This window comes from Scylla paramamosain, chromosome 39 (assembly GCF_035594125.1).
Source record: "Scylla paramamosain isolate STU-SP2022 chromosome 39, ASM3559412v1, whole genome shotgun sequence".
In the NCBI taxonomy this organism is placed as follows: Eukaryota; Metazoa; Arthropoda; class Malacostraca; order Decapoda; family Portunidae; genus Scylla; species Scylla paramamosain.
The window spans coordinates 11,300,043-11,372,131 of record NC_087189.1 but is presented as its reverse complement, the minus strand read 5'-3'; the positions used below and the strand labels follow the sequence as shown (position 1 = coordinate 11,372,131).

The following is a 72,089-nucleotide window of genomic DNA, read 5'->3' as shown; positions in this document are numbered from 1 at the left end:
ATGACAAACACAATATGTTGTTACTTGAACAGTGATTCATTCAGTCGTATGCAATGCACAATGCCTTGTTGAAGTGTTCAAAATTAATTAAAAATGTTTTTAGGTCTGTTGGTTTATCTGCAAAATTTGTGTCAGTGACCAAAGAAGTTTTGAAAAAAAAAGTATATCATAGCTATTGCTGAATTGAAATAAATGATCAAGGGAGAATATTTCTAGGCAAGTTATGTGGCAGTATTAAAAGCTTGCTCCTTATATGTTATTTTATATCAAGGTTAATATTTAATCAACAGGTCACCAGCACACAGCAGACAAGAATGTGGACCCTAGTTTCAGACTCTCATAAGAAATAATAGTATAATAATTAAATATCTATATATAAGCACTGCCTTTGCTCCTTTAAGGAACATTTCAGTCCCTCGTCCCTGAATACTGTTTTGTATATAATTCTTAGTGTAAGCTCTTTTCTTAACGTAATGACCTTCATCCAAGGAATGTCCTTAATTCACTGTGCTTAATCAACAATGCCTTCTCAATCTACTGTCCTTAATTCAGGCTATTTTCTTAATCTGCAGTCCTTAATCTAGTCAATTATTTCATCAGTATCTTTAATCCAGATTATTTATTTAGTCCAGTGTCCTTGATCCAGAATATTTCATAAATCATCCTTAATCAAGACAATTTATTTAATTTATTTAAATGTAGACTTTTCATAATCTACTATCCTTAATCCATACTATTTCCGTAATTTGATATCCCTAATACTGACTATTTCTTTTATCCATCCTTTATTCTTAATCCAGACTACTTTCTTAATCCACTATCTTTAATCCTTAAATTGGGGACAGAAAGAGACATCATAATACAAGGCGAAAATCTAAATACAAAGGCATACAGTGTAATGAATGACAAGACGGTGATGTGAAATGTTACAACACATGAAAGTGGTACATTATGTATTACAGCAAACTTAACAAACTCCAAAAAGCACGCCAAGATTTGACTTGCCGGAGAATGATGGCTCTGGGCAGGAGAAGGCTCTCTCTCTCTCTCTCTCTCTCTCTCTCTCTCTCTCTCTCTCTCTCTCTCTCTCTCTCTCTCTCTCTCTCTCTCTCTCTCTCTCTCTCTCTCTCTCTCTCTCTCTCTCTCTCTCTCTCTCTCTCTCTCTCTCTCTCTCTCTCTCTCTCTCTCTCTCTCTCTCTCTCTCTCTCTCTCTCTCTCTCTCTCTCTCTCTCTCTCTCTCTCTCTCTCTCTCTCTCTCTCTCTCTCTCTCTCTCTCTCTCTCTCTCTCTCTCTCTCTCTCTCTCTCTCTCTCTCTCTCTCTCTCTCTCTCTCTCTCTCTCTCTCTCTCTCTCTCTCTCTCTCTCTCTCTCTCTCTCTCTCTCTCTCTCTCTCTCTCTCTCTCTCTCTCTCTCTCTCTCTCTCTCTCTCTCTCTCTCTCTCTCTCTCTCTCTCTCTCTCACTCGGAATCAAACAGAAAAGAAGACAAGAAAAAGAGAAAGCACTAACTATAGTAGAAGAGAGTAGATGAGAGGAGAGAAGAGAAGAGAACGGGAGAAGAAAGGAGAGGAGAGGAGAGGAGACGAGAGGAGAGGAGAGGATTCTAGAGAAGACAGAGAAAAGAGGAAAAAAAAGAGGAGAGAAGATGAGAGTAAAGGAGAGGAGAGGAGAGAAGAGAAGAGAGGAGAAGAGAAGAGAAGAGAAGAGGAGAGGAGAGGAGAGAAGAGAAGAGAAGAGAAGAGAAAAGGAGAGAGAGAAAAGAAGAGAGGAGATGAGAGATTCGATTAAAGGAGAGGAGAGGAGAGAAGAGAGGAGAAGAGAGGAGAGGAGAGGAGAGAAAACAGTAGAAAAAAGTGGAGAGAGGAGAGGAAAGAGGAGGAGAGAGGAGAGGAGAGGAGAGGAAAGGAGAGGAGAGGTTAGAGGAAAATGGTGAGTCGAAAAGAGGAGAGGGGAGAGGAAAGGAGAGAGGAAGAGAAAAGGAGAGGAGAGAGGAGAGGAGAGGAGAGGAGAGGAGAGGAGAGGAGAAGAGAGGAGAAAGGAGAGGAGAGGGGAGGAGAGGACAGGGGAAGAGAGGAGATGAGAGAAGGGGAGAGAAGAGAAGAGAAGAGAGAGAAAATATCATTTAATATGAAGGCAAGGAAGGGGAAGAGAAGATAAGAGGAGTGAAGAGGAGAAAAGTTAAGAGAGGTTATGAGGAGAGAAGAGAAGAGAAGAGGAAAGAAGAAAAGAGTAGAGGAGAGGAGAGGAGAGGAGAGGAGAGAAGAAAAGAGAAGAGAAGAGAAGAGAAGAGAGAGTAAACAGGAGAGGAAAGAGGATATGAGAGGAGAGGAGAGGAGAGGAGATAAGATAAAAGAAAAGGGAGAAAAGAGGAGAGGAGATAGGAGAGGAGAGAGAAGAGGAAAGGAGAGAGAAGAAGAGAGGAGAAAAGATAAGAGAAGAAATGAGAGAAAAAAGAAGAGGAGAGAAAAGAGGAGAGGAAAGAAAAGAAGAGAGCAGAGGAGAAGAGAAAAAAAGAGAGAGGAGAGGAGAAAAGAGGAAAGAGGAGAGGAGAAAAGAGGAAAGAGGAGAGGAGAAAGGAGAGGAGAGAGGAGAGGAGAGAAGAGGAGAGGAGAAAAGAAGGGAGAGGAGAGGAGAAGAGAGGAGAAAGGAGAGAAGAGGAGAGAGGAGAGGAGAGAAGAGAGGAGAGGAGAGGAGAAAAAAGTGGAGAGGAGAGAAGAGGAGAGAGTAAAGGAGAGGAGAGGAGAGGAGAGGAGAAAGGAGAGGAGAGGAGGGAGGAGAGGAGAGGAGAGGAGAGAGGAGAGGACAGGAGAGGAGAGAAGAGAGGAGTGGAGAGGAGAGATGAGAGAAGAGAAAGGAACGGAAAGGAGAGAGGAGAAGAGAGAGCGACAGCCGGAGCCAGAGCGAGAGTGAGCGAGAGCTTTCTCCTGTCGTCATCATTCTACCTGACAAGTGAAATTTTGGCGCGCTTTTTGAGTTCCTTGTGTTGCCCTAATATTTTCTGTACCACTTCCATGTGCTGTAGTATTTCACATCACAATCTCCTCATTCATTATTTACTTCTGCATTTAGATTTTCGCCGTGCATGATGTTTATTTTTTGTCCGCAGTTTAAGTGTTAATGGAGACTGCTTTATTAATCCATTATCGTTAATCCAGACTGTTTTTAATCCTCTTTCGTTAATCTCGAGTATTTTTAATCCTCTTTTCTTAATCCAGAGTATTTTCTTAATGTACTATCTTTAATTTCGGCTATTTTCTTAATTCAGTATCCTTAATCAATACTATTTTCTTAGTCCACTAGCCTTCATTCCGACTATTTTTCTAATCCAGTATCTTTAATTCAGAGTTTTTTTCTAATCCACTATCCTTAATTTTAACTATTTTCCTAATCCATTATCCTTAATCCAGACTTTTCCGTTAATGTACTATTATTATTGTGAATTTCTTCACAATAATAATGATAATAATGATATTTTCTTAATCCACTATCCTTAATCCAGACTATTTTCTTCATTTAACATCCTTAATCCGGAACACTTTGTCTAATGTCCTTAATCCACATTATTTCTGTACCTAGGTCACTACTCCTATTTTCTTTTTGTGAGCTACATTTGTGCAGGCTTTTTAATATTTTTTTTCCTTCTGCTGATCTCCATGATATATAAAAAAAAAAAATAAAATAAAATAAGTAAAAAAAAAAAAAAAAAGAGGGAGAGGGGACGCGGGAGGGCGGCTCGCTCAGTGAGGGAAGATGTCGAGGCAGAATTGTTTTCTGTTGAGCTTCAACGTCATGGTCGAATCAACATAATCTATTGCTGCTCGTAATTTACAGAGCAGCGGTCGTCCAAACACAAAGTCGAAGTCGCTAACCCCCTGGTTGGTGTTCATCTGCACTGTGAGTGTGCCGCTGCCAAACTGCAGAATGACTCGTGTCGGCAGCGCAGTCTCGCTTCCTGTCCTGCACCGCACGTTGTACCGGCCGATCTTGGTGATAGAGAATGGTATAGTAGAGCATGTGTCCAGCAGCACCATCAGCGGCTCCTCGACGCCTTGTGCTTGTGCGGCAAACGCGAACACTTTCCCTTCGCGCCCTGGCTGAGGTCTCCGCCGCAGACGTTCCGGGTGACGCAGGAACAGGGTGCTGCTACCGTCGTGATGGAAGTCCTGCCGCATCTCAGCCTCCTGCAGGCGGCTCATGGACAGCACTATCACGTCGTTGCGAGAGGTGATCTCCGCCTCCTTTGGAAACACCAACATGGGCGTATTGACCGCAAGGCCGTCCTTCAGCACCAACAGTACCTCGTCGAGCATGATCACGTCCAGCAACAGGATGCCATTCCAGGTAGAGAAGAGTATTTTTTCTGTCTTCTCGCGGCCCGTGAGGAGGCCCGCTCTCTTAGCCAGTGACAGGAACATGATGCTGGCTGAGGCGCCGGTGTCAAAAAAGACAAGACATGGATGGCCGCGCACGGTCGCATCCGTCATGTGTCCTTCCTCAAGATGAACACGGCAGTACTCGCTCACACTCCTCTTCTTTTTGACTCTTTCGGCCTCCACCTTCAGCTTCAGCACGTTGCTGCTGTCCCGCCCTCCCCTCTTCCTGAGGTGATCAAGGATACGCTTATAATTCTCCAGCGGCCTCCTCTTCTTTGGCTCTTTCTCTTCTCCCTTCCCCTTTTTCGCCTGGGTTTCATGTTCCTCCTTGTCCTGCCTCTTCCTTTTCTTGGCCTGTGTGTCATGTTTCTCCTTGTCCTGCCTCTTCACTTTCTTGGCCTGGGTGTCATCTTCCTCCTTGTCCTGCCTCTTTCTTTTCTTGGCCTGACTGTCATGTTCCTCCTTGTCGTGCAACTTCTTCGTGACCTGGGTGTCATGGTCCTCTTTGCCCTGCCCCTTTCTCTTCTTGGCCTGGCTATCATGGTCTTCAATACTCTTACCTTTCCTCTTCTTGGCCTGGCTCTCACGTTTCTCCGTGCTGCTCTTTTTGGCCTGTTCCTCGTAGTATTCATTATCCTTCTTGTTCCATTTCTTGATGCAGTCCTTAATCCGTTTACAGCACTCCATATTCCACCCTTTCCTTCGGTTTTTCCTGCCTTCTCCCTTGGTGTTTTTGTGTTGGTTCTCGTGATCTTCCTTGTCCTTGCTTTTCTCTTCCTGCTTCTCGTGATCCTTCGTGTCCTTCTTCCTCTTCTTGTCTTGGTTCTTGTGGTCCTCCGTGCCCCTCTTCGTCTTCCTGTCCTGCTTCTCGTGGTCGTCTGTGTCCTTCTTCGTGTTCTTGTACTGCTTCTCGTGGTCCTCCGTGTCTTTCTTGGTCTTCTTGTTCTGGTTTTCATCGCCCTCCATGTCCTGCTTCTTCCTCTTCTTGTTGGGGTCTATAATCGGATACAAATATTCCATCCTCATCCGCGTCTTGGTTTTTAAGTTATTCCTCTGCTTTTTGGGTTCCATAACCCCTTCAGTGTTTGTTTTCTTATGACCGGTGCAGTCTTGGAGGTTTTCCAAGCTCCTCCTCTTGCTGTGGTGCTTGGTCTGTTTCATTTTCTCCGTGTTCTTCTCACCGAGGGTCTCGTGAGCGTCCATTGACTGTTGTTTCTTGTTCTTCTTGTTGAATCTTGTATTATTCAGCGATGTGCCAAAATCTTCTGTAGAAAATCCAGGCATTGGCCAGTCTTGCTGAAAACCTGAGCTGACTGTTAGTATACCTCAGCGGTCGCTTCTGCAGCCACTCAGCAGCTTGGAGCTAAAGCACTTTGGCATCCACCAGATGGGCCAATGAAAGACCTTGGTTCTAGAATGTGATAAGGACTTTAGCCAATCAGAGACAAGAATGAAAGAAGGTAAGAAATTAAGATTATTTTTCATCGGTAAGAGAGATGCAACCTTTCCATTAATGATATTTAATTTTTGCCAAACCAACACTGCAATCATGAACACTCACTTCAAAACAATAGATATAATACATTTATATGATTCAGTATATTTAATTGTCTAAATATTAATTTCCCTCAGTCAGTTATCTCTGATATCTCAGTCTCTATCGATACACGAGCACCTGTGCACTAATATCCCACTAACATTTTCACGCCACCACGGTCTGACAGCCATTTAGAGCCTTGGAAAACCTCGCCACAGTTAACAATTCACACAACGTAACTGACGTTTAGTTTTGGGGTCAGCTAAAATGACTTACACTGCGACATTCTCGTGTCACTGTGTAAGTTCAGTTCCGCGTTTACACATCCAAGGGAAGAAAACGAGCCGTGACCCTTACGTGCATCAGTGAGGAAGCAAGAAGAGCAGGAGCTGGATCATTGTGACCTGAGGACACAGGATGGTCATTATTTTGAACAACACTGATTAACCTCAATGTTTTATTTTGTATATATGCATGTAGTGTTTTCTTCGTTTAGTGTAACATGCTTTGGTTAAATATTCTGAGTGGAAGAATCATTTCATGAGATGTGTCGCAGCACCATCTGTTGCTCACTACAAAATTACAGGAATAAGAAAAAGACGAAGAAGGAAAAGAAAAGAAAAAGTATATAGAGAAACACAGCATCAACCCTTCATCCCACTCACCACCACCATCACTTACCTCCACTGCTCTCTCTCTCTCTCTCTCTCTCTCTCTCTCTCTCTCTCTCTCTCTCTCTCTCTCTCTCTCTCTCTCTCTCTCTCTCTCTCTCTCTCTCTCTTTCTCCCTCTCGTTAATAGATATCCACAAATTTTTATATTTTTTTATTTATTTTTATGTGTGTGTGTGTGTGTGTGTGTGTGTGTGTGTGTGTGTGTCTGTGTGTGTGTGTGTGTGTGTGTGTGTGTGTGTGTGTGTGTGTGTGTGTCTCGCTTCTTGTTTTTTCTTTGTTCTTGGTGTCCTTCTGCTCCCTCTTTTCTTCATTTTCCTCACTCCTCGTCCTCACTCGTCATTCTTACTCCTCCTCCTCCTCCTCCTCGTCCTTCTCCGCCTCCTTCTCCTCTTTTCCCTCTCCTCCTATTCATGTAATGAATAACATGCCACTGTCAAGCCCTGATAAAAAAAAAAGATCTTGGTGTCGTTGTGTCAAACGACCTAAAGCCGAGTCAATACTGCATAAAAACAGTAAAGACGGCAAATAAATTAGTAGGATTCATTGGAAGAACCTTTGAATTTAAATCAGAAATGTTTATACTTGCCTTATATAACTCACTAGTGCGCCCTCATATAGAATACTGTGTACAATTTTGGTCACCATATTACAAAAAAAAACATTAAAAAACTAGAGAAGATACAGCGCAGAATCACAAAGATGATTCCAAGATTGCGTAATAAGGCGTATGAGGAACGACTGGAAGAACTAAAACTATTTAGTTTAATAAAGCGCAGGATAATAGGAAACCTAATTGAAGTGTTCAGAATCTTTAAAGGATATAGTAACATTGATGCAATTAAATATTTTACTATTGATCATTCTAACCTAACAAGAAATAATGGATTCAAGATTATACCCAAACGTTTTAAATCCCACGAGGTCAAACATTTTTTTCTTTAATCGTACTCGTATAGTAAATATATGGAATAAATTTTCTGCAGAAATTGTAAACAGCAGTTCTATTGAATCATTAAAAAATAAAATAGACAAATATCTAAAAGCAAATCCCCAACAAGCTCTCTTCTTGTCCGAGTAATTACTAAATTCACTAATAAACTCTTATTTTACAGACAAATTTTATAATAAATTGTATTTACTTTCAGATAGGCGTATAGAGTTCACCGTAGGGTAAATAGGAGAACCTCCTTTCATTCTTTCCTATGAAAATTCCATGTCAGTTTTTCCATACTGCATGGTACTTTTTCCCAACTATTTCCATGCCAGCACAAGCTGGAGGGAGTGATGGGTGGGAAGGAGCCTTCTGCTATGCTGTCCTGTCTCTCTTCCCTGTAGCTAGTTAGAAGTAGTTACCAGACAGCCTTGCAAGGACTAAGAGGTCTGTTGCTGTTTGGCTTTCCTTTGTATTCGTCCTCCTCCTCCTCCTCCTCCTCCTCCTCCATACACTCTACAAACGCTTGACCTAGAGCCCCCCCCCACACACACACACAGAGCTCACTGATGAAATAAATAAGTTAAGGGAAACCCACCAGTAGCTAAGAATTATGCATGCCAAAATATATATATATATATATATATATATATATATATATATATATATATATATATATATATATATATATATATATATATATATATATATATATATATATATATATATATATGAGAGAGAGAAAAAAATAAATAAAAGAAACAAGTATGAAAAACAGTTAGGTAACACGATGTAAACGATACTGATTCACTATCTAACAAGATTTTCGTCTTTGACAAGCAAGTTTTATTTTCCAACTCTTTTTATTGGAAAACAACAGAAAATGTCCATTATTCATGTCAAATTTTTTTTTGTGGCTTTTAGAATAATTTTTGCCCCAAAATAGCAAAATTTTACCTTTTTTCCTGATACTGACACAGAGAAATTTTTTGCTCTTTTCTTCATTGTCGTGCTTCTACTTTGCAAGATCTTGTTGCGTCCCTAATTTATAAGGGTGGCTTTTGTGGGTTCAAAGGAACGCTTTGATTTTTTTTTGTAATTTTTACTTAATTTGTATTATTTACATATATTTACACTCAGACGATCATATACGACTTCCGACAACAACGAAAAACAACGAAAATTGTTTCATATCTCTTCAAATAAATTCCATCAAATATCTGGAACACTTCACTGATTCAAATCACTTCACATATTCAATACTCAATGATAAATCACATCCTACACAAACATCGCAACTAATATTCAATGACGAACACATCCTACACGTACCCAATCCCTCTCTGTCAATGAATAACACCAACATTTTACTCTGACTGCATTACAACTGTCTGGCGCTACTTACTGGTACTGTGACAGGCGGCTAGCCCATCTTGACCCTCTCTGGCCTGACAGCTCTGTCTACCTTGTCTCTCTGTGTGCTTCTGTCTATTTCCATCTCCTACATCTCTTAATATACATGTGATGTTAGAGCGACCTTTTGCCCCAACAAAGCTTCCGTTGCTACAAGATTGATTTTCCAATACTTCGATCATATTTTCCCATAACTTTGAATAAGGTTAATTTTCTAGTAACTTTTTTATTTTTCTCATACTTTGATCATATGTTTAATTTTCCTATACTTTCCGTAAGGTTCTCTTTCAAGTAACTATATATTCTTCGATCATACAGTTTATTTTCCCTTAACATTCAATAAGGTTCATTCTCAAGTAACTTTGGTAATCGTATATTCTAATCAGGAAGAAGGAGGTGGCGATTCCTATGGTGTGCCGGCTGTCTGTGTTGTCCACGTCATCTGCTTCCGATGACCTCTGGTCCCCTCGTATACTAATTCAGTGATAGCCACCTCTTCTTGTAATCTGGTGCTAAGGTGCGGCTCTGTTAGTCTTGTGATGACTCACCGCATCTTGTTGTTCTCCTCGGTGGTCACGTCTCGTCTCTTATCTATCTTTTCTACATAAAAAAAAAAAAGGGTGGTGGTAGCTTCTTGGTACCTGCTTTCGTGTTTATTTTTCTTCTCCATTTCTACATTCTTGTTTCATTCTTCTTTCTTCTTACGTGTTGCATTTCTTCTTGTTTCTTGGGTTACAACATGCCCTCCTTATGATCGCGCGTCCTCCCGCGGCTGGTTACTTGGCTGGATGTTCGTTCCCTCATCCGTGGAAGTGGTGCAGGGTGTGGGTTTGGAAGGCACGCTCCATGCTGCCGGAACCAGGGGAGCCATAGGTGTTCGTGGTTGTTCGCGATGTTCGTGGGCGAGGGAGCCTTCCCCCTCGCCCACGAACATCAGGGTGACCCCAACAGCCAGCACTGTCAACAGCCAGACGTACCAGTCCGGGTCCCGGCAGGCTGATGCTTTTATCAGGAACTGCAGGTTATCTTTACATTGTGTAGAGACAAAGGTACCCATCCATAACTACTGGGAAGGCACCTGTTAGCAAAATTCATAAGTTCCGAGTTTAAAAATAGAGCATTTGTGGAGAAAACAAAATATAACTTTGAATATCTTGACCAGTAAGAGGAGAGTTCAACAATCAATCATATTTTCCACAACAGTTATATCATGATATCAGTCAGGAAAATCAGTTCTGAGTATTCTCAATATGACTAGAAGTGTGATGCAGTCAGAAAACACTTAAATTTATAAAGAAATAATGGAAGGGAGGTCATCCTGCGGACATGAAAAGGTGTCGGCGGGAATCTCTCTAAAAGTTGTAAGTAGCAACCCAAGTTTGTAATGTAGTCACTCATATCAGCTTTAGGTGAACTCATCTATCTTTACTCTCTTAGATGAATAAACATTTGATTCTGCGCTCAAATAAAGTGTAGAGGGAACAACAATACTTATTTCAAACCATATAAGTAATGACTTCCCATTATGCATAGACACAAATATTTTAATTTCATTCATATTCTCTCAATCACTTTAAGATGCAAGTTTTGACTTTTTAGTTCAAGATGAACGTTTGTTAATACTTTAAGCGTATCGCTTACTAACTGCAAATTTAACATTAACTCCTTCCTTCCTTGCTTTATGAATATACAACACTAAGGCAATTTTGCATGAAATGATCTGAGTCTGCGTTGCGTGCAATGTTTTTTTCTTTTTCTTTTTTCTTGAAATGAGTTTTTTTTTTTTTTTGAGCTCACTTGTACAAAATTGCAAATCCTTGCGTATGTATACGCTCAAGGTTTTCCACACCTGAATACTTGTCGAAACGATACATCTGTGGCGTCCCCCAACCTTCTGAACAGACTAATCCCCAGATAGGATTTGCAAAATTATCCTTCCCTCTTTTTCCTTTCCTCCCTGAAGAAAAAAAAGAACACTGCCATGCTGCTCGGCCAGCAGGAAGTGTGCAAGTTCGCTAGGTACAACCTGGGAGTATACAAGGGTAATATATCATAACCTGACGCGTCAGTTTCCGAGAACTAAATAATGCACAGTTATATTTCGTAACGTTCAACTTCATCTAACTCAGCTTGTGCATACTCACCATTAAGTTAATCACATCAGTGAGCCACATATGCATTTTTTTTTACCTACTTCATTTTTGATTATCATAATTAACCTCTTCAATATTTTACATTCATATCCTCAACTCTTAACCTTCTCACCTTCAGTTCTATATATCAATTATATATCGATTATTCTTAATAACAATTTAATTATATTTTCATCGATCTGTCTTACACATTTCTGTAACGCATAATAATTTCATTTGTTTCAAAATATGATTTGGTCAACTGCTTCTATACATTTTTTTTTCATCATTTTTTTTTCTCTTTAGTATATATCTCACATCTCCACATATATATATATATATATATATATATATATATATATATATATATATATATATATATATATATATATATATATATATATATATATATATATATATATATATCGTGCATCAATTTATATCTTTCCTCTGGGTTTCATGAGAAATCTCTCCATCATATTCCATTATTTATGTTCATCCACATATGATAACCTCGCTACAATATCATGTATTTTTTGCCCAGTAATGTACTTCACCTTGATATCAGCTTCAGCCATCAGTGTCGCTTTGATATGCTATATTTTCCATCTAAATGTAGACACTACCCACTACAGGAGTCTCTAGTTTCGTGAAAAACAACCTGTTACCCAACACAGCATTCTGTTTATTGAAATTGTTATTAATAGCAAGGAAACAGAGGGCTTTCTCAGTGGTGCACTAGTGTGCTTCAGCATTATGCACTTGCATTATCCTTTATGTAAAACACTTCTAATTTCAATTTATCAAACAACACGAAGTTTGTAGAGCATCATTATAGTACTGCGTTGTCTAAGACTCTGACCAATGTCTTAACTTATCAGGATGCTTTTCCATAATCCTCACAATCCTCCGCAAATCGTTATCGCCGAATTTCCTGTGTATTTATTTGGAGTGTGAGCTACACAGGTTGCAAAAGTTGTTCCAGTGCCCATTCTTAACTACTCTAACATAGACAATTCTCGCTATTTATTGACATCTAATTTTCACACTCGAACTCACGCTTTTAAGACGTCTTCAACCTTATCTCATTATTATTTTGAAAACCCACTCCTTTCCTCGCGATATCAATAAATATTTTTTATCACATATCATTGTACTTTGCAAGAGGGCAGATCAGCATGTCATCGTCTTTCAGTACAGTCACTTGTTTACTACTTTTTGTGAATATACAGTTATGAATTCATTTCATTAACATCTATTTGCCTTTCCATACTTTTTTTTTTTTTACTTTATGCTTAAATTCCTCTTTTTACTCAATTTAGCTGCAATTTTGTAATTTATCAAAAAAAAAACCCATAAGTAGAAGCTGTAGTGGTAACTTGAACTATCTCCTCATCAGACTCGCATTTCGTTACTGAGGTGAGGTCTAGCTAACAATCCTTCTGTTGCATGAGCTAAGCTAGCACTGTTCCATTAGTGTTATCCCACTCGATGACCTCTCACAGTATTTTACAGTGACTTCAATATCCTAATTCTCCCCTTTATCTGTCTTACTACGTGGCTTGCCTTCACTCCAAGCATTTGCTTTTATTTCCAGTCGCCTTATCAACCCAGTCTATTTATGGCTTATTTAGGCCTGGACATCACACATACGCTTCCGCGTTTATCTCAGGTTTTAACATGACTCTTATTAAACAATTTAATTCACGTATTTCTTGCATTACATTTATCACTAACCATTGCCACTATCAATTTTCTAAATATCAAGCAATGTCAATTTTCATAGACCATCATTTTCTATAAATCAAGTACTCACATCAGTTGTGAGGACAACTCGTTTCTTGTTTTTTTTTTTTCTTATTTATTTTTTTTTATGTTTTTTTATTCATGATGATACAAGTTTGTACCACCCTTCAGAAATTTTCAACCTTATTTCAGTCACTCGCTTCTGTATCAAAGCTACTACTTATATATTAATTTTTCGGCTCGTATTTTTCCTTCATTACTTTTATCGTCTTCTCGCACTTGCTTCTCTCTGTAAATTTCTGCTTAGTAAGTCCTCTCCTTTACGTTTCTAAACAACTAATTTTTCGGCATCGAACAGAATCTGCCATTTGTAGGATTAGGTGTTTTATAATGAAATCTTATCCTTACCATCTTCTCCTATACAACTCTGTAGCTCCTGTGTTCCCTGCTGTGGGTCAATCTACGAGTAGCTACTAATATATCACTACCGTCTAGAAGTCAACAATATTGCCATTCTTATACCGATTATGATGACAACACCTATGAGATGCTGCACATTTTTATTGTCTTGATATGTGTGTTTCCCTGTGTGTTTCTCCCTCTATTTGTTTGTGTGCCGCTGGTGAATCAAGTAACTGATGACCATTACAAGAGGCCATAATTCCCTTCTCACACAAGCAATATAACTCACCGAACATATTTCAAGATGGTTATTAATCTGGGCAAGTAAGGTAGCCACAAAAAGTATGGGGGTGAGAGCTTGTATGATGACAACTTGCGAGCAACACAGACGCAGAATGAATAACTTTACTGCTTTTATCATAAATTTTCTTTAGTACTCAAAATTTTCACAAATTGTTTCAGTATAACACCAAATTTCGCAGGCAACTCAACAACAAGTAATTACAACATCAATTGCAACAAATCATTACAACTCACATGTCACATTTGTCACATCCTATTCTTGCAATATCCTAAATTCTGCAATATCTGTCTTTGCAATGTCAATCTATGCACTATCATCTTTGCAACATTATTCTTTACAATATAAATCTCACCAATGCCACCAGTGCCACGTTGCTATGCTGCACGATCTTGCTGGCGTTCTAAGACTGGCTTTTGTGGGTTCAAGGGAACGCGTTTAAGTTTTCATAATTTTTATTTAATTTGTATTATTGACATATATTTACACTCAGACGACCATAGACGACTTCCAACAACAACGAAAAACTACGAGAATTGTTTCATCTCCCCTCAAATTGATTCCATTCAATATCTGGAACACTTCACATTACACTTCGATTCAAATCACTTCACATATTTAATACTCAGTGATAAATGACATCCTACACAAACCTCACTACTAATATTCAGTGAGGAAGCTCATCCCACACCTGCCAGACATGGGCATGATTTAAAAAAATGATTATGATTTGATTTTGATTATGGTGTGGAATACTTTTTTGATTGTGATGAAATGATGATTAGTTTACTTTTGTAATTTTTGATTACGATTATTTTTTTTTGTCTTTTTGTGCATGATTTGTATTAGATTATGATTGCAATCACATCTCGCTGTGATTATTTATAAAAAGATAATGATTAGCAATGATTAAGTACAATGCCTAAACAGGTAGCAAACTACATGTATTAGGTGCACTGTTCCATATTTGAGCACAGTAACATAACCGTTTGAATCACTTACTAACTAATGGTATTAAAAACATACATAGTGTGCAAGAGGCTTTATTTGTCTTTGCTTTACAGTACATAATACATTACTTCTATGAAATTATTTCAAATCATGATCACAGGCTTTCACAGCAATAATGAAAACAAAGTATTTCTCTTTGAAAAATATAGAACTTGTTATACACATGATTTGTTATAGGCTAAATTATTTGTCATGTAATGTGTAATTTAGTAAGTGTTGGTTACACTTGATAAACATCAACTCCTCAAAGCGAACATCGGTCATTGTGCATCGTTCAGGACGAAAGACTTTCCCAGCAAGAGAGAAAAGTGTCTCAACTGGAGCTGATGATGGTGGGATACACAGATATCGGAGAGCCAGTATAGCTAGTTGAGGTAATGGTGACTGATTCTGTTCCCAGAAGAGAAGGGGGTCACTGTCATCCTCTGTTGTTGGCTGACTCAGGTAGGATTGTACTTGTGATAAAGTTGATGTTAATGTACAGAGGGAAGAGCTCGTTGATGCTGATGGTGTCATGAATCTGAACAGCCTGCACTTCTTTGTAGGGGCCTCCTTATTTTCCTGAAGGGAACCCTTTTCTTCAGTAGCAGTGGACATAATTTCATGTACTTTAGACTTCAGTAGGGATGTGATGAACATGACTTGTTGTGGTGGGCACCAGTCCATGTTGAAGCGTGGGTCTAGGAGTGAAGCCAGCTGAAACATCGCCTTGTCTTCATAGATCTTCACTGTTTTCTTGATGGAGCTTTTGAGAGTAGTAATCACCTTTGACTTGTGTGTCTGTGACGGTTGTTGAAGCTCAGCTTTCAGTCCACGAATGCATGGAATTGCTTTGCTTGACGTTACAACATTCTCTCCCTGACACTCTAGAGTTGCTACTTCAGATGCTGTCAAGATGTGTGTTACTTGCTTGATGAGATTAAGTTCATATTTGGTTATCTTTACTGGACAGTTTAGCTGATGAAGCTTGGGTGGATCAATATTGAGAAGGGAGCGAAGCATCTTGTTACAGGTGTTCCATCGCGTTGCATTTTTGTCCCGAGGTCTGCACTGACTTGGACAATGTCAGATGGCAGTGCAGAGTGACGAACGTGTGACGCTAGACGTGAGGCTTTTCCAGTGACTCCTGAGACAGGCCCTGCTTCTTGAAGCCCATCTTTCACAGTAGTTTGTAAAGTGTGAACAAAACATCTGACATGGCCAGGCAATAGCTGCAGCAAGTTGTCATTGTTATCAGGAATGTGAAAGGTGTCATCCTCCTCTTCGCCTTCACTGTCTTGATTAGTGTCCGCATCGTCCACACCGGGAAGTGTCACGAGTGCTTTAAGGACAGTGGTGCCACTGTCGGTTACAATTGTCAAAATCTTTGTTTGCAGGTTAAAGCTAGTGATGATTTCTGTGAATGTGGCATGGATCTTTTGTGCAGTGTGCGACCCTTTGAATCTTGTGCATGCCAACAGTGTTGATTGGAGCTGGAAGTTATCATTGAAGTGACACGTGATCCCAGTGCACGACCGCATCTGTCTGTTTGTGCAAAGGTCAACTGTAACACAGACGTAACCAACAGAAGAAAACTTCTTATTGAGATGTTCCTGTAGTTGTTGAGTTTGCGAAGGAAGAAGCTTGCTGCTGAGCTCCTTGCGGCTTGGGCTGCTGTAGCTGGGCTAAGCCTTGTTAAGAAGAGCTTGAAAGTTAGCATCCTCAACCCTTGAAAGAGGTTGGAGAGAGCCGGCAATGAAGCGAAGGAGTAACTTGTCCATTTCCTTTTGGCGGCGATCACCATTTTTTCCTTGTAATAGATATCCCAAAGTCAGTTATTGGAACAAGGGCTCCACCAGCTGCTGTTGTTACTGCCTCCACGTTGCTATTCACCTTGACATCTGGATGAGCTTTCTCAGAGTAGAAACAACTCAATACATTGCGGTAATTATATATATATATATATATATATATATATATATATATATATATATATATATATATATATATATATATATATATATATATATATATATATATATATATATATATATATATATATATATATATATATATATATATATATATATATATATATATATATATATATATAATTATCTGTTAACCAGACCGTTGCTTCATAATGAAAAGTGTTTTCTTTCTTAATGCAATGCCATATATATGTGTGTGTATATTACACCAAAAATTTAAAATACAAATAGCAAGAAAACTCACTCCCACTCTCCCTTCAGGCTTCACGATAAATTTTCATATATATATATATATATATATATATATATATATATATATATATATATATATATATATATATATATATATATATATATATATATATATATATATATATATATATATATATATATATATATATATATATATATATATATATATATATATATATATATATATATATATATATATATATATATATATATATATATATATATATATATATATATATATATATATATATATATATATATATATATATATATATATATATATATATATATTTTTTTTTTTTTTTTTTTTTTTTTTTATGTAGGAAGGATACTGGCCAAGGGCAACAAAAATCTAATAAAAAAAAATGCCCACTGAAATGCCAGTCCCTAAAAGGGTCAAAGCAGTGGTCAAAAATTGGTGGATAAGTGTCCTGAAACCTCCCTCTTGAAGGAATTCAAGTCATAGGAAGGTGGAAATACAGAAGCAGGCAAGGAGTTCCAGAGTTTACCAGAGAAAGGGATGAATGATTGAGAATACTGGTTAACTCTTGCGTTAGAGAGGTGGACAGAATAGGAGTGAGAGAAAGAAGAAAGTCTTGTGCAGCGAGGCCGCGGAAGGAGGGGAGGCATGCAGTTAGCAAGATCAGAAGAGCAGTTACCATGAAAATAGCGGTAGAAGACAGCTAGAGATGCAACATTGCGGCGGTGAGAGAGAGGCTGAAGACAGTCAGTTAGAGGAGAGGAGTTGATGAGACGAAAAGCTTTTGATTCCACCCTGTCTAGAACAGCAGTATGAGTGGAACCCCCCCAGACATGTGAAGCATACTCCATACATGGACGGATAAGGCCCTTGTACAGAGTTAGCAGCTGGGGGGGTGAGAAAAACTGGCGGAGACGTCTCAGAACACCTAACTTCATAGAAGCTGTTTTAGCTAGAGATGAGATGTGAAGTTTCCAGTTCAGATTATAAGTAAAGGACAGACCGAGGATGTTCAGTGTAGAAGAGGGGGACAGTTGAGTGTCATTGAAGAAGAGGGGATAGTTGTCTGGAAGATTGTGTCGAGTTGATAGATGGAGGAATTGAGTTTTTGAGGCATTGAACAATACCAAGTTTGCTCTGCCCCAATCAGAAATTTTAGAAAGATCAGAAGTCAGGCGTTCTGTGGCTTCCCTGCGTGATATGTTTACTTCCTGAAGGGTTGGACGTCTATGAAAAGACGTGGAAAAGTGCAGGGTGGTATCATCAGCATAGGAGTGGATAGGACAAGAAGTTTGGTTTAGAAGATCATTAATGAATAATAAGAAGAGAGTGGGTGACAGGACAGAACCCTGAGGAACACCACTGTTAATAGATTTAGGAGAAGAACAGTGACCGTCTACCACAGCAGCAATAGAACGGTCAGAAAGGAAACTTGAGATGAAGTTACAGAGAGAAGGATAGAAACCGTAGGAGGGTAGTTTGGAAATCAAAGCTTTGTGCCAGACTCTATCAAAGGCTTTTGATATGTCCAAGGCAACAGCTAAAGTTTCACCAAAGTCTCTAAAAGAGGATGACCAAGACTCAGTAAGGAAAGCCAGAAGATCACCAGTAGAGCGGCCTTGACGGAACCCATACTGGCGATCAGATAGAAGGTTGTGAAGTGATAGATGTTTAAGAATCTTCCTGTTGAGGATAGATTCAAAAACTTTAGATAAGCAGGAAATTAAAGCAATAGGACGGTAGTTTGAGGGATTAGAGCGGTCACCCTTTTTAGGAACAGGTTGAATGTAGGCAAACTTCCAGCAAGAAGGAAAGGTAGATGTTGACAGACAGAGCTGAAAGAGTTTGACTAGGCAAGGTGCTAGCACGGAGGCACAGTTTCGGAGAACAATAGGAGGGACCCCATCAGGTCCATAAGCCTTCTGAGGGTTTAGGCCAGCGAGGGCATGGAAAACATCATTACGAAGAATTTTAATACGAGGCATGAAGTAGTCAGAGGGTGGAGGAGAGGGAGGAACAAGCCCAGAATCGTCCAAGGTAGAGTTTTTAGCAAAGGTTTGAGCAAAGAGTTCAGCTTTAGAAATAGATGTGATAGCAGTGGTGCCATCTGGTTGAAGTAGAGGAGGGAAAGAAGAAGAAGCAAAGTTATTGGAGATATTTTTGGCTAGATGCCAGAAATCACGAGGGGAGTTAGATCTTGAAAGGTTTTGACATTTTCTGTTAATGAAGGAGTTTTTGGCTAGTTGGAGAACAGACTTGGCATGGTTCCGGGCAGAAATATAAAGTGCATGAGATTCTGGTGAAGGAAGGCTTAAGTACCTTTTGTGGGCCACCTCTCTATCATGTATAGCACGAGAACAAGCTGTGTTAAACCAAGGTTTAGAAGGTTTAGGACGAGAAAAAGAGTGAGGAATGTACGCCTCCATGCCAGACACTATCACCTCTGTTATGCGCTCAGCACATAAAGACGGGTCTCTGACACGGAAGCAGTAGTCATTCCAAGGAAAATCAGCAAAATACCGCCTCAGGTCCCCCCAACTAGCAGAGGCAAAACGCCAGAGGCACCTTCGCTTAGGGGGATCCTGAGGAGGGATTGGAGTGATAGGACAAGATAAAGATATGAGATTGTGATCGGAGGAGCCCAACGGAGAAGAAAGGGTGACAGCATAAGCGGAAGGATTAGAGGTCAGGAAAAGGTCAAGAATGTTGGGCGTATCTCCAAGACGGTCAGGAATACGAGTAGGGTGTTGCACCAATTGCTCTAGGTCATGGAGGATAGCAAAGTTGTAGGCTAGTTCACCAGGATGGTCAGTGAAGGGAGAGGAAAGCCAAAGCTGGTGGTGAACATTGAAGTCTCCAAGAATGGAGATCTCTGCAAAAGGGAAGAGGGTCAGAATGTGCTCCACTTTGGAAGTTAAGTAGTCAAAGAATTTCTTATAGTCAGAGGAGTTAGGAGAGAGGTATACAGCACAGATAAATTTAGTATGAGAATGACTCTGTAGTCGTAGCCAGATGGTGGAAAACTCGGAAGATTCAAGAGCGTGGGCACGAGAGCAGGTTAAGTCATTGCGCACATAAACGCAGCATCCAGCTTTGGATCGAAAATGAGGATAGAGAAAATAGGAGGGAACAGAAAAGGGGCTACTGTCAGTTGCCTCAGACACCTGAGTTTCAGTGAGGAAAAGAAGATGAGGTTTAGAAGAGGAGAGGTGGTGTTCTACAGATTGAAAATTAGATCTTAGACCGCGAATGTTGCAGAAGTTAATGAAGAAAAAGTTGAGGGGGGTGTCAAGACACTTAGGGTCGTCGACGGAAAGGCAGTCCGACCTGGGGACATTTATGGTCCCCTCCCCAGATGGGGACTCCGAGGCTGGTGTAGGAGTCGCCATGATTTTAAAATTTTTTGAGTGAAGGGTGTGTGTGTTATTAGGTGCTTGTAGTTTTGTGTGGAGGAAGAGAGTTGTCTTTAGAGGGCAGGCTGTGACTACCCCCTTGTGTTGTGAGACACAAAGGGAAACGTTCAGTGAGGTCACAGCTGGGTTTAATGATAAGTTCACAGCACCCCCTGAACAGTGTTTTAGACCTCACTGGGAGTAATTATCGTTTCGGCAGTCTACTGCCTCCTCCTCCTAATATATATATATATATATATATATATATATATATATATATATATATATATATATATATATATATATATATATATATATATATATATATATATATATATATATATATATATATATATATATATATATATATATATATATATATATATATATATATATATATATATATATATATATATATATATATATATATATATATATATATATATATATATATATATATATATATATATATATATATATATATATATATATATATATATATATATATATATATATATATATATATATATATATATATATATATATATATATATATATATAAAGTTTCACTGTATATGAGAAGTCATTTTTTCCTTTTGCTTGGAGTAGCTGGCCAAAATTGAATTAATGCGAGGTTTTATTGCGAGGTTCTATTTGAGAACCAATTTCTTGCTATCTCTTTCCTAAACCTAAATCTTTCAAGCTTGAACCCGCTATTTCTTGTTCTATCCTGGTTGCTGATTCTAAGAATTTTACTTACATCCCCCTTGTTATAACCCTTATACCACTTAAAGACCTCTATCAGGTCCCCTCTTAACCTACGTCTCTCTGAAGAATGTAAATTTAACAACTTCAATCTCGCCTCGTAAGGAATACTCCTCATCCCTTGTATCCTTTTAGTCATTCTCCTCTGTACTGATTCTAATAGACCTATATCTTTCCTGTAATGTGGGGACCAGAACTGCACAGCGTAGTCTAGATGAGGTCTGACCAGCGCCAAGTATAACTTTAATATTACTTCCGGCCTTCTACTTTTAACACTCCTAAAAATGAATCCTAGTACCCTATTTGCCCTGTTTCTGGCCTCTATGCATTGTTTTCCTAGACGGAGTTCAGAGCTAACTATAACTCCAAAATCTTTCTCGTACCCTGTACCTACCAGAGTTTGGTTGTTTAATGTGTACCTATTGTGTGGGTTTCCTCTACCTACGCTAAGCACTTTGCATTTCTTGATATTAAACTGCATTTGCCATCTGTCCGTCCATTCTTTCATCCTATCGAAATCTGCCTGCAAGGCTATGGCATCCGATTCTGACCTAATTAATCTACCTGTCACCATTATCTAATCTACTATCACCATTATCTACTGCCTCGTACACTCTACTGTAAAAACTTAACAAGTTTGTCAGGCAAGACTTTCCCTTTGTGAAGCCATGCTGTGACTGATTTATCAAGTTATGCACTGATTCTAATTGTCTAAATGTTCCCTAATGTTCCTCGCTATTATTGACTCCAATAATTTACCCACAACTGAAGTTAAGCTGACAGGTCTATAATTAGACGCTAAAGTTTTATCTCCTTTCTTAAAGATGGGTACTACATTAGCCTGCCTCCACATTACTGGTACCTCATCTGACTCAGGTGATTTCCTAAAGACAGAAACTAACGGCTCACTAATAACCTCTTTGCATTCCTTAAGTACTCTGGGATATATTTCATGTGGTCCTGGTGTCTTGAACTTTTTAGCTTATCTAGCTCCTGTTCCACTATATCCCTAGTTATGGAAATATCTGTCAGCTTCTCATTCTCATCTGCTCTAAACACCTGTTCACTATCTGGCATATCTTGCATGTTTTCCTGGGTGAAGACAGTTAGAAAATACTTATTCACAATTTTGCTAACCTCCTCCCCAAAACTAACCAGCTCCCCATCTGGTGCCTTTAATGGACCTACAGTATCCTTATTCTTCGTCCTGTATACCTGATAAAATTCCTTGGGGTCCGTCTTCGCCTGGCTGGCTACCTTTAATTCATAATTGCCCTTAGCTTTCCTCGTTAACCTCCTGACTGTTCTAACTAATTCATTATATTGTGGCTTTAAAACTTCTTCACCTGCCCTTAATCTCTTATATATATACTTCTCTTCCGCCCTATATAATGTTTTAACCTAGCAGTCATCCATTTAGGGTCATTTTCTGTGATCTTATTGCTGTATTCGGGATGTTTGCTAACTGACCTGTATGCAGTTTATCTACGAAATATTTATGCAACTCATCTACATTTTCTGCACCTAATTCCCTCATCTCGGCCCCTTCCATCCTCTCCACTCCCTCATCTACTCACCTCGACCTCACCTCTCCCATTTCAGCATGACCTGACCCTCCAACATACTCACACCTATCCCCCTCTCTCTCTCTCTCTCTCCTCCGCCCCTTCCGGACACATCTTCCCTCCTCTTGTCCTACACCCTCACGCCTCACCTCACCTCTCTTATCTTGCCTTATCTCTCTCAACTCCGTCCCGGACCTGACCTCACCCTGCATCCGTTGCCAGTCAATTCCTTGGAGGTACCTTTTTGATTCCTCAAAATCTGCTCTCCTAAAGTCAGGTATTTTACTAGTGTTTTTGCTTCTAAAAGTTTCCTCCCATTTTAAATTGTACCTAATTTCTTAATGGTCACTGTTACCTAGCTGTCCTCCAACCTCTACCTGCGTGACTGCTTCCTCCCTGTTAGTAAGAATTAAATCTGGAATACTGTTCCCCCTTGTGTGTTCTACGACTACCTTTTTTAAAAAATTATCCTGAAATACCTTAAGAAATTCCTCTGCTTCCTTGTTACCCACCATCAGGCTTCAGTCGATATTCCCAAAATTAAAATCTCCTAGCACACATACCTGACTGTACCTGCCTGTTCTATTTATTTCCTGCCACAGTGAGGTGTTAATTTCCTTTGTACTGTTCGGTGGCCTGTACACTACTCCCAGTACTACTGACTGTGATCCTTCCTTAATATCTACACATATCGACTCTGTTTTGCTATCAGTTTTAATTCTACTGTTAATACAACACTGTAATGTGTCCCTAACGTATAACACGACGCCTCCTCCTCTCCTGTTTTCCTTGTCTTTATAGAACAGTGTATAACCATCTATGATATTTTGATATTGTTTGCCACATTCCATTAAGTGTACCTAGAATGTTTGTCACAGTTAGTTACCTGTGTGTAGAGTGTTTGCTGCATTTGTCAAACCTACGAAGGAAGTTTGCGGTGTTTCAGTAAGTATGTGGACAGTGTTTTTTAGTGTTTGTCACAGTTAGTTACCTGTGTGTAATGTTTGCTGCATTTGTCAAACCTACGAAGGAAGTTTGCGGTGTTTCAGTAAGTATGTGGACAGTGTTTTTTAGTGTTTGTCACAGTTAGTTACCTGTGTGTAATGTTTGCTGCATTTGTCAAACATACGAAGGAAGTTTGCGGTGTTTCAGTAAGTATGTGGACAGTGTTTCGTATGTGTTTCGTAAACCATACAGTGTTGGGTGTATTTTTTGTAAGTCTTCGGGAAATGTCTGTTGCACTTCATATTACTGTACGTATTGTTTATTTGTTGATGTAAATGAAAAAAAAAAGTTTGTTAGGAAAGTGTTAGTGTGAGACAAAGGAAAGTCAAAGTAAGAAAGAACAATCAGACGTACACAAACGATGCATGTCCTCGACTTGTTGTGTCTTGAAGGAGAAAATATGACTATGATACAAAGTGTGCAATTTTGTTTTGTTAACTTCCTTTTTATCATCTAATTGACTTTCTTTTTTTTTCACCGTCACAGGTAACGATCGCCTCCACCTCCACCACCTCCACCACCACCACCACCACCACCACCATCAAGAGGTGAAGTTCAATGTAAGTAGCACTAAGTACTTTCAGTGTCTGGTGTTGTGTATTTCAGCCACGAGGTGACGCGGCAAGGTGGGCAGCCCTCATCACTGCTTACCTGCTTGGCCTGCATGCCACTTTGACACTTGGGGGAAGTTTGCTGTAGTCGCTACAATTTTGAGATGCTGAATTCAGGGATTGAAAAATGGCGAAATGAGCATTCTGAGGAGCCCGGTGGAGGCACCACCACCTCCCCGCAGCACCTTGACGAGTGTGGTCACTGTGTTTCACCTCCGCACGGCTGCCTTCGACTTATGGAAATGCCTTTATTTTGTACTATGTATTTATTTTCCATGCTCTGGTTTGACCCGCTTACCGACTTGCTCGACGCCGCACGACACGCGCGAATGCTGCCTGCCATCTTTATTCACCTTTGTTCGGCGTGCATCGGAGTCGGCGATTATCCTGTGCTTGGTTTTTCTACTGTAAGGAGAAATGTAATTAAGTTTTTATCGTGCGTGGTGTACAGCACATAATGAAGAGGACCGCGAGAACTCCGTCACAGTGTGTTCCCACAGCCACACCAGCACACCTCTGCTCACCGTAATGGAGTGTAGGGCGAGGCAGCCCCGACACTCGCCACTCTGCTGCAATTCACAATATATTATTTTCACTGCTTTTTTTTTTTTTCCCTTTCTATATCCTCCTCCCATTATTGTTCTTTTGTTTATGTCCACTCACTCACCTGGTTACCTTGAACGGCGCATGATTACCTCTGCGATAAGCCACAAGTGTCACGCAGGTAATGGCAGGTATCAGGGAGTGTTTGGAGGAGAGGTATCTGGTGGTGACACTTTCATGAGCGAGGCTTGGTGCAGCTGTGGCGTGAACGACTGCAGCTGGGGAAGCATTGGTGGTCACTGTGTTTGGTGACGTGAGAGAGACAGATAGAGAGATGGATGGATGGATAGGTGGATAGATAGAGTGAATGATGGGTAGATGGAAGGATAGAGGGAAAGATAGGTAGATGAATAGGTAGATAGATAGGTGGATAGATAGATGGACAGAGAGATGGGCAGATGTACAGATAGAAAGGTAGACAGATAGACAGATAGATAGACAGATAAGTAGATAGATAGATAGATAGATAGATAGATAGATAGATAGATAGAGAGAGAGAGAGAGAGAGAGAGAGAGAGAGAGAGAGAGAGAGAGAGAGAGAGAGAGAGAGAGAGAGAGAGAGAGAGAGAGAGAGAGAGAACAGTCATTATGTACGATTTTTGCTCTCCTGCCTGATGATGTGTTATGATTGTCTGTCTGTCTGTCTGTGTGTTTGTGTATTTGTGCACCTGTCTTGCGTCTGTGTGCCTGGTATCCCCAAAGAGTTAGCAGGGTGTTTTAACGAGGCTGTGATGAAGGGCGAGTGTTGAGCCGAGGAATAATTGACTGGTGCTCAGGGAGGATCCGGGGAGGTGGGCGGTCAGGAGGGAGTATTTTTAGTCTGCCAGATTCTTGTGTGCTGCATTTTTTGTTTATCTTTGTTTGTGTAAGAAGGGCGCGGGCAAAGGGCACCAAATTACGTATAAAATGGCTACACTGATTTGTCAGTATCTAAAGGAGAGCCGAAAAGGTAAGCCAGATTACAGAAATGTTTTTGAGCCCTCCCTCATGAAAGAATTCAAGTCATGGGAAGGAGGAAATACAGAAATAGGCAGGGAGTTCCAGTGTTTAGCAGAGAAAGTGACGAATGATTGAGAATGCCGGTTAACTCCTGCATTAGGGAGGTGGACAGAATAGAGATGCATCAAATCACCTGACTAACGAGGCATAAATCAAGGTATGCGCTCTCTCTCTCTCTCTCTCTCTCTCTCTCTCTCTCTCTCTCTCTCTCTCTCTCTCTCTCTCTCTCTCTCTCTCTCTCTCTCTCTCTCTCTCTCTCTCTCTCTCTCTCTCTCTCTCTCTCTCTCTCTCTCTCTCTCTCTCTCTCTCTCTCTCTCTCTCTCTCTCTCTCTCTCTCTCGGGAGAGAGAGAGACGTTTCCCTCCCACTTCCTTTGCTATAAGGTTTATTTTGCAATACTTCGATCATACGGTTTATTTTCCTATAACTTTCAATAAGGTTGTTTTTCGGGTAGCTATATTTATTTTCCCCTACTTGGATCATACGGTTAATTTTCCTATACTTTCCATAAGGTACATTTTCAAGTACGTATATTAATCTTCCCATACTTCGATCATACAGTTTATTTTCCCTTGGCTTCCAATAAGGCTCATTCTCGAGTAATTTGGTAATAAATATGCGAATAATAAAATATGCGAAGAAGAAACAAAGGAAAACTGGCCATGCAAAAAACGTGATTCTCTCTCTCTCGCTCTGTCTCTGCCAAGGCAGCAGGTGGACACGAAAATACGTGCATTGCTCACATGATGGCCGCCGCACACGCCTGACTTGTGCATTATTAACAGGAGAAGCAGTGTTGTGAGCACGGCTAATAATCTCTGTGGCCTTTGAAAATAGTCGTGGTGAGAGAGCGTAGAGTTTCAGAACACAGGCCTCTCTCTCCCAATTGCCGGAGAATTTATTGTTGTTATTTACTTGTCCTGATAGCTTAATCTAACCTAACCTAACCTAATCTAACCTAACCTAACCTAACCTAACCTAACCTAACCTACCCTAACCTAACCCTAACCTAACCTAACCTAACCCTAACCTACCCTAACCTAAGCTAACCTAACTTAACCTATCCTTACCTACCCCTTTTCCCCCTCCCCCCTCCCAAGACAGCACTCCCTCCCCCCTCCCGGCTGTCTTCCCTCCCCCCTCCCCCCTCCCCACCCTAACCTATCCCCTCCCCCCTCCCCCCTCCCCCTCCCACCTAACCTATCCCCTCCCCCCTCCCCCTCCCCCCTCCCCGGGCAGCCGACTGCCCTGTGGGGCCGGCTGCCCCCTCAGTCAGGGAAGTACTCCAGCAGGGCGGAGTACACCACCAGGGTGAGGGACAGGGTCTGTGCAATGGCGAGCAGGTTGTCCCACAGGCCGTGGGACAACCTGCTTCCAGCCCTGCCCCTCCCCTGGCGAGCCTTCCCTGGCTGGGGGAGTTGGCGCTGTGGTGGTGGGGAAGGGGTCACCACTCCCTTCCCCACTCCTCGGAGGACGAGCCCCGCTCCCTCGTCCTCCGCGGGGGTCGTGGCTCTCCTGGCCTCCTTTTGCCCCTCCTCCGGGCTGGGGGCCGAGACCCACAGGCCCAGGCCATCCTTCCCCGGGCTGGCCGCCACCACCTGGCCAGCCTCTGGGGCGGGGCAGGTCTCGTGCCCTGGGCTGGCCGCCACCACCTGGCCAGCCTCAGGGGCGTGGCCGGCCTCGTCCCCAGGGCTGGCCGCCACCACCTGGCCAGCCTCTGGGGCGGGACCGGCCTCCTGCCCCGCCTCGGGGACGCGGACAGCCTGGTCCTCCTGGGGGGGCTTGGGGCGGCTGCCCACTCTCTTGCTGTTGCAAAAGAGCACGGGGCAGCCCTGCCCCTGCCCCCGTGGACACCCAGACCTCCGGCCAGGCTGAAGTACAAAACGGCGTGACGCCCCGCCGTAGTGTACCTCAGTCCGGCCAGGAGGTCCCTCAGGGGCAAGTCCTGGCAGAAGACTGTTTCGCCTCCTGCCAGGCACTGCACCCTGATGGGTGTCTCCTGGTCCAAGGCGGCCAGCTTGTCGATGTTCAGGCTGGCCGCCTGATCCGACACGAGGGGCTTCGCCCCCCTCGGCCCCTTGCCGGAAGGTAAAGGAGGCCAGAGAGCGCCTCCCCCTCCCACAGCAGCCCCCTGAGCGGGGGCGGGACAGCCTGACGGCGTCCACGCCACACTCGCCCAGGAGGCTCAGCCTTGCCTCCACAGACAATCGACTGCTTCTAATACCCATTCTAGTTCTCATGAAATTAAAAATGTACCTTGGTTCAGTTTTGGCTGAGTGGCGAAAAGTAGGATGGTGGTGAACAGACCGCTTGAGAGAGAGAGAGAGAGAGAGAGAGAGAGAGAGAGAGAGAGAGAGAGAGAGAGAGAGAGAGAGAGAGAGAGAGAGAGAGAGAGAGAGAGAGAGAGAGAGAGAGAGAGAGAGAGAGAGAGAGAGAGAGAGAGAGGTTGATTGATTGATATATTTTGTTTGCCTTTTGTAACATTAATGCATTTCTGCATTTCATACACAGTTCAATACGTAAGGCCAGGTCCATCAAGCCGAAGCTTTTATACAGACCTGAATAAAGAATTACACAAGTAGCGCAAATGTTTACACCCTGACTTGTTCCTATTTGAGCCGCCATTTTGCACATGATAGAGGTAATAATAGACTACTTGTTTTGTTGTTTGCAGCACATGACACAATAATGAGTGATGGAGTGTATAGTATGCTATACTGTGCCACATATATGTTCACATACGTGAACTTCGCGAACACAAACACAGGTAGACACACTTACATAGATACCCACAAACATACATACCACAACATATAACTGCATACATACACACATTCATATGTACATGCACAGACACACACACTCACACATATGCAACCTGTATGCGAACATACATACGTACAGCATGATGCATACATGCGGGCACACAATACACGCACACACACACACACACACACACACACACACACACACACACACACACACACACATGGCCACATACAAACCTGTGCACATACATACACATACTCACATACATACATAACAAATGTATGCATGGTTACATACATACTTTGCCGTAACATATGTTATATTAGCCAAGGTTTTCTATTAATGATATCATTGTTGGTGATGTACATACACACGTCCACAAGATGTGCACACCTGACATGTGTGTCTGTGTATCAACACATAACAGCACATGATTCACAGACATTGCTATGGTTAGCATTCATAGTTTAGAAGTAAGAAACATTTCACTTTGCTTTTAAACAAATTGACAGAGGTTAGTGATTTAATTTCGTGCGGGAGGCTGTTCCACTCCCTGACGCCGCGCACACTCACACTTCTCTATGCGTGGACAGTCCTACAGAGAGGAAGTTTGAGGTCATCTGGCCTTCTACTGTTATTAACATTATTGGATAGTAATTCATAAGATGTATTATTGGGATATATGTAAATTGATTTGAAAAGAAATATACAAGTTTGCAAGAATATTATATCGGGGACTTTCAAAAGGTTGTGTTCACAAAATAGAGGATTAGTATGATCGTACCGTTTTTTATGAAATATTACTCTCATTATTTTCTTTCTGCGCAACAAATAACCCCTCTAAGAGTGTTTTAAAAGCTCCCCCTGAAATTGCCGAACAGTATATTACATGTGGATAAACAGTAGACATATATATTAATTTCAGACATTGGACAGTTATATTGTTTGTAATTGTGTACAAGACACCAGTTATTTGTGACAATTTACTACAGAGTTGATGTAGGTGCTGTTTTCATGTTAATCTATCATCTATTATTAAGCCTAGAAATGTTATGCAGTTAACTTTCCTCAAGAAATTTTTTTTCTTTATATTAATATCAACTTCATTTACGTTTGTCAGACAAGACACCATCTAGAAAGTTTTAGACACGTTTAGTTTAAGTGTGTTGCTAGTTAATTAATTCATGATTTAAAGTATTAACCATTTCCTCTATATTTTGTCCCTGGACGTATATATAATAATAGAAAATAAAAAGGAAGCTAGGGAAAGGGTGGAGAGAGAGAGAGAGAGAGAGAGAGAGAGAGAGAGAGAGAGAGAGAGAGAGAGAGAGAGAGAGAGAGAGAGAGAGAGAGAGAGAGAGAGAGAGAGAGAGAGAGAGAGAGAGAGAGAGAGAGAGAGAGAGAGAGAGAGAGAGAGAGAGAGAGAGAGAGAGAGAGAGAGAGAGAGAGAGAGAGAGAGAGAGAGAGAGAGAGATATTCGTATATTCGTATATTCGTGAGAAAGATTCATGGCAAGAAGTAAATTCTTTCATACAAATGCGCCACATTAAGCACCTCCAGAGTAAGACTGTATAATTATCAGGCAGGAAGCGCGACAGTAAACACGTCAAGTCTATGGAGAAGGCAGGGCGTGTTTCACTTGCTGGTCTTGCCTCTCACTTTTTTTTTTTTTTTTTATGTTTGCTTTTTTTCTTTTCTTTTCTTTCTTGCATGGATTGACAAGGTGTGGAATAATAGTAAGAAAATATAAATGATAAAAAAAAACTGAATTGGTGTTACTCCAGGTAATAATGCTGCTCTAACTACTACTACTACTACTACTACTACTACTATTACTACTACTACTACTACTACTACTAGTACTACTACTACTACTACTACTACTACTACTACTACTACTACTACTACTACTAACATTCACCTGTTACGACTCAGGGAAGCTTTATTTTTCTCCAATCCTTTATACAAGGAGTTGCGTTTGGAAATGAAAATTCAAATAGCCGAACACAAAAATCAATTAGATGCAAAAAGATATTGGACCGCTCAACTTGAAACACTGGAGTAAACAATGCAATACATGTTTAATTTAGAGTCTGTGTAAAATGGTATTCTTACATTTGCATATAGCCACTATTTTTACTCACACTCTCATATCTTCTTGGCGAATGACAAACAGAGGAACAGAAAAATATCTTTACAGTTGCCGCTTCCTTACATACACAGACAAAAAAAAAAGAGAGAGAAAAAAGGCAATAATAATAAAACTAAATATGTTTCTGGAAGTGCATCAATACTTTTAAAACAACGAGTCACAGGAAGAGGAAAAACAGAAACAGCAAAGAATTCCAGAGTTTACCAACGATGGTGATGAAAGATTGAAGATATTGTTTAACTCCTGGACTACTGAAAGCGAACGGAATAAATGTGAAAGTCTTGTGTAGCACCAGCGTGGGGAAGGAGAGACGCATGCTGATGGCAAATTCAGAAGAGCAGTAACCATAGAAATAACATCACAAGACAGACTTCCCCATTTTTTTCCATCTTCATATACTTGTGTGCATTTTTTGTAGCATATCAGTGTATTTGCTCTGGTAAGCTCAGTAGGTATGAAATGTTCTCTAGGGTATGCATTAATTCGTCCATTTATTTATCTATTTATTTATTTATTCACTTATTTACTATCTATTTATTTTATATTCTACTTTTCATTACCACATTGTATTGAGAGGTACCTTTGTGACTCACTGTTTCCTTCACATTGAGAAATTACTTGTTTATTACAGTACAGCATAAAGCAAGTGTCTGCAGTGAGTCAGACACTTTGTCAAGCAGCCTTACCTTACATGCACATGGAATAACATAGGCAAGCATGACAGGCTTCACTTAAATGTAAATCTACAAATAGAAGGACGTACACTGCGCTACAAAAACAGCTCCGTCCCCGTCACTCACCGGTAAATTGTGAGTGTGTCAGGAGGAGCTGCAAAAAGCCAGTCCTCGTCGTCTGGCCGCGAGGAAGGAAAAAGATCCCGCTGCTGCTGCATCCGACAACACAAACACAAAATCAGAGGACTGTGTTAAACCCTAAAGTTCTGATATTTTTGCCTAAAAAATTCCTCAATTGAATAATCCTGTTATTATAGAAAGTATTTTGTAATTGTATATCTTTCCTTTCTTCACTCATATACTCGTACATACAAAAGATATATACGAAAAAAAAACGAACGTAAAAATGATAGCCAATTGTTAGGTTTCAACTGAATCTCTAAGTAAATATTTATACCAACAAGATGACACTGTTATAGAAAGTATATGGTTTCCTGTCCTTCTTTTTTTTTCTATGCATACACTAAAATAAGCTCACGAAGACTGGAATACAGAAAAAAAATAGTTTTGAAAAGATTCTCGGTTAATCCTCAAAGGACTTTTTTCCCTGTAAGATGTTGTAATGAACAAATATATACAAAATCTATATTCTTTCTTCTTTCATATATATATATATATATATATATATATATATATATATATATATATATATATATATATATATATATATATATATATATATATATATATATATATATATATATATATATATATATATATTTACCCTAGGAAGGCAAAAAAAATGGGAGACAAAACAACACTTTAGAAAAAAGGTTTAAATTAATCCTTCAATGGATAATACTACTGACACGATATCTTGGAAGCTGTATCATTAGCATGATAATTATTGTATTGGAGAATGTGATTATTTGTTTGAAGAAGTGAATCATTTCATTGTGTTTTTCTTGCGTTGCGCATTTGGAGCGTCATTTTGTTTCCCATCCTGCCCAGTCAGCTGGCTGACAGGACAGGAGGATATTACTGTATGCCGCTCAGAGGTGACTAGTTGTCGGGAGTGGTTGGGTGTTACCTGGTGATGGAGCCGTGGTACGAAGGTATGTATAGTGATAAGGATTGAAAAACTATTAGTGTTTAACTCATGGAAATAATGGTGATATTATACGTGAACATAGTGATTGTTGTCTCTGCCCCTTTCGGGTTTGCTTTGGTTGTGAAGCAGATTATTTATTGAATATACGGACAACTGCAGGCGCAGCGTGCAGTTACAGTAGCACATATGGTAACGAGAGGGTGCTCTGCTACAGGGGTTTCAAGGCTCGTGATGGTGAGGCGATTGAAGTGAGTTGATATAAATTTGTTGTATGTGTGTCACGAGGTGCAATAGTGGGGGATGTGTGGGTTAAAAAGATTGTTTAGCTCTAGCTTGATGTCCAGGTGAAAATTATAAATTTGTTCCCTATGTGACGTTGTATTTATGTAATATATCTATATGATCTCACATGGAATTATCATGCACTTGTGTTTGAGTTATATAACAGCAGTCTGCTATTTTTTTGTGGGAGATTGTGTTGAATAGTGTGATGGTATGGTTGTGTTGCACAGTGTGTTAATATTATGGTCTTTGTCACAGGATTTTTGTAGCATCGTTATGTTTATTACTTTTATATGATCAAGATCACTGTGTTGCAGGTTGAAACTTTTTCTACAGTAAACAACTGTTCCAGCTTGGGGTCCATCCTTGATCCCCCAGTACACTTACCAAAACGATAAAACTGATGCAAAACACACTTTATGGACAAAAAATTACATTACCAAAAAGTATATTTAGTGTTTTTGAGCTTTGTACGTGCAAAAACGCCAAAATACATACTAAGTACCTTGAATGGGGAAAGGAGAAAACATTACAAGAAACACGTATTATGAGTGTTTCTGAGCTTCTTAGGAACCGAAACGCTAAAACGTGTGATTAGCACTCTATATGGAGAAAAAAAATTACCAAGAACGTATGTTTTGAGATTGTTTCATATTTTTAAGTGATATAACGGAAAAATCCATGCAAAGCAAACTATATGGGGAAAAATCATATTCTTCCGTAGAAAAACGCCAAAATGCATGCAAAGCATTCATGTTAGGGATCAAAATGCTAAATAGCATGGAATGCACACTATTTGAGGAAACAAAACAACGTTACCATAAACGATCCTTTTTATTTATTTTTTGTTACTTCTATACAAAAACATTTAAAACTCATGGAAAACAACCTTTATGGAAGAAAGAAAGAAAAAAAAAAAAAAAAAAAAAAAAAAAAAAAAATATATATATATATATATATATATATATATATATATATATATATATATATATATATATATATATATATATATATATATATATATATATATATTAACAAAAAAACAAGTATTTTGAGTGTTTTTTAGCTTCTTACATTCAAAAACACCAAAATGGATACAAAGTAGCCTATAAGAAAGAAACGAGATAACGAGAGACGTGTATAATGAGTATTTTTGAGCTTCTTAGGTACCAAAACGGTAAAAAAAAAAACGAATGAACAGTACTTTATATGGTGAAACAGAAAAAAAAGTGCATTTTGAGTGTTTCACACTGATAGGTACCAAAAAAGCAAAAATGCATGTAAGGTATCCTATATGGGTAAAAAAAAAAAGACATTTCCAGAATAGGGTCTTTTGAGACTTTACGAGCGTATTAGGTACCAAAAAGCTAAGAAATATGGAAATTAACCGATGCGAAAATATATGAAAAAAAAAAAAAAAAAAAAAAAAAAAAAAAAATATATATATATATATATATATATATATATATATATATATATATATATATATATATATATATATATATATATATATATATATATATATATATATATATATATATATATATATATATATATATATATATATGCACACATTACGAAAAACATATATCTTGAGTGTTTTTTTTAGCTTCTTAAGTACAAATAAGCTAAACAGCAATCGAAAATCACTTGATGGAGAAACAAAATAGCATAACGAAAAACAAGCATTTTGTGTTTTGAGCTTCTTACAAAGACGCCAAAATGCATTTATAGTACATTGTATGGGGGAACGAAAGGATACTACGAGGAACGTGCATTATGAGTTTTTTGAGCTTCTTAGGTACCAAAACGTAAAGACGCATGAATTGCACTTTATATGAAAAAAAAGATATTACAAAAAAGAAAAAGAAAAAAACGTGTATTTTGAGTGTATTTCACATTGTTATATAGCAAAACAACAATTTTTTTTAAACACCTTATATTTTGAAAGGAAACGTGATTTCCAGAAACGTATTATGAGCGTGATATACACGATAAAAAAAAACAAAAAAACTATAAAAAGAATATAATTATTAGAATTAATAGAATAGAATTAGAATGAGAAAAAAAATTACCAAAAACGTCTATTTTCAGTGTTTTTTGAGCTCTTTACCTACCATCTTACTGAAACACATGGAAAAAAATAACTTTATAGAGAAATAGTATAACTTTACCAAAAGGAACGTTTACTTTGAGTGTTTTTTAGCCTTGCAGAAAACTCCAAAATTCATGCGAAGTACTTTAAATGAGAAAATGAGAAGACATTACGAAGCAACGTGCATTATAAGGGTTTCTGATCTTCTAGGTACCGAAATGTTAGAATGGGTTAACATTATTCCATATCGAGAAAGGAAACAATATTGTCAAAAACATGTATTTCAAAAACGCCAAAATATACGCAAAACGTGCATTTTGCCGAAAAAGAGAAAAGAAACGAGAAAAAAAAAGAAAAAGCAACGAGAAAAGAAACGAGACTTCCAGAAACGTGTGTTTTAGGAGCATTTGAGCGTGTTAGGACCCAAACGCTAAGAACCATGGAAATCACCCTACATAGGAATAGAAAACAACATTAAAAAAATCTTATCTATTGAGTGTTTTGAACTCTTATCGTACCAAAACACTAAAACTAGTGCAAAACACCCTTTATACAGAAATAATAATATTATGAAAAAACAAGAATTGTGGTGTTTTGAGCTTGTTACATACAAAAATGAGAAAATGCATGCAGAATAATCTACGCGGAGAAACGAAAGGACATTACCAGAGACGTGTATTATGAGTTTTTTTTTCTTTTTAGCTTATATACCAAATCGCTAATACACATGAATAGCAGTCTATATGGAGAAACAGAACAACATTAGCAAAAACGTGTATTTTTTTGTATTTCACATTGTTAGGTACCTAAACGCCAAAATGCATGCAGAACACTCCAGAAACATGTCTTCTGAGTGTTCACCACTAAAACGCAAAAAAAAAAAAAAAAAAAAAAAATGCATGGAAAGCACCCTATATTGGAAAAAAAGAAACATTAGCAAAAAAGTTTTATTTTTCAGTGTTTTGTTACGAACCAAAACACAAAACCGCATGCGAAACACTTGATGGAGAAAGACTAACATTACTAAAAATAAGTATTTTCAGTATTTTCTGCTTGTTATGTAGAAAACGACAAAATGCTTGGAAAGTACCAAGAAAACATTATAAAAAAGAGTATTTTTGTTTTTTATGTAACTATACGTTTTTATACGTAATAAGCAAAAACGCTAAAATGAATGCAAAACACATTTTATGGAGAACCAGGAAACATTATAAAAAATGTTTTTTGCTTGTTACGTATAAAAACGTATAGTTACGTAAAAAGCAAAAAAACACTCTTTTTTATAATGTTTTCTGGTTCTCCATAGAAGGTGTTTTGCATTCGTTTCGTAAGCAGCTCAGAAACGCTGAAGAGACTTTTTTTGGTAATACATTTTTATTTATTTATTTTTTTCCATATAAGTTCCTTTCCCTGCATTTTACCGTTTTCATATAAACATTAAAAAGACACGTTTCTGGAAATCTCGTTTCCCTTTCCTCATATAGGGTACGTTTTGGCATCTAACAATCTGAAATACACTAAAAATGCACGATTTTGGTAATGATGTTCCGTTTCTCCATATGCCGGGGCTATTCATGCGTTTTCGAATTTTGGTACCTGAGAAGCCCATGATACACCATTTTAGTAATAAGCTCATAATACATTATTTTCTAAGAATCTTTTTTTTCCTTATATAGGATACTTTGCATGCATGTTGCTATTTATCTGCGTAACAAGCTGAAAACACTTAAAATACTTTTTACGATGTGGAATACACTAAAAATGCACGTTTTTGGTAATGATTTTGTTTCTCCTTATAGTGGTCTATTCATGCGTTTTCGTGTTTTGATACCTAAGAAGCTCATAATACACAATTTTCGTAATGTTATTTTTTCCTTCTATAAGGTACATTACAAGCATGTTGCTACATTTTATCGTAGCAAGCTGAAAACATTTGTTTTAAATACCAAAATACTTGTTTTTGCTAATGTTGTTCAATTTCTCCATAAAGAGTGTTTTCATGCGTTTTAGCGTTTTGTACGTAAGAAGCTAAAAAAAAAAAAAAAACACGGTTTTTGTAAAGTTGTTTTATATTCAATATAGTGTGATTTCCATGCTCCTCAGCGTTTTGGTGTCTAACAACCTCAAAAACACTAAAAAAGGCATGTTTCATTCCCCCATATAGGAGTTTTTTGCATTCATTTTAGCGTTGTTGGTACCTAACAAAGGGGAAAAACTCAAAGTACATGTTTTGGTGAAGATATATTCTTTTTCCTTGAAGTTTTTTTTTTCTTACAGGTATTTCAGCGTTTTCGCACGTAAGTAGCTCAATAACATTGAAAGGAGACGCTCTTGTTAATATTATTTTGTTATCCCGTATAGGATGGCTTCCATTTTTTGTTTGTTTTTGTTTTATCATTTTGGTGCCTATTAACCTTATAAACACTTAAAAGACACATTTCTGGAAATTTCGTTTCCTTTCCCCATAAAAGATGTCTTGCATGTATTTTAGTGTTTTTGTACTTAGCAGAGAGAAATACGCTCAAAATACTCATTTTTGGTAATGAGGTTCTCATTCGCCATATCAAGTGGTATTCAGGAGTTTTTCCGTTTTGGTACTTAAGAAGCTCATAAACACTCATAAAACAGTATTCTCGTAATATCTTTTCGTTTTCCCATGTAGAATAGTTTGGATGCTTTTTGGCGTTTTTCTACGTAACAATCTCATAAACATTCAAAATATTTGGTTTTGGTAATGTTATCATATTTTTCCATAGATGATGTTTTGCGTGCGTTTTAGCATGTAAAGAAAAAGACACGATTTTGTAATTTTGTGTTATATTCTTACATAAGAATTGATTCTTATGTTAGATTGATTTCAAAGCTTTTTACTGTTTTGGGTCCTAAAACGCTAAAAAACACTAAAAAGACACGTTTCTAGTAATGTCGTTTTGTTTCTCCATATAAGAGGTTTGCAGGCATTTTGAAGTTTTGTACCTAACAAAGTGAAAACATTCAAAATTCACATTTTTTGGTAATGCTCTTTTTTTTTTTTTTTCTGTTTCTCCAAATAGAGTTATATTCATGCATTTTAGCATTTTGGTACCTGAGAAGCTCATAAACACACATAATACACGTGTCTTGCAATGCCTTTTCGTTTCCCTATATGTGGTACTTTGTATTGATTTTGGCGCTTTTCTACGTAACAACTTAACAAACACTCATAATACTAGTTTCTGGAAATATTATGTTTCTCCATAAAGGGTATTTACCATGCATTTTACCGTATTGGTATGTAAGGAGCTAAAAAAAAAAAAATAAATAAATGGAGACATTTTTGGTAATGTTTTGTTTTCCCATATAGGGTGCTTTCTATAGATTTTAGCGTTTTGGTGCCTAGCACGCTCAAAACAATCAAAAGATATGTTACTGGAAATCTCGTTCCTTTCTCCATATAGGGAGCTTTGCATGCATTTTGGTGTTTTGGTACCGAACATTGTGAAATAACTCAAAAGGAACATTTTTTTTGTAATGTTGTTCTGTTTGTCCATATAGAGTGCTATACATGCGTTTTCGCATCTTTTTTTTAGCCAAAGAAGCTCAAAAACAATCATAATAGACGTTTTTCGTAATTTCCTTTCGATTCCCCATATAGGGTACTTTCCATGCATTTTGGCGTTTTCATACGTAACAACCTCAAAAACACTCAAAATACTTGTTTTTGGTAATGTTATTGTGTTCCTCCATAAAGGGTATTTTCCATACGATTTAGTGTTTTGCTTAGTAAGTGTGTGTATATATATATATATATATATATATATATATATATATATATATATATATATATATATATATATATATATATATATATATATATATATATATATATATATATATATATATATATATATATATATATATATATATATATATATATATATATATATATATATATATAATTTTTTTTTTATGTAGGAACGACAATGGCCAAGGGCAACAAAAAACTAATAAAAAAAAAAATGCCCACTGAAATGCCAGTCCCATAAAAGGGTCAATGCAGTGGTCAAAAATTGGTGGATAAGTGTCTTGAAACCTCCCTCTTCAAGGAATTCAAGTCATAGGAAGGTGGAAATACAGAAGCAGGCAGGTAGTTCCAGAGTTTACCAGAGAAAGGGAAGAATGATTGAGAATACTGGTTAACTTTTGCGTTAGAGAGGTGGACAGAATAGGGGTGAGAGAAAGAAGATAGTATCGTGCAGCGAGGCCGCGGAAGGAGGGGAGGCATGCAGTTAGCAAGATCAGAAGAGCAGTTAGCATGAAAATAGCAGTAGAAGACAGCTAGATATGCAACATTGCGGCGGTGAGAGAGAGGCTGAAGACAGTCAGTTAGAGGAGAGGAGTTGATGAGACGAAAAGCTTTTGATTCCACCCTGTCTAGAAGAGCAGTATGAGTGGAACCCCCCCAGACATGTGAAGCATACTCCATACATGGACGGATAAGGCCCTTGTACAGAGTTAGTAGCTGGGGGGTTGAGAAAAACTGGCGGAGACGTCTCAGAACACCTAACTTCATAGAAGCTGTTTTAGCTAGAGATGAGATGTGAAGTTTCCAGTTCAGATTACAAGTAAAGGACAGACCGAGGATGTTCAGTGTAGAAGAGGGAGACAGTTTAGTGTCATTGAAGAAGAGGGGATAGTTGTCTGGAAGGTTGTGTCGAGTTGATAGATGGAGGAATTGAGTTTTTGAGGCATTGAACAATACCAAGTTTGCTCTGCCCCAATCATAAATTTTAGAAAGATCAGAAGTCAGGCGTTCTGTGGCTTACCTGCGTGATATGTTTACCTCCTGAAGGGTTGGACGTCTATGAAAAGACATGGAAAAGTGCAGGGTGGTATCATCAGCGTAGGAGTGGATAGGACAAGAAGTTTGGTTTAGAAGATCATTAATGAATAATAAGAAGAGAGTGGGTGACAGGACAAAACCCTGAGGAACACCACTGTTAATAGATTTAGGAGAAGAACAGTGACCGTCTACCACAGCAGCAATAGAACGGTCAGAAAGGAAACTTGAGATGAAGTTACAGAGAGAAGGATAGAAACCGTAGGAGAGTAGTTTGGAAATCAAAACTTTGTGCCAGACTCTATCAAAAGCTTTTGATATGTCCAAGGCAACAGCAAAAGTTTCACCAAAATCTCTAAAAGAGGATGACCAAGACTCAGTAAGGAAAGCCAGAAGATTACCAGTAGAGCGGTCTTGACGGAATCCATACTGGCGATCAGATAGAAGGTTGTGAAGTGATAGATGTTTAAGAATCATCCTGTTGAGGGTAGATTCAAAAACTTTAGATAGGCAGGAAATTTAAGCAATAGGACGGTAGTTTGAGGGATTAGAACGGTCACCCTCTTTAGGAACAGGTTGAATGTAGGCAAACTTCCAGCAAGAAGGAAAGGTAGATGTTGACAGACAGAGCTGAAAGAGTTTGACTAGGCAAGGTGCAAGCACGGAGGCACAGTTTCGGAGAACAATAGGAGGGACCTCATCAGGTCCATAAGCCTTCCGAGGGTTTAGGCCAGCGAGGGCACTGAAAACATCATTGCGAAGAATTTCAATAGGTGGCATGAAGTAGTTAGAGGGTGGAGGAGAGGGAGGAACAAGCCCAGAGTCATCCAAGGTAGAGTTTTTAGCAAAAGTTTGAGCAAAACCTTTATATATATATATATATATATATATATATATATATATATATATATATATATATATATACATATATATATACATATATATATATATATATATATATATATATATATATATATATATATATATATATATATATATATATATATATATGTATATATATATATATATATATATATATATATATATATATATATATATATATATATATATATATATATATATATATATATATATATATATATATATATATATATATATATATATATATATATATATATATATATATATATATATATATATATATATATATATATATATATATATATATATATATATATATATATATATATATATATATATATATATATATATATATATATATATATATATATATATATATATATATATATATATATATATATATATATATACTGAAGAAAAATTTTTGGTAAAGTTTTGTATTTCCATATATGGTGATTTCCGTGTTTTTTTTTTTCCGTTTTAGTGCAAAAACACGCTGAAAAAAATAACTCTCTGGAAATCTCGTTTCCTTTTCCCATATATGGTCCTTAGCAAACATTTTATTGTATGCTGAAAAATGTATGTGAAATACACTCAAAATATACGTTTTTAGTAATGCTTCGTCTCTTCATACAGAGTGCTATTCATGCGTTTTCGCGTTTTCTTACCTAAAGAAATATATAAACAACCATAAAAAACGATTCTCGTAATGTCTTTTCGTTTCCCTATATAAAGTACTTTCCATTTTGGCGTGTTTCTATGTTACAAGTTCAAAAGCACTCAGAATACTTGTTTTTTGGTAATGGTATTATGTTTGTCCATGAACGGTGTTTTGCATGAGTTTTAACGTTTTGGTACGTAATTAGCTTAAAAACACTGAAATCAGGCTTTTTTGGTAATGTTATATTTTCCAATATAGTGTGTTTTCCATGATTTTTAGTTGTTTGGTGAATATTACGCTCATAAAATTTCAAAAGACACGTTTCTGTAAAGCTCTTTTCCTTTTCCCGTATAGGGTAATTTGCATGCATTATGGCATTTTGGTACATACTCGTATCTGAAACGCACTCTTAATGAACGGTTTTGGTAATGTTGCTCTGATCCTTTTTATAGATTGCTATTCATGGGGTTTTGGCATTTTGTAACCTAAGAAGCTCAAAAATCTCTCATAATGCACGTTTCTCACAATTTCTTTCGTTTCCTTATATACAGTACTTTACATGCATTTTTTTTTTCGTTTTTCTACGTAACAATATCAAAAACACTCAAAATGATTTTTGCTAAAGTTATTCTTTTCCTCAATAAAGTGTGTTTTGCATGCATTTTACCGTTTTTGTACGTAAGAGGTTCAAAAACATATAACAGATACCTTTTTCGTTCAGGTGAGAATAGGGGCGAGAGAAAGAAGAAAGTCTTGTGCAGTGAGCCCACAGGAGGGGAGACATACAATTAATAAGAGCAGTTAACACAAAAACAGCGATAGAAGCGTACCTAAGAAGCTCGAAAACGCTCATAATACACGTTTCTAGTAATATATTTTCGTTTCCCCATATAGGTTGCTCTCCATGCATTTTGGCGTTTTTCTATCTGTTTTTTTGGCACATAAAAAGTCTAAAACGGCCATAAACACCCAAAAGACACGTTTCTGGAAATGTCATTTCTTTTCCGCATATAGGTTGCTTTCCATGCATTTTGGTGTTTTGGTAGCTAATAATGTGAAATACACTCAAAATACACGTTCATGTTGATACTTTTTTTTCTCCATATAAAGTGCTCTTCATGCGCTTTAACGTTATAGTATCTAAAAAGTTCAAAAACACTCATAAACACTTCACTGGAAATGTCCTTTTGTTTCCTCATATAATTTATTTTGTTTTGCATGCGTTTTAGCGTTTTAGTAACTAAGATTCTCAAAAAAACAATTATAATAGACGTTGCTCGTAATATCCTTCCTTTTCCCTATATAGGGTACTTCCCATACATTTTGCCGTGTTCTACGTAATAAACTCAACTCAAAATACTGTTTTTTTTTCTGTTTACTGTTATTCTGTTTAGCCATAAAGGGTGTTTTCATGCGTTTTAGTGTTTTGGTACGTAAGACGTTCAAAAATATTCAAAAGACACGTTTTTCGTAAAGTTGTTTTGCATTCCCTTATAAAGTAATTTCCATGCTTTTTAACGTTTTATTGGCTAAGACGCTAAAAAAAAAAAAAAAAACACTGGTAAAAAATTTTGCCGGGGATCTTGTTTCCTTTCCACATTTAAGATGCTTTGTAATTATTTTATCATTTTGGTACCTAACAATGTGAAATACACTAAAAATACATGTTTTTTTTTTTTTCTCAACGTTGCATTGTTTCTCAATATAGAGTGCTATTAATGCCGTTTAGCGTTTCCGAACCTAAGAAGCTCAAAAACACTCATGATACTGGTTTCTCATAATGACTTTTCGTTTCCCCATATAGTGTACTTTGCCTGCATTTTGCCGTTTTTCTATGTGACAAGTTAAAAAACACACAAAACACTTGTTTTTTGGTAATATTACTTTTTTCCACCACAAAGAGTACTTTGTGTGCTTTTTCTCGTTTTTGGTACGCAAAAGAAAATCACTTTGTTATGTTGTTTTCTATTCCTCTCTATGGTGATTTCCATATTTTTATGTATTTTTATTTATTTATTTACTTATTTATTTATTTATTTATTTATTCATTTATTTATTTATTTTGCGTCTTGGTGCCAAACACGCTCATACTGAAAACACGTTTGTGGAAATGTCGTTTATTTTACCCATATATGTTTTTTTTTCTTTCATGCATTTTGGCGTTTTAGTACTTAATGTTAAATACATTCAAAATACACGTTCATGGTAATGTTATTTTCTCCATATAGAGTGCTGTTCATGCGTTTTTTTTAGCGTTTTGGTACCTACTAAGCTCAAAACACTTATAAAACACGTTTCTCGTAATGTTTTTTTTTTTTTGTTTCTTTTAGTGTACTTTGCCTGCATTTTTCCTTTTTCTACGTAACAGGTAAAAAAAAACTGAAAAATACTTTCTTTTTTTTGGTAATGTTTCACTATCAAAGGTGTTTTGCATGCCTTTTAGCGTTCTGGTAAGTAAGACGAAAACTCTCAAAAGACACGTTTTTTGTAATGTTTTGTATTCCAACATAGGTTGATTTCCATGCTTTTTAGCGTTTTGATGTTTAGCACGCTAAAAAACACCCAAAGGACATGTTTCTGGTAATGTCGCTTCGTTTTCCCTATGTAAAAGATTTTGCATGCATTTTGCCGTTTTGTTACCTGACAATGTGAAAAACACTCAAAATACTCGTTTTTCGTAATGTTCTGTGTCTCTATATCAAGTAAATACCTCAAAACTGTAAAAAAGACGTTTTTGGTAATGTTGTTTTGTTTTCCCATATATGGTGTTTCCATGCTTTTTCAGCATTTTGTTGCTTAATATGATTATAAACATTTTTTGAGCCTAATAATGTGAAATACACAAAAAAATATTCGTTGTTGGTAATGTTATTCTTTTTCTTAATGCGTTTTATCGGTTTGGTACCTAAGAAGGTCAAAAACACCCATTATACACGTCTCTCGTAATGTCCTTTTGTTTCCCCATATACTTTGCATTTTCATGCAGTTTGGAGTTTTATTACGTAACAAGCTCAAAAACACTTAAAATAAATGTTTTTGTAATATTATTCTGTTTCTCAATAAAAGGTATTTTAGCTTTTTGGTACGTAAGAATTTGGAAAGCACTCAAAAGACATGTTTCTGGACATTTAGTTTCCTTTCCACATCTATAGTGCTTCTCATGGATTTTGGCGTTTTCGTACCTAACAATCTGAAGTACACTGAAAATACTTCTATTTGTTAATGTTATTCTGTTTTTCCATGTAGATTTCTATTTAAGCGATTTAGCGTTTTGGTACCGTAGATTATATATATAAAAAAAGTCGTAATACGCATTTCTTGTTTTATTACTTTTTTTTTTCGTTTTCCCATATCAGATGCTTTGTATGGATTTTTGCGTTTTCTGTGTATTAAGCTCAAAAACTATTAAAATACTTGTTTTTGGTAGTGTTTTATTTTTTTTCTGTCTGGGTGTTTTACATGTTTTAAGCGTATCAGTACGTAAGAAGCTGATAAAGACTTAAAAACAAGTTTTTGGTAATGTTTTTTATTCCCATATAGAGTGCTTTCCATTCTTTTTTTTACCGTTTTTCTGCCTAACATGTACAAAAACACTCATAAGATAGGCATAATGTAATGTCGTTTCGTTTCCCCGGGGGCTTTGCATTGATCTTGGGGTTTTGGTACCTAACAATGTAAAATATATGAAAAATATCATGTTTTTCCATATAGAGTGGTATTAACGCATTTTCGCGTTTTGGTATCTAAAAAGATTAAAAACACTTATGATAAACGTTTCTCCTAATGTCTTCTCGTGTCTCCATATAGGGTGCTAGCCATTCATTTTGCCGTTTTCCTACGTAAGAAGCTCAAAAACACTCAAAATGCTTATTTTTTGGTGATGTTATTCTCTTATTACATTAATGGTGATTTGCATGCGTTTTAACGTTCTGGTTGATATGCAGTTAAAAACTCAGAAAACAGACGTTTTTGTTAAAGATGTGTATTACCCTATAAGGTGATTTCAATGCTTTTTAGCATTTTGGTGCCTAACACGGTGAAAAAACACGAAAGGACACGTTTCTGGTAATGTTTTGTTTTCTTATGTAAGGGCTTTGCATTCATTCTTGCGTTTTGGTACCTAACATTGTGAAAAATACTCAAAATACACGTTTTTATTAATGTTGTTGTTTCTCGATATAGTGAGCTATTCATGCGTTTTGGTGTTTGGTTCCTAACAAACCTAAAATCACTCATAATACACCTTTCTTGTAAAGTCTTTTTGTTTCCCTGTTTTTTCTTTCCCCAAATAGGGTGTTTTGCGTGTATTTTCGTGTTTTGCTATCTATTAAAAAAAAATCAAAATACATGTTTTTGGTAATGTTCCTCTCCTCCATACAGAGTGCTATTCATGCGTTTTAGTATTTTCGTACCTATGAAGCTCAAAAATACCTATGATAAATGTTTCTCTTAATGTTTTTTCGTTTCCACATATAGTGTACTTTTCATGCATTTTAGCGTTTTTCTATGTAACAAGCTAAAGAACGCCACTTTTTTTTTTTTTCCATAAAGGGTGTTTTGCATGCGTTTTGTTATTTTGGTTCGCAAGTAGCTCAAAACACTGAAATATGACTTTTTGGTAATGTTGTTTTGTTTTACCATATAGAGTGATTTACATACTTTTTAGCGTTTTATTGAGTAGCACACTCTCAAACACTCAAATAACACGTTTCTGTCAATCTCGTTTACTTTCCCCATAAAGGTTGCTTTGCAGGCATTATGACGTTTTGGTACCTAACTATGTGAAATACACGCAAAATACACGTTTTTGGTGATGATGTACACCTTCTCAATATATATGTGCGTTACAGGCGCTTTTTTTTTCTTTTTTTTGTACCTAAGAAGTAAAAAAAAAGAAGAAAAAAAACACCCATAATATACGTAAAAATATGTGCCAACGTTTCCTCATATAGGGTAATTTGTAGGCATTTTAGCGTTTTTGTACGTAATAAGCTCAATCACACTAAAAATACTAATTTTCTCCGTACACGGTGTTTATATGCGCTTTATCTTTTTGGTATGTAAGAAGCTCAAAACACTAAAAGACATTTTTTCTTAATGTTTTTTTTTTTTCCTATTCCCGTAAGAAGTGATATGAATGTTTTTTGTTTAGCGTTTTGGTACGTACCTCTAAAAAAAAATAAATAAATAAATAAAGAAAAGAAACGGTTTTGGTAAAGTTTTGTGTTCATGCTTTTAGGCGTTTTGTTGCCTAACACGCTCATAATCTCTCAAAAGACATGTTTTTGGAAATGTAGTTTCTTTTTCCCCATATAGGATACGTTCCATCCTTTTTGGCGTTATGGTACGTAATAATCTAAAATACAGTCAAAATACACAGTTTTGTTAATGTTCTCTTTCACCATGTAGAATGCTTTTCATGCGTTTTATCGTTTTGGTACCTAAGAAAATCAAAAGCACTCATAATACACGTAATTTCCTTTCATTTGCATGAATAGTGTACTTTGCATGTATTTAGGCGTTTTTTTGTACGTAAGAAGTTTAAAAACACTTAAAATACTTGTGTTTTGGTAATATTATTGTTTTTTGCTTCCCAAAAAAGGTGTTTTGCATTCGTTTTAGTTTTGTGGTACGTAAGTAACTCAAAAACACTTAAAACATTTTTTTTGGTAATGTTGTTTTCTATTCCCATATAGAGTGCTTTCCATTCTTTTTAGCTTTTTTGTACCTAAAATGCATAAAAACACCCAAAAGATACGTTTCTTGTAATATCGTTTCGTTTCTCCATATAAGGAGCTTTGCATCTTTGCATGTGTTTTAGGGTTTTCGTACCTAATGATGTAAAAAGACTCAAAATACACAATTTCTGTAATTTTTTTTCTCGTTCCTCTATATAGAATGGTATTGACGCATTTTCGTGTTTTGGTACCTAAGAATCTTAGAATTATTCATAATACTCGTTTCTTGTAATGTCTTATCGTTTCACCATATAAGATACTTTGTATGTATATGCATTATTTTTGTTATTATTATTATTCTGTTTTTCTATAAGGGGGTATTTTGCATTCATTTTATCATTTATCATTTATGATACGTCAGTATCAAAATGAAAAGAAACGTTTCTGGTAACGCCGTTTCGTTTCCCCATACAGTATGCTTTGCATGTATTTTGGCGTTTTGGTACTTAACAATGTCAAAACATTCTTAATACAAGTATTTGGTAATGTTGTTCTGTTCTTTATATAGAGTGGTACTCATGCGTTTTAGCGTTTTGGTACGTAAGAAGCTTAAAAACTTTAGTGTCTTTATGTTTCCCCATATAGGGCACTTTCCAAGCATTTTATCGTTTTTTTACGTAACAAGCAGAAATATACTCAAAATACTTATTTTTAGTAATGTTATTGTATCTCCATGAAGTGTGTTTCGCATGCGGTTTTGTGTTTTGGTACGTAACTAACTCAAAAGTATTGAAAAGAAAACTTTTTTGCTAATGTTTTTTTTTTCTTCTCATACAGGGTGCTTTCCATGCATTTTTTTTTTTGCGTTTTAGTGCAGAACACGTTGAAAAAACACTCAAAATACATGTTTCTGGGGTGTTTTGCATGCATTTTGGCGTTTAGGTAACTAGCAATGTGAAATACAAAAAAAAAAAAAAGAAAATACACGATTTTGCTAATGTTGTTCTGTTTCTCCATATAGACTGCTATTCATGTGTTTTAGCGATTTGTTACATAAGCTGAAAAGAAAAAAAAAAAAAAACTCATAATACACGTCTCTTGTAATGTCCTTTCGTTTCTCCACGTAGAGTATTCTGCATGCTTTTTTTCTGATTTTCGTATGTAACAAGCTCAAAACACTCACAATTCTTGTTTTTTTTTTTATAATATTATTTTGTTTCTTTATAGAGGGTGTTTTGCACCAGTTTTAGCGTTTGGTACGATAAAAGTTCAAAAACACTCAATAGACATTTTTTTTTTAATGTTGTTTTCTATTCCTCAAAATACTCACTCACACTCACACACTCAAACAATCAAAATACACGTTTTTTTTTGGTAAAGTTATACTATTTCTCCTTTTTTTTTTCCATGGGTTTCAGCATTTTGGTAGGTAAGGAGCTCAAAAACACTGAAAATATACGTTTTTGGTCAAATTGTTTTGTTTTCTCATATAGGAAAAATTCTATTCTTTTTTTTTTCGTGTATATCAAGCTCATAACACGTTTCTGGAAATCACGTTTCCTTTCCAAATGTAAGGTGTTTTAAAAGCATTTTGTTGTTTTTCTATATAACAATGTGAAATAAACTTAAAATACACGTTTTTGGTAATATTATGTTTTTTTTTGTCATACATAGTGCTATTCATGCGTTTTTACGTCTTGGTACCTAAGAAGCTCAAAAAACTCATAATGCACGTTTCTCCCAGTATCCTTTCGTTCCCCCATACAATGTACTATCCATGCATTTTGGTGTCTTTGTAGGTAAGAAGCTGAAAAACACAAAACACTTGTTTTTGCTTATGCTATTTTGTTTCTCCATCAAGGGATTTTCAATTGCTGTTCAGCTTATTCGTACTTAAGAACCTAAAAAAAAAAAATAAATAAAATATATATTTCTCGTAATGCTTTTTTTTTTTTTTTCTTTTCATCTATTTTCGTATCGGCTGATTTCCATGCTTCTTAGCTTTTTGGTACCTAACACGCTCGTAAACTCTGAAAAGACCCTATTCTGGAAATGTCATTTCTTTTCCCCATATAGGATATATTACATGCATTTTTGCTTTTTGGTACCTATCAGTGTGAAACACTCAAAATTCACGTTTTTTTTTCTTTTTCGCCATATAGAGTACTGTTTATTCGTTTTTACCTGTTTGGTACCTAAGAAGCTCAAAAACACTCATTATCCACGTCTCTCGTTATCTTGTTTCTTTTCGCTTTATAGGGTACTTTGTATCATTTTTGTGTTTTTGAATGTAAGAAGCTCAAAAACACTCAAAATACTTGCTTTTTGATAATATATATATATATATATATATATATATATATATATATATATATATATATATATATATATATATATATATATATTTCTTTTTATTTATTTATTTTTTTCCCATAAATGTTGTTTTCCATGCGTTTTAAATGTTTTGGTATAGAAGTAACAAAAAATAAATAAATAAATAAAAGGATCGTTTTTGGTAACGTTGTATTGTTTCCTCAAATAGTGTGCATTGCATGCTATTTAGCATTTTGATCCCTAACATGCTCATAAACACTCGGAAGACGTTTCTGGAAATGTTTTATTTATTTATTTATCTATTTCCATATAGGATGGTGTTTGTATGCATTTTGGCGTTTTCTACGGAAGAATATGAAACTCACTGAAAATACAGGTTTATGGTAATGTCATTAAGTTTCTCTATGTAGAGTGCTATTCATGTATTTTATTGTTTTCTTACCTAAAAACATTAAAAATATGTCTAATACATGTCTTTCGAGTTAATACATGTCTCTCGTAATTTATTTTCGTTTCCTTATTATGGATACTTTGCATGCTTTTTTTTTTTTTTCGTTTTCTACTTATCAAGCTCAAAAGCTGTAAAAAATCCTATTTTTTCAAAGTTATTTTGTTTCCCCATAAAGAGTATTTTGCAGGCTTTTTAGCGTTTTGGTATGTTAGTTTGGTATGTTTTGGTATGTTAGCACTCAAAACACTCTATGTGAGGAAAATAAGTTAAATTTCCAAAAACGTGTTTTTTGAGTGTTTATATGCGTGCTAGGCAACAAAACGCTGAAAAATATGAAAAAAAACTATATAGAAAACAAAACATTACTAAAAACGTCTCTTTTCAGTGTTTTAAACTACTTTCGTAGGAAGACCCTAAAACGCATGCAAAACACCCTTTATGGAGAGCCAGAATAAGATTATTAGAAACAAATATTTTGAGTTTTTTCAGCTTGTTAAGTAGCAAAATGGCAAAATGCATGTATGGGGAAACGAAAAGGCATTACGAGAAACGTATATTATTAGTGTGTTTGAGCATTTTAGGTACTAAAACTCTAAAACGCATGAATAGCATATCATATGAAGAAACAGAATAACATTACCAAAAACGTGTATTTTCAATGTATTTCACATTAAGAACCATGAGGCCAAAATGCACAAAAAACACCCTTTATGGGGAAAGGAAACGATATTTCCAGTAACATGTCTTTTGAGAATTTATGAGCGTGTTAGGCACCGTAACGCTAAAAAGCATAGAAAACACCCTATAGAAAAAAAAAAAAGACGTGTCTTATGTCTTTTTCTTCTTTTTTAGCTACATACATATTAAAACACTAAAACGCATGCAAAACACCCATTATGGAGAAACAATAGTCTCACCAAAAAAAAAAAAAAAATAATAATAATAATATTATTATTATTTTGAGTGTTTTTGAGATTGTTACGAAGAAAAACCTATATGGTAAAACGAGAAAAAAAAACATCACGAGAAACGTGTTTTAGTAGAAAAGCACGATAATACAGGCAAAATACCTTATATGAGGATATGAAAAGAAAATGCAGAAAACCCTATATATGGAAGCGAAAATATAAAACAAGAAACGTGCATTATAAATGTTTTTCAGCTTTTTTGGTACAAAAACGCGAAAACGCATGAGTAGCATTCTATATGAAGAAACAGATAAACATTACCAAAAACGTGTATTTTGAGTGTATTTTACATTGTTAGGTACGAAAAACCCATAGTGCATGAAATGCGAAATTTCTTGAGACGTGTCTTTTGAGTGTTTATGAGGGTAGTATGCATCAAAATGCTAAAAAGTATAGAAAGCATCCTATACGGCAAAATAAAATAACATTACCAAAAACATCTCTTTTATGTTTTTTTTATTTACGTACCAAAACGCTGAAACGCATAAAAAAAAAAAAAAAAACGCTACCTTTTGTCCGACCGCCGTTCCCGCGCTTGTCAAACAAGCAACAGGAACTAAGCGGTCGACAAACACCTTTACGGGGACGACAGGGTAGTTGGCTCAGCCAGCAGTACTCATACCTACCGTTCTACGGACGGCACAGGTGATGCGAAACCTACCTGCCGGACTCGCGCCCGACAGGACTCCAGTCGAGGACGTCACCCTCAGACCAAGCGGTTGGCTACCTGCTTTAATAGGCCCGCCGCAGTACGACACATCGTTCCCAGACGTACGCCTTCTGCTAGAGCGCCTCTGGCCCAAGAGACGGACACAGAGGCTCTATGCCCGCCCCTCGGACCAGTTGGGGAATGGTACCGCATCCGCACCGTGTACCCCTTTATCAAAGCCAAGAACACGCTGGGCTTCAGGCAGGAAAAAAGCACTGCCTTCCATTCAGCGGGCCGTCATCCCAGTGCGCTATGAAATATGGACTCACATAAGAAAATACTCCCCAGTAGAAATTCCATATGATAAAAGTACTCCCGCAGTCATTATTCTATATAATATATGGACATCCCAGTACATATATCATATGGAATATTGACTGGTCCCCGTGGAATAAATACTCCCACACAATTTAAAGTCATTAAAACAAAATTACCTTAAATTGTATATTTGTCCCTCTGCAGATGATCATTAACATCCAATTATATCTACGATCTAAATCTACATAATTCCTTTGACATAATCAAAATGGTTACTGTTGGTATGTTGCAGGTAAATAACACGTTTATCACAAAGGTCCGAATCGCTGAGACTACATGACTTTTCCAAGACATTTCCTCCAAACAGGGCCCAATCTCCTCTCTGCAGCCACAGCATTATGTCTGTTTGAAGTAGTGAAGTCGCTGCAAATAGCTCAGCATCTGTTGCCCATTCACTGGTCGTTGTCAACTTGCCCAGATGTTCTTCAAGGTGTTGCACATGGCTTTTTAACTCTTCAGTTTTTGTCGTCATATGGTTAACAAGAGCCTTCCTAATTGTGATGTGCAATGACTGCGCCCCAGTAATACCAAACAAGATGGCCCTATAAAAAAAAAAAAAAAACATGAATGAGATTGGTTTTAAAGTTTCATTAAGACTGGTTAAGACTATTCATTCTCTCATTGACACAAATTGTACTTTAAATGAGATTGTGTAGTATACGTACCGAAAGAAACAATTGCTATCACCATTCATCCTCTCAAGTGTTGCTGGCTTGGTGAGTAAACATCCTCTTTTTCGTGGGCGATGAATGCTCTGAACAGTCAGTTGTAGTTGAGCAGTCTTTTGATTTTGCCAATGACCAGTGACAGGGTTGTAAGTGCAGGGAGCATTTCGTTCGATCTTGTTGACTTTAACATCATCTCCAGGTGTCTCTTTTTTCCTTTTCCTTTTCTTCCTCTAAACTTTCATCTTCTTTGGAAGGAGCAAAGAATGGCTTCAAGTTAGCAATATTTTGCTTCATCTTCAGAACTTCACCTTTTTCATTCTTCAGTGTACATACTTGATTGTCGTAAATCTTTACGATAACGTGAGGCCCCTTGAAAGGCAAAGCTGTCTTACCACCTTTCCTGTCCTTTCTGTACATATCCTTCAGTAAAACTTGCTGCCCTTCTGTAAGGGAAGAACGAGTCAGTCCTTGCCTTTTATCATATTGCTGGTTTTGCGTTGCCTGCGCAAGTTTGATATTGTTATGAGCTGCATCATGTGCCTTTTCCTTAATCTTCATCATTCCTTCCATCATTCCTTCCATCACTTTCATAACTTCATCTTCATCAAACTCCCAGATTTCTTCATCAAAGTTGCTATCATCTTCATGAATAGAATTGGAGTTGTCATCAGTAGTATCATCACTATCTAAAAGGTTGGCAATATCTACAGGCAATGTTGGCTGTCTTCCATACATTAGGAAAAATGGTGCCATCTTTGTTGATCGATGTACAGTTGTACGATGAGCAAATAGCAGTGGCTCAAGAAATCTTGACCATCCATCAGGTTTTTCCTTGTAAAACACTGAGAAGCTTATTCTTGATGGTTCCATTCTGTTTTTCGACAAGGACGTTTGCTTGTGGATGATAAGCACTTGTCACTCGTTGATGGATTCCAGTGAGGCCTTGGTACAATACCAAGAATACATTTAATTTCATAAATAGGTATGAGATTTTATTTTAACGAGCCCGAAGCTCTTATATGAACTTTAATGATGAAACAGAAAGAGAGAGAGAGAGAGAGAGAGAGAGAGAGAGAGAGAGAGAGAGAGAGAGAGAGAGAGAGAGAGAGAGAGAGAGAATGCTTTAATGATGAAACATGTCTGCTTATCTTACCTCCACTTTCTCTCTAGTCTCGTCATTTTTCACGTTCTTGTAGAATAGTTCTTCACCCTTAACAGCAAAGGGTCTACATGCCTTGCGGAAGATGGCTTTTTCCCCTTTGGTACATACAGTAGGGGGCCACACACCCTTCAGAAGATACTGATATATGAAGTCAAATGGCACGTGCGGCACTGTCAACAACACTCAGGACACTGGCAGCAAACTGTAAAGTTCAGTTACCTCTTTGGTTCGGTCTGTTTCGTTCCGCAATCTCAGTTTCAAATGCGTAGACGAGCACGTTCGAGTCCACAAAGGATAGTTGAATTGGAATTGAATTCACGAAATTCGTTTCTGTGTCTCATTACCTCCTCCTCCTTCCTAAGTGTGGGAGTACTTATTTCACAGGAGAGAGTACATTTGCCATATGGAATAATGACTGGGGGATTACCTTTACCATAATGAATTTGTACTGGGGAGTACTTATTTTGGGGGAGTGCTTATCCAATATGACACCGGAAACGCCAGAGTGACTACCGATGCCGAGGGTAAGTGGGTTTGGCCCACGACGCGGCAAATCACCCCGACGGCCCCCACTCCAACGGGATAGAGAACCCGAAAGAGCAGGAAGACTCCGGATCAGTGAAGCTGTTAAGGGCTCCGAAGCCTGGCGGAACCCCATAGCTCTATGAACGTTTGATAAGGGAGGATGGAATAATGCCCAACTCCCCGCCTCACATTCATCTCGTGGGGAAGTACTTTAGCTGTAGGCCCAATCCTGCCTTTATGGTCAGGCTTGTTCCTACGTTACCAGCGGGTGCCACTAGGAGCCACACTTCCCCCATAACTAAGTCTCAAGGAGGGTTTTCACGTCACTCGGGGGAGTCACGGCATGACACCATCCCGGGCCCTCCAGGAGTCATAGTTACTCCCGCCATAAAGTACTATTCATGCTTAAAAGCATGAGTACTTTATGTCGAGAAACAGAAAAAAAAAATACCATAAAAAGATACACAAACGCTAATATACAAGGAAAGCCCCATATACGCGGAAACAAAACTATATTACTGGAAAAGTGTTTTTTATTTATTTATTTTTTTTTTAGCGTGTTAGTCACCAAAACTCTTAATAACATGGAAATCATATTGTATGGCAATACAAAACAACACTACAAAAAACGTATCAAAAACGCTCAAAACGCATGCAAAACACCCTTGACGTTGAAACAAAAAAAAAAATTACCAAAACATGAGTATTCTGAATGTTTTTGAGATTGTTATATAGAAAAACACCAAAATGCATGCAAAGTATCCTATATGAGGAACCGAAAATATATTACGAGTAACGTGTACTATAAGTGTTTTTGATCTTCTTAGGGACCAAAACGCGAAAACGCATGAATAACACTTTATATCAACAAACACAACAACATCACCAATGACGTGTATTTTGAGTGTATTTCACATAGTTAGGTACCAAAACGACAAAATGCATGCAAAGCACCCTAAACAGGGAAAGGGAACGAGGTTTCTAGAAGCGTTTGTTTTGAGTGTTTTAACGCTAAAAAGCATAGAAATCACCCAAAATAGGAATACAAAACAATATTACCAATAGCGTCTCTTTTCAGTGTTTTCGAGCTACTTACGCAGCAAAACACTAAAACGTACACAGAACACCCTTTATGGAGAAAAGAATAACGTTACTAAAAATATATATTTTAAGTATCTTTGAGCTAGTTACGTAGAAAAACGTCAAAATGTATGAAAAGTACCCTTCATGGGGAAACGAAAAGACATTACAAGAAACGTGTATTAAGTTTTTTTATTTTTTTATTTCTTAGGTACCAAAACGGAAAAAAAACAAAAAAAAGAAAACTCTATTTGGAGAAACTGAATAACATTACAAAAAAAAAAAAAAAGAAAAAAAGTATATTTTGAGTGTGTTTCACATTATAGGTACCAAAACGCCAAAATGCATACAAAGCACCTTAAATGGAGAAAAAAAATAAATAATAAAAATTCCTGAAACGTGTCTTTTGAATGTATATGAACGTGTTAGGCACCAGGACGCTAAAAAAATATGGGTATCACGTAATATGGGAATACAAAAACAATATTATAAAAAACGAATCTTTTGAGTATTTTTGAGCTTACTTTCTCACCTTTCTCACCAGACGCAAGGTAGGCAATGCCTGTCAGTGTCCGGCCTCTACGAATCTTCTCCAAAGGTCTCTATCCATGAAATCCTCATCTCTGGTTATTTCTTGTAGATTTCTTCCTCTTCGTTCAGTAGCTTCTTCAACTCCCTGCATCCATCGCTTCCTAGGTCGTCCCACCGGCCTCCTGCCTAGAGGAACCCATTCCAGAAACTTCCTTGCGTATCTTGTATCTTCCATTCTTCGGACATGTCCATACCATCTCAATTTGTTCTTTTCAATTATCTTCAGTATAGATGTTATCCCTAATCTCTCTCTGGTTTCTTCATTTCTAATTCTATCAAGTCTGGTCACACCTCGGATCATTCTCAGAACTCTCATTTCTGCTGCTTGTATTTGTGAAGATGTTCTTGTTGTCAGTGTCCAAGTTTCTGACCCATATAGAAGTACTGGTCTTAGTATTGTTGTAAATATTATGGTTTTAGCTTTTGTTGGAATATTCTTATCTTTAAGTATGGGATACAATGCACTGACATTTGCATTGTACTTCTGTATTCTATTTAAAATTTCTATATTCTGTCTGTTTTCCTCGTCGAAAAGTACTCCCAGATAACAAAATTTGTCGGTCTGCTTCAGTTTAACGTTTTCTATGTAAATATTACATTCCTCCTTTATTCTGCCAACTTTCATTATTTCTGTTTTTTGTTTGTTCATTATCATTCCTTCCCTATTCAAGACATCATTCCATCTTGTCATGGCCTCTTGAAGATCTTGTTGGCTTCCTGTCACGACAGCGACATCGTCTGCATATGCCAGCGTGATCTCTTTATCCTCCCTTACACGCACTTCCTTCAGGCATCTGTCCATGTATATAATGAATAGCAAAGGAGAGAGCACTCCCCCTTGTCTCACTCCTGTCTTAATGCTAAACCATTCATTCTCCAGCTCTCTGTTCTTGACTCTGCTCTCCGTGTTCTTATATATACTCTTAATTACTCGTATCAGTTTAGAGTTTATGCCGTAGTCTTGATGTTGTAAGACTCTCCACAAGCAATCTCTTCTAATTCTATCAAAGGCTTTTTCCAGATCTATAAAAGCCACATATTTATCAATGCTCCACTCCCAACTCTTCTCCATTATCATCTTTAAAGTGAACACTAGATCTGTCGTGCTCCTATTGGGCCTGAAACCATACTGCCATATTCCTAGTTTCTCCTCGACACAGGTTCTTAATCTTTTCTCAACTATTCTTTCATACAATTTTCCAACATGAGATAACAGGGATATACCTCTATAATTTGCACAATCTGTTTTACTGCCTTTCTTATATATTAGACATACTATTGCTTTGTGCCAGTCATGGGGCACTTTCTCCTCTTTCCACGCATTACTGAAAATGTACCTCATCCACTCTACACATTCTTCCCCAGCAGCTTTAAATAGCTCTATAGGGAGCTCGTCGTCCCCCGGGGCTTTGCCGCTTCTCATCTTCTTTAGTGCCTCCTTCACTTCCTCTATACTGATCTCATTTGGGTTCTCTCCTTGTTCTCCCTGTATATCTAGATTCCGCTCTTCATCCACTTCCACATCCTCCACATTTAGAAGTTCTTGGAAGTATTCTCTCCATCTTTCTTCAATCTCCTGTGGTTTTGTTAGTAGTTCTCCTGTTTTGTTCATTATTGCATATGTTGATTCGCTATTTCCTTTCCTATAGTTCTTAGCCATGCTATACAATAATTTTCTTGTTCCTTCTACGTCTCTCTCTAGATCTTGACCAATCTTGATCCACATGTCCTCCTTGGCTGCTCTTTTGGTTGCTTCTGCACTGTTTCGTTTATCTACGTAATCTTCTCTATCTTCAATGTTTCTTGTTTTCATCCATTTTCTGAAAGATCTTGTTTTTTCTTTGACTGCTTCCTTAACATCATAAGTCCACCATGCAGTACTTTTCTTTTTGGTTCCATATTTGATTTTAATACCAACTGTCTCCTCAGCTGCCCCATACACAGTGTTCTTGAATTTATTCCATTGTTCTTCTACCTTCATTTCTTCCAATTCCAGTTCGGTTGGTTTTCGTAATGTTACCAGTTGCCGTAGTGCTTGCTTCTTCTCTTCGTCCTTGAGGTTTTCCAGTTTGAATCTCTTTTGCTTTTTCTTGACTTTTTCCTTTGGTTTTACAATTTTTAATTTAGCCACCACCAACCTGTGGTCAGAGTCTAAGGACACAGATGGTATGGTCCTAACATCTTTAAATATGTTTTTCTTGTTGGTGAGAAACAGGTCAATCATTGACCTCTCAGTATATCCTTGTTGTGCTGCATTCCACCGATACCATGTCCATTTATGGCTCTCCTGATGTTTATAATAAGTATTCATAATGGACATGTTATTCATCACACAATAATCTATTAATCTTTCTCCCTCCTGGTTCCTTTCGCCAATGCTAAACTCTCCGATGACGTGCTCTACTCCATTTCTATTCTGTCCGACATGTCCATTCATGTCTCCCATGACAATGACATTCTCGTGATGTCTTATTGTTTCTGTCATTTCCTGTAGAGTTTCATAAAACTGCTCTTTCTCCCTCAGACTTCTGCCCTGTTGTGGAGCATATGTTTGGATAATGCTAATTTTTGTCTGTTCTATAGTTAACGTTATACCCATCACTCTCTCATTTCTGCAGTCCATACTGTCCATCCTTTCTGCCATCAGTGGTGACATCATTATAGCAACCCCATGTCTTCCATCCTCATTACCACTATATATGATCTTATAATTTTCATTTAATGTTTTTTCTCCTTTCCCTTTGATTCTAGTTTCACATAATCCAACGATTTCCAGCTTTCTTTCCTTCATCATCTCTATTATTTCCTCTTCTTTATCCTTGAATGTTGCCAAGTTTATCGTTGCAATCTTTATTGTCTTTTGTTTCCTATTTTCATGTCCAGTTCCATTCCGGTTCGTTACCCTTTGGTCAGTCCGATTCCGAGGCACGTTCTGCGTTTCTTGAGCAAAAACTGTAACACCAGTGGCTTGCTAGGCCTATCCTGGCTCTTCGGAACTGTTAATTAGTCCTTTCCTGCTGCTTATTGCCCCCAACTGGTTACAGGGAATCTCCTACTAGTCCCCGGGCAAGCCTGCAGGTTAGGGTAAGCCGCGACACTTCTTCAAAGTTACACAGTTCCTTGTTCATGTGGAGTAGGCCCATGAACCGTCGCGGTTTGAGCTTACTATGTACCAAAACACTAAAAAGCATGCACACTTTTTAGAGAAAGAGAAGAACATTACAAAAAAAATTTGAGCTTATTATATACAAAAAGGCTAAAATGCATGGAAAGTACCCTATATGGGAAAGCAAAATGAAATTACGAGGAACGTGTATTACTACTGTTTTCAGCTTAGGTAAAAAAATAAAACGCATGAATAGCGTTCTATATGGAGAAACAAAACAGTATGAGCAAAAATTTGTATTTTATTCTATTTCCCATTGTTAGCTACCAAAATACTAAAATGCATGCAAAGCACCCTATATGGGGAACGGAAACGAGATTTCCAGAAACGTGTCTTTTGACTGTTTTTGTGTGTGCTAGGAACAAAACCTTAACAAGCATGGAAAACACAATAGTATGATAGAAAACATTACCAAAAACGTGTTCTGAGTGTTATTGATTGTTTTACGTACCAAAAAAACTCAAACGCATGCAAAACTTTCTTCATGGAGAAACAGAATAACATTACAAAAAAAAAAAAATAAATAAATATTTTGAGAAATTTTTTAGCTTGTTACGTAGAAAAACACACACATGCATGCAAAGTACCCTATAAGGGGACAGGAAAAAACATTTCAAGAAACGTGTATTAAGTGTTTTTGAGCTTCCTTGGTACCAACACGCTAAAACACATAAATAGCAATCAAAATGGAGAGAAAAAAAATCACGAATATAAAGGCGTATTTTTAGTGTATTTCACCTTTGTTAAGTATCTTAACACCAAAATGCATGCAAAGCACAATATATGAAGAAAAGAAACGATAAATCCAGAAACTTGTCTTTTCAGTGTTTATGAGCATGTTAGACATTAAAACGATAAAAAGCATGGAAAGAAAGCACCATATATAGGGGGAAACAACACAAGATAACCAAAATCGTGTCTTTTTGAGTGTTTTGAGCTACTTACTTATCAAAATGATAAAAAGGCATACAAAACACCCTGTATAGAGATAAAGAATAACATTAACAAAAACAACTATTTTGAGTGTTTTGAGATTGTTGCGTACAAAAAAAAAAAAAAAGCCATACTGCATGGAAACTACAGTATAGGGGGAACCGAAAAATTATTACGAAAAATATTTATTATGAGTGTGATTGAGCTTCTTAGGTACTGAAACGCTAAAATGCATGAATATTACTATATATGGAGAAACAAGACAGTATATTTCACATTTTGAGTACTATGACACAAAAATGTATGCAATGCATTTTTGCATAATATATGGGAAAAGAAAACGAAAATAACAGAAACCTGTCTTTTGAGTGTTTATGAGGCATCAAAACACTAAAAAAAAACATGAAAAGCACCTGATATGAGAGTAGAAAACAACTTTACCGAAAAAAAGTGTATTTTGAATTTTTTTTCATCTTTTTACGGACCGAAACGCTAGAACGCATGAAAAACACCCTTTATGAAGGAAAAGAAAAAAAAAAACATGACCGAAAAACATGTATTTTGAGAATTTTTGACATAACGTTAAAAAAAAAAACAGAAAAATACATGCAAAGTAACCAGTAAGAGGAAACGAAAGTTTTTAACGAAAATGTATGTATTTTACGTTATTAGGTAAGAACACCCTATATGGAGAAAAGGAAACGAGATTTCCAGAAACGTGACTTTTCAGTGTTTATCTGCGTATAAGGTACCAAAACACACACAAAAGAAAAAAAAAAAAACTGAAAGCTTCCTATATGAGGAAAGAAAACAATATTAACAAATACGTGTCTGTTGAGTATTTTTTAACTACTTACGTACCAAAACGCTAAAACGCATACAAAACAACCTGTATTGAGAAAGACCAAAAACAAGTATTTTCAGTGTTTTTAACTTGTTACGTACAAAATCGCGAAAATGCATGGAAAGTACCCTATATAGGGAAGTGAAAGAACATTACGAGATACGGGTATTAGGAGTGTTTATGAGATTTTTATATACCAGAACTCTAAAACGCACGAATCGCAGTTAGCGAAAGCGCCAAAATCCATGCAAAACATCCTATATTATGAAAAGAAAAGTTATTTTAAAAAACCTGGCTTGTCAGTGTTTATGAGCGTGTTAGGCACCAAATCGCTACAAAGCTTGGAAATCTCCCAATAAGGGGAAACAAAATACGAAAGAAAAACGAATTTTTTTTTTAGTGTTTTTTTTTTTTAGGTTATTACGTGTCAAAAACCTAAACCGCAGGCAAAAATTTCTTTATTGAGAAAAATAAAAGCTTTACCTGTATATTCAGTGGTCTTGATCAAGGTCTACGTACAAAAGCGCCAAAATACATGGAAAGTACACTATATGGAGAATCGAAAAGGACATTAAGAGGAACGTGTATTATGAGTATTTTTGATTATGCAAAAACGCATAATACCACTGTATATGAAGAAACCGAATAAAAATGAACAAAAAAAAACGTGTATTTTAAGTGTGTTTCACATTATTGTTTCACAATGTTTCACATTGATAATAAGAAACACGCCAAAATGCATTCAAAGCACCCTATATGGGGAAAGGAAGCGAGATTTTCAGAAACGTGTATTTTGAGTGTTTATAAACGGAAATGGAAATTACTATATATGGGAAAACAACATAACATTACCAAAAAAAACGTCTTTTTTTAATGTTAATGAGCTCTTTACTTCCCTAAACGATAAAAGAAAAATAGATGCCAAAATAATAATAACATAAAAAAAATAGTGTTTTAGAGCTTGCTATTCAGAAAAAAAAAAAAACGTCAAGTTGCATCTTAAGTACTCTATATGGGGAAACAAAAAGACGTTAAGAGAAACATGTATTAAGAGCGTTTTTGAGCTTACATATTAAAACGCTAAAAGGCATGGATAGCACTCTGTATGGAAATACAAAAGCAACGTAAAAAAAAAGAGTATTTTGAGTGTATTTCACATTGTTAGGTACCAAAACGCCCAAATGCATGCAAAGCACCCAAAATGAGGAAAGGAAACGATATTTCCATAAACGTATCTTTTCGGTGTTTATGAGCCTGCTAGGCACCAAAACGGAAAAAAAAGAAGCACCCTATATAGAAAAACAACAACAAGAACAGAAAAGCAAAAAAAGTCACTTTTCAGTGTTTTGAACTATTTACGTATCAAAACGCTAAAACGCATGCAAAATACCCTTTATCGAGAAAAAGAATAATATAATAACAATAATAATTACAATAACAATACCAAGAACAAATATTTTGAGTGCTTTTGAAATTGTTACGTACAAAAACGCCAAAATGAATGTAAAGTATCATATATGGAAAAAAAAAAAGCAAAACATTACGAGAAACGTCTATTTTGTGTTTTGATCTTTTTAGGTGCGAAAACGTGAAAACGCAGAAATCACACTCTATTAGGCGAAACAAAACAACATTAACAAAAACGTGAATTTTGAGTGTCACATTGATAGGTACCAAAACGCCAAAATGCAAGCAAAGCACCCAATATGAGGAAAGGAAAAGAAATTTACAGAAACGCGTCTTTTGAGTGTTTATGAGCGTGCTGGGCACCAAAACGATAAAAATCATCGAAAGCACACTATATAGGAAAATAAAACAACATTATTAAAAACGTCTCTTTTTCTATTTTTTTTGGGAGCTACGTAAGTACCAAAACAATAACACACACACACACACACACACACACAAAATCTTTATGGAGAAACAGTATAACTCTATCACAAAACATTTTATTTCAGTATTTTTGAGCTTTTCAAGTAGAAAAATGCCAATATTCATGCAAAGTTCTCAATACGGGGAAACGAAAAGATATTACAAGAAATATGTTATGAGAGTTTTTTTATTTTTTTAGGCACCAGATTCTGAAACGCATGAACAGCAATCTATATCGAGAAACACAACTTAATTACCAAAAAGGAGTATTTTGAGTTTTTTTTTTTCACATTATTAGGTGCAAAAAGGATAAGATGCATCCAAATTCATCTATAAGAGGATACGAAACGACATTATCAGAAATGAGTCTTTTGAATATTTTTGAGCGTGATAGGTATCAATACGCTAAAAAGCTTGGAAATCATCTGTTATGGGAACACAAAAGATCATTACGAAAGACGAGTCTTTTGTGTGCTTTTGAACTTCTTACGTACCGAAACGCTAAAACGCATGCAAAACACACTTTTTTTTTTTGAGAAATATAATGACATTACAAAAAAAAAAGTATTTATTTATTTTTTTTTTGAGCTTTCGATGTAGAAAAAAAAAAAACGCCAAAAAAAGCATGCAGAGTTCCCTATATGGAAGAAACGAAAAGATAATTCGAGAAACGTGTATTATGAGTGATTTTGAGTTTCTGAGGTACCAAAATATGTTGCTGAAGCAGAACAACATTACTAATATATATATATATATATATATATATATATATATATATATATATATATATATATATATATATATATATATATATATATATATATATATATTCTTTCTTTCATTCTTTTTTTTTTTTTTGCAACCCCATATGCCGCCAACCTATGTCAGTCTCGTGTTATGGCTGTGGTCGTTCTTGTGTTGGTGGTCGTGGTGATGGTGGTGGTGGTGGCACTGGTGGTGGTAGTGGCGTTCGTGGTGCGTATATGCGGGGTAGAAAGGAAGATTTAGCTGTCGCAGCCATCTTTTTTTTACTGGCGTTAACATGACACACTTTATCCCAGACCTTATACTCACCCGCATCTGCCTGTCATTATATATATATTTTTTTCATTCTTATTGTCTTTTTCTTTTTCTTTTTTCTTTTTAACAGTCTTTTTTTTTGTCTTTTCCTGGTGTTGAAATGCTGCGGTGTGGATGTTACTCTTTTATGATTGTTTTTGCTTGTTGTAGTTGTTGTTGTTGTAGTTGTTGTTGTTCTTGTTTGGTGTTATTGCATGTTTGTACTCTTTATTATTCCTGCTAATGTGATTGTAAGGGTTGTGTTTTGTTGTTGTTGTTGTTGTTGTTGTTGTTGTTGCTGGTTTTATTGCACTCGTTTTTTGCTGTTGCTTCCTTTGCCGTCGATGTTTACGCTACCGTTCTCGTTCTTGTCACTGACAGCCGGTGCAGCATTTCCAACAACTTATAGGAATGACAAACACAATATTTTGTTACTTGAACAGTGATTCATTCAGTCTTATGCAATGCACAATGCCTTGTTGAAGTGTTCAAAATTAATTAAAAATGTTTTTAGGTCTGTTGGTTTATCTGCAAAATTTGTGTCAGTGACCAAAGAAGTTTTGAAAAAAAAGTATATCATAGCTATTGCTGAATTGAAATAAATGATCAACGGAGAATATTTCTAGGCAAGTTATGTGGCAGTATTAAAAGCTTGCTCCTTATATGTTATTTTATATCAAGGTTAATATTTAATCAACAGGTCACCAGCACACAGCAGACAAGAATGTGGACCCTAGTTTCAGACTCTCATAAGAAATAATAATATAATAATTATATATCTATATATAAGCACAGCCTTTGCTCCTTTAAGGAACATTTCAGTCCCTCGTCCCTGAATACTGTTTTGTATATAATTCTTAGTGTAAGCTCTTTTCTTAACGTAATGACCTTCATCCAAGGAATGTCCTTAATTCACTGTCCTTAATCAACAATGCCTTCTCAATCTACTGTCCTTAATTCAGGCTATTTTCTTAATCTGCAGTCCTTAATCTAGTCAATTATTTCATCCAGTATCTTTAATCCAGATTATTTATTTAGTCCAGTGTCCTTGATCCAGAATATTTCCTAAATCATCCTTAATCAAGACAATTTATTTAATTTATTTAAATGTAGACTTTTCATAATGTACTATCCTTAATCCATACTATTTCCGTAATTTGATATCCCTAATACTGACTATTTCTTTTATCCATCCTTTATTCTTAATCCAGACTACTTTCTTAATCCACTATCTTTAATCCTTAAATTGGGGACAGAAAGAGACATCATAATACAAGGCGAAAATCTAAATACAAAGGTATACAGTGTAATGAATGACAAGACGGTGATGTGAAATGTTACAGCACATGAAAGTGGTACATTATGTATTACAGCAAACTTAACAAACTCCAAAAAGCACGCCAAGATTTGACTTGCCGGAGAATGATGGCTCTGGGCAGGAGAAGGCTCTCTCTCGCTCTCTCTCTCTCTCTCTCTCTCTCTCTCTCTCTCTCTCTCTCTCTCTCTCTCTCTCTCTCTCTCTCTCTCTCTCTCTCTCTCTCTCTCTCTCTCTCTCTCTCTCTCTCTCTCTCTCTCTCTCTCTCTCTCTCTCTCTCTCTCTCTCTCTCTCTCTCTCTCTCTCTCTCTCTCTCTCTCTCTCTCTCTCTCTCTCTCTCTCTCTCTCTCTCTCTCTCTCTCTCTCTCTCTCTCTCTCTCTCTCTCTCTCTCTCTCTCTCTCTCTCTCTCTCTCTCTCTCTCTCTCTCTCTCTCTCTCTCTCTCTCTCTCTCTCTCTCTCTCTCTCTCTCTCTCTCTCTCTCTCTCTCTCTCTCTCTCTCTCTCTCTCTCTCTCTCTCTCTCTCTCTCTCTCTCTCTCTCTCTCTCTCTCTCTCTCTCTCTCTCTCTCTCTCTCTCTCTCTCTCGGAATCAAACAGAAAAGAAGACAAGAAAAAGAGAAAGCACTAACTATAGTAGAAAAGAGTAGATGAGAGGAGAGAAGAGAAGAGAACGGGAGAAGAAAGGAGACGAGAGGAGAGGAGAGGAGAGGAGAGGAGAGGATTCTAGAGAAGACAGAGAAAAGAGGACAAAAAAGAGGAGAGAAGATGAGAGTAAAGGAGAGGAGAGGAGAGAAGAGAAGAAGAAGAGAAGAGAAGAGAAGAGAAGAGAATAAAAGAGGAGAGGAGAGGAGAGAAGAAGAAGAGAAGAGAAGAGAAAAGGAGAGAGAGAAAAGAAGAGAGGAGATGAGAGATTCGATTAAAGGAGAGGATAGGAAAGAAGAGAAGAGAGGAGAGGAGAGAAAACAGTAGAAAAAAGTGGAGAGATGAGAGGAAAGAGGAGGAGAGAAGAGAAGAGAGGAGAGGAGAGGAGAGGAGAGGGTAGAGGAAAATGGAGAGTCGAAAAGAGGAGAGGGGAGAGGAAAGGAGAGAGGAAGAGAAAAGGAGAGGAGAGAGGAGAGGAGAGGAGAGGAGAGGAGAAGAGAGGAGAGGAGAAGAGAGGAGAAAGGAGAGGAGAGGGGAGGAGAGGACAGGAGAAGAGAGGAGATGAGAGAAGGGGAGAGAAGAGAAGAGAAGAGAGAGAAAATGTCATTTAATATGAAGGCAAGGAAGGGGAAGAGAAGATAAGAGGAGTGAAGAGGAGAAAAGTTAAGAGAAGTTATGAGGAGAGAAGAGAAGAGAAGAAGAAAGAAGAAAAGAGAAGAGGAGAGGAGAGGAGAGGAGAGAAGAAAAGAGAAGAGAAGAGAAGAGAAGAGAAAGAAAACAGGAAAGGAAAGAGGATATGAGAGGAGAGGAGAGGAGAGGAGATAAGATAAAAGAAAAGGGAGAAAAGAGGAGAGGAGATAGGAGAGGAGAGAGAAGAGGAAAGGAGAGAGAGGAAGAGAGGAGAAAAGATAAGAGAAGAAATGAGAGAAAAAAAAGAGGAGAGAAAAGAGGAGAGGAAAGAAAAGAAGAGAGCAGAGGAGAAGAGAAAAAAAGAGAGAGGAGAGGAGAAAAGAGGAAAGAGGAGAGGAGAAAAGAGGAAAGAGGAGAGGAGAAAGGAGAGAGGAGAGAGGAGAAGAGGAGAGGAGAAAAGAAGGGAGAGGAGAGGAGAAGAGAGGAGAAAGGAGAGAAGAGGAGAGAGGAGAGGAGAGAAGAGAGGAGAGGAGAGGAGAGGAGAGAAAAGTGGAGAGGAGAGAAGAGGAGAGAGTAAAGGAGAGGAGAGGAGAGGAGAGGAAAAAGGAGAGGAGAGGAGAGGAGGGAGGAGAAGAGAGGAGAGGAGAGAGGAGAGGACAGGAGAGGAGAGAAGAGAGGAGAGAAGAGGAGAGATGAGAGAAGAGAAAGGAACGGAAAGGAGAGAGGAGAAGAGAGAGCGACAGCCGGAGCCAGAGCGAGAGTGAGCGAGAGCTTTCTCCTGTCGTCATCATTCTACCTGACAAGTGAAATTTTGGCGCGCTTTTTGAGTTCCTTGTGTTGCCCTAATATTTTCTGTACCACTTCCATGTGCTGTAGTATTTCACATCACAATCTCCTCATTCATTATTTACTTCTGCATTTAGATTTTCGCCGTGCATGATGTTTATTTTTTGTCCGCAGTTTAAGTGTTAATGGAGACTACTTTCTTAATCCATTATCGTTAATCCAGACTGTTTTTAATCCTCTTTCGTTAATCTCGAGTATTTTTAATCCTCTTTTCTTAATCAAGAGTATTTTCTTAATGTACTATCTTTAATTTCGGCTATTTTCTTAATTCAGTATCCTTAATCGATACTATTTTCTTAGTCCACTAGCCTTCATTCTGACTATTTTTCTAATCCAGTATTTTTAATTCAAAGTTTTTTTTCTAATCCACTATCCTTAATTCTAACTATTTTCCTAATCCATTATCCTTAATCCACACTTTTCCGTTAATGTACTATTATTATTGTGAATTTCTGCACAATAATAATAATAATAATATTTTCTTAATCCACTATCCTTAATCCAGACTATTTTCTTCATTTAACATCCTTAATCCGGAACACTTTGTCTAATGTCCTTAATCCACATTATTTCTGTACCTAGGTCACTACTCCTATTTTCTTTTTGTGAGCTACATTTGTGCAGGCTTTTTAATATTTTTTTTTCCTTCTGCTGATCTCCATGATACATAAAAAAAAAAATTAAAATAAAAAATAAAATAAAATAAGTACAAAAAAAAAAAAAAAAAGAGGGGAGAGGGGACGCTGGAGGGCGGCTCGCTCAGTGAGGGAAGATGTCGAGGCAGAATTGTTTTCTGTTGAGCTTCAACGTCATGGTCGAATCAACATAATCTATTGCTGCTCGTAATTTACAGAGCAGCGGTCGTCCAAACACAAAGTCGAAGTCGTTAACCCCCTGGTTGGTGTTCATCTGCACTGTGAGTGTGCCGCTGCCAAACTGCAGAATGACTCGTGTCGGCAGCGCAGTCTCGCTTCCTGTCCTGCACCGCACGTTGTACCGGCCGATCTTGGTGATAGAGAATGGTATAGTAGAGCATGTGTCCAGCAGCACCATCAGCGGCTCCTCGACGCCTTGTGCTTGTGCGGCAAACGCGAACACTTTCCCTTCGCGCCCTGGCTGAGGTCTCCGCCGCAGACGTTCCGGGTGACGCAGGAACAGGGTGCTGCTACCGTCGTGATGGAAGTCCTGCCGCATCTCAGCCTCCTGCAGGCGGCTCATGGACAGCACTATCACGTCGTTGCGAGAGGTGATCTCCGCCTCCTTTGGAAACACCAACATGGGCGTATTGACCGCAAGGCCGTCCTTCAGCACCAACAGTACCTCGTCGAGCATGATCACGTCCAGCAACAGGATGCCATTCCAGGTAGAGAAGAGTATTTTTTCTGTCTTCTCGCGGCCCGTGAGGAGGCCCGCTCTCTTAGCCAGTGACAGGAACATGATGCTGGCTGAGGCGCCGGTGTCAAAAAAGACAAGACATGGATGGCCGCGCACGGTCGCATCCGTCATGTGTCCTTCCTCAAGATGAACACGGCAGTACTCGCTCACACTCCTCTTCTTTTTGACTCTTTCGGCCTCCACCTTCAGCTTCAGCACGTTGCTGCTGTCCCGCCCTCCCCTCTTCCTGAGGTGATCAAGGATACGCTTATAATTCTCCAGCGGCCTCCTCTTCTTTGGCTCTTTCTCTTCCCCCTTCCACTTTTTCGCCTGGGTTTCATGTTCCTCTTTGTCCTGCCTCTTCCTTTTCTTGGCCTGTGTGTCATGTTTGTCCTTGTCCTGCCTCTTCACTTTCTTGGCCTGGGTGTCATCTTCCTCCTTGTCCTGCCTCTTTCTTTTCTTGGCCTGACTGTCATGTTTCTCCTTGTCGTGCAACTTCTTCGTGACCTGGGTGTCATGGTCCTCTTTGCCCTGCCCCTTTCTCTTCTTGGCCTGGCTATCATGGTCTTCAATACTCTTACCTTTCCTCTTCTTGGCCTGGCTCTCACGTTTCTCCGTGCTGCTCTTTTTGGCCTGTTCCTCGTAGTCTTCATTATCCTTCTTGTTCCATTTCTTGATGCAGTCCTTAATCCGTTTACAGCACTCCATATTCCACCCTTTCCTTCGGTTTTTCCTGCCTTCTCCCTTGGTGTTTTTGTGTTGGTTCTCGTGATGTTCCTTGTCCTTGCTTTTCTCTTCCTGCTTCTCGTGATCCTTCGTGTCCTTCTTCCTCTTCTTGTCTTGGTTCTTGTGGTCCTCCGTGCCCCTCTTCGTCTTTCTGTCCTGCTTCTCGTGGTCGTCTGTGTCCTTCTTCGTGTTCTTGTACTGCTTCTCGTGGTCCTCCGTGTCTTTCTTGGTCTTCTTGTTCTGGTTTTCATCGCCCTCCATGTCCTGCTTCTTCCTCTTCTTGTTGGGGTCTATAATCGGATACAAATATTCCATCCTCATCCGCGTCTTGGTTTTTAAGTTATTCCTCTGCTTTTTGGGTTCCATAACCCCTTCAGTGTTTGTTTTCTTATGACCGGTGCAGTCTTGGAGGTTTTCCAAGCTCCTCCTCTTGCTGTGGTGCTTGGTCTGTTTCATTTTCTCCGTGTTCTTCTCACCGAGGGTCTCGTGAGCGTCCATTGACTGTTGTTTCTTGTTCTTCTTGTTGAATCTTGTATTATTCAGCAATGCGCCAAAATCTTCTGTAGAAAATCCAGGCATTGGCCAGTCTTACTGAAAACCTGATCTGACTGTTAGTATACCTCAGCGGTCGCTTCTGCAGCCACTCAGCAGCTTGGAGCTAAAGCACTTTGGCACCCACCAGATGGGCCAATGAAAGACCTTGGTTCTAGAATGTGATAATTACTTTAGCCAATCAGAGACAAGAATGAAAGAAGGTAAAGAATTAAGATTATTTTTCACCGGCAACAGAGATGCACCCTTTCCATTAATGATATTTAATTTTTGCCAAACCAACACTGCAATCATGAACACTCACTTCAAAACAATAGATATAATACATTTATATGATTCAGTATATTTAATTGTCTAAATATTAATTTCTCTCAGTCAGTTATCTCTGATATCTCAGTCTCTATCGATACACGAGCACCTGTGCACTAATATCCCACTAACATTTTCACGCCACCACGGTCTGACAGCCATTTAGAGCCTTGGAAAACCTCGACACAGTTAACAATTCACACAACGTAACTGACGTTTAGTTTTGGGGTCAGCTAAAATGACTTACACTGTGACATTCTCGTGTCACTGTGTAAGTTCAGTTCCACGTTTACACATCCAAGGGAAGAAAACGAGCCGTGACCCTTACGTGCATCAGTGAGGAAGCAAGAAGAGCAGGAGCTGGATCATTGTGACCTGAGGACACAGGATGGTCATTATTTTGAACAACACTGATTAACCTCAATGCTTTATTTTGTATATATGCATGTAGTGTTTTCTTCGTTTAGTGTAACATGCTTTGGTTAAATATTCTGAGTGGAAGAATCATTTCATGAGATGTGTCGCAGCACCATCTGTTGCTCACTACAAAATTACAGGAATAAGAAAAAGACGAAGAAGGAAAAGAAAAGAAAAAGTATATAGAGAAACACAGCATCAACCCTTCATCCCACTCACAACCACCATCACTTACCCCCACTGCTCTCTCTCTCTCTCTCTCTCTCTCTCTCTCTCTCTCTCTCTCTCTCTCTCTCTCTCTCTCTCTCGTTGATAGATATCCACAAAATTTTTATTTTTTCATTAAATAGTTAATTAATTAATTAATTTGTTTTTTGTTTTGTGTGTGTGTGTGTGTGTGTGTGTGTGTGTGTGTGTGTGTGTGTGTGTGTGTGTTTGTGTGTCGCTTCTTGTTTTTCCTTTGTTCTTGCTGTCCTTCTGCTCCCTCTTTTCTTCATTTTCCTCACTCCTCGTCCTCACTCCTCGTTCTTACTCCTTCTCCTCCTCCTCCTCCTCCTCCTCTTCCTCCTCCTCTTCCTCCTCTTCTTCCTCCTCCTTCTCCTCCTCATTCTCCTCCTACTCATTCTTCTCCTCCTCCTTCTCCTCTCCTCCCTCTCTTCCCATTCATGTAATGAATAACATGCAACTGTCAAGCCCTGATAAAGCAAAAGATCTTGGTGTCGTTGTGTCAAACGACCTAAAGCCGTGTCAATACTGCATAAAAACAGTAAAGACGGCACATAAGTTAGTAGGATTCATTGGAAGAACCTTTGAATTTAAATCAGAAAAGTTTATACTTGCCTCATATAACTTACTGGTGCGCCCTCATATAGAATACTGTGTACAGTTTTGGTCACCATACTACAAAAAAAGACCTTCAAAAACTAGAGAAGATACAGCGCAGAGTCACAAAGATGATTCCAAGATTGCGTAATAATGCGTATGAGGAACGACTGGAAGAACTAAAACTATTTAGTTTAACAAAGCGCAGGATAAGAGGAGACCTAATTGAAGTGTTCAGAATCTTTAAAGGATATAGTAACATTGATGCAAAAAAATATTTTACTATTGATCATTCTAACCTAACAAGAAATAATGGATTCAAGATTATACCAAAACGTTTTAAATTCCACTAGGCCAAACATTTTTTCTTTAATTGTATAGTAAATATATGGAATAAATTTTCTGCAGAAATTGTAAACAGCAGTTCTATTGAATCATTAAAAAAAATAAAATAGACAAATATCTGAAAGCAAATCCCCAACAAGCTCTCTTTTCCGAGTAATTACTAAATTCACTAATAAACTTTTACTTTACAGATATATTTTATAATAAATTGTATTTACTTTCAGATAGACGTATAGAGTTCACCGTAGGGTAGATAGTAAAACTTCCTTTCATTCTTTCCTATGAAAATTCCATGTCAGTTTTTCCATACTGCATGGTACTTTTTCCCAACTATTTCCATGCCAGCACAAGCTAGAGGGAGTGGTGGGTGGGGAGGAGCCTTCTGCTATGCTGTCCTGTCTCTCTTCCCTGTAGCTAGTTAGAAGTAGTTACCAAACAGCCTTGCAAGGACTAAAAGGTCTGTTGCTGTTTGGCTTTTCCTTTGTATTCCTCCTCCTCCTCCTCCTCCTCCTCCATACACTCTACAAACGCTTGACCCAGAACCCACACACACACACACACACACACACACACACACACACACACCCACACACACACACACACACACACACACACACACACACACACACACACCCACACACACACACACACA

At 37.6% G+C, this 72,089-nt stretch overlaps 2 protein-coding genes and 1 pseudogene across 2 annotated transcripts; 1 reads left to right on the top strand and 2 right to left on the bottom strand.

The window, feature by feature from the left end:
- Window positions 1-3,734: 3,734 nt before the first annotated feature.
- On the bottom strand, window positions 3,735-5,654 carry LOC135092309 (trichohyalin-like). The gene has a single exon (XM_063990763.1). It carries the CDS (start codon window positions 5,652-5,654, stop codon window positions 3,735-3,737), a length of 1,920 nt encoding a protein of 639 aa, XP_063846833.1.
- Window positions 5,655-53,944: 48,290 nt separating this feature from the next.
- LOC135092308 (craniofacial development protein 2-like) lies at window positions 53,945-58,242 on the bottom strand. The gene is made up of 3 exons (XM_063990762.1): window positions 57,607-58,242; window positions 56,938-57,072; window positions 53,945-54,052 (listed from the first exon to the last, which is right to left on the bottom strand). Exons 1-3 carry the CDS (start codon window positions 58,240-58,242, stop codon window positions 53,945-53,947), a joined length of 879 nt encoding a protein of 292 aa, XP_063846832.1.
- A 5,056-nt stretch (window positions 58,243-63,298) lies between these two features.
- Window positions 63,299-66,534, top strand: LOC135092307 (uncharacterized; annotated as a pseudogene).
- Window positions 66,535-72,089: the final 5,555 nt, after the last annotated feature.

Coding starts and splice junctions, on each gene's coding strand:
- LOC135092309 (XM_063990763.1), bottom strand. CDS start 5,654: ATGCCTGGATTTTCTACAGAAGATTTTGGCACATCGCTGAATAATACA.
- LOC135092308 (XM_063990762.1), bottom strand. CDS start 58,242: ATGTCACCACTGATGGCAGAAAGGATGGACAGTATGGACTGCAGAAAT. Junction 57,073..57,606: donor AGCAAGCACTACGGCAACTG/GTAACATTACGA, acceptor CTAGATATACAG/GGAGAACAAGGAGAGAACCC. Junction 54,053..56,937: donor AAGCTGCTGGGGAAGAATGT/GTAGAGTGGATG, acceptor AAACGTTCATAG/AGCTATGGGGTTCCGCCAGG.